The sequence below is a fragment of the Polyodon spathula genome, chromosome 13 (genome assembly GCF_017654505.1).
Source record: "Polyodon spathula isolate WHYD16114869_AA chromosome 13, ASM1765450v1, whole genome shotgun sequence".
In the NCBI taxonomy this organism is placed as follows: Eukaryota; Metazoa; Chordata; class Actinopteri; order Acipenseriformes; family Polyodontidae; genus Polyodon; species Polyodon spathula.
The window spans coordinates 38307054-38375826 of NC_054546.1; the positions used below are offsets into that span (position 1 = coordinate 38307054).

At 36.1% G+C, this 68773-nt stretch overlaps 1 protein-coding gene across 1 annotated transcript; it reads left to right on the plus strand.

Moving 5' to 3' along the window:
- The first annotated feature begins 6520 nt into the window (after window positions 1–6520).
- Window positions 6521–54510, plus strand: LOC121325761 (cadherin-11-like). Its single transcript, XM_041268710.1, has 12 exons — window positions 6521–6973; window positions 34920–35397; window positions 36139–36433; window positions 39318–39437; window positions 42750–42917; window positions 44431–44618; window positions 47267–47520; window positions 47632–47768; window positions 48351–48478; window positions 48750–48867; window positions 52364–52618; window positions 53776–54510. The coding sequence occupies exons 2-12, from the start codon at window positions 35164–35166 to the stop codon at window positions 54273–54275; spliced, it is 2397 nt and encodes a 798-aa protein (XP_041124644.1). The 5' UTR covers window positions 6521–6973; window positions 34920–35163; the 3' UTR covers window positions 54276–54510.
- Window positions 54511–68773: the final 14263 nt, after the last annotated feature.

The following is a 68773-nucleotide window of genomic DNA, read 5'->3' on the forward strand; positions in this document are numbered from 1 at the left end:
TTTAATTGACTACTGAAATGTCCCACATGTCGGAGGAAGAGAGGCGATTGAGAAGTTGAGAGGTTGTCAAGTAGCTCTATTTTTTGTAACCAGTCACTTCACAGTATGACTTCAACGTGGAAGCACATAGGCCAGATCTGTAGACGAGAGACCCAGAGAAGGCCTTTCCTAGAGTGACTGCCCCAGAGTGGTGAAAGCTTAATGTAATGGTAGCCATTAAAATGCAACCACTGCCAATATTTGCAGGTAATTAAGTTCATCCTCAAATACATACATTATATTCTTATGAGCAATCAGTTGTACTCTATACATTTTTATTTGCAACCAGGGATATACTCTATTTTAACACCAAAATGTGTTTCTGAATCTTAATTTCTCATGTTTCCATATCTGTTTCACAACAGATTGAATTAGTGCTCCCCTCAACACAATTGCATTTTGCAGGGATCTTCCTTGCCCAGCCCCTCTCCAGATAGACCCCCAGGGCAGAATCCCATTTTCTGGCTATCACAGACACAGCAGGCCCCGCCATATGGGCTGTGAGATTCAGATTTCAGGCCGGCAGTCTCTCACAGCTCAGTTAATGGGAGTAGTTCATCTCTGCTGTTATTTAATTATATCTCCTGTCTGCAAATCATTCCAGTTGTCCTGAGCTCCTGGAAAGACAGTCTAGAGCACAAGGCTATGACTTACCCAAGCTTTACTTTGATTTTCTCTAGATATGGCTTTTAAAATAGATATATTCCGTTTTCTACATTCTCAAGCCAAGTATTTGAGTGACCTTTCTGACTAATTAGACAACTTTTTTAGTTGATGTTATAAAACAATCATAATAGAGGTGGTAAATTTACTAATTTATTTTTCAATTTAGAATAAAAGTGGTGAAAATGTTGCTGTGTAATTGCTTCAGAAGTCTGACTCATTACAATACATTTATATTTCTATAGACTTGAAACTTATCTTGGACATTGGCTATGTAATGTACTTCAAAAGATTACAAAGTTGATTAATTGGTTACCATAAAATAGTTTTAAAATGCTCTTGCTGTTAATTTGGTAGGAACTGATCTAGAAAACCTAAAAAGTCAAGGGTCAGTTTGAAATTGAGTGAGATGTACTAGGCACCTTTAAACAGTAGGGTAGGTGCCGTGCTCCCTTTGTACACTCTCAGGCTATGCAAACTTTCCAAGAATGCTAGCGAAACCCTGCTATGTCTAAGTGACATGAACAAAGACACACTTAACCCTGAATACACCACTCACTTTGTTAACAATATATAGGTCTTGCCAACATTTCTATGAGGGCAGTGTTAAAAATAAGTACCGGTAAATCATATTGAAATACTACAAAGCACATCATGCATGTGTGAAATAATATTCAAGGGTTCGACAAGAAGAATTAGAAACACCTGCCATCTATAACACACACTCATAGCCCCTCATACAACTGATTAAATTATTTTGTGGTTATCTGATTATGTATTCTGTAGTATATAAATAAGCTGCATCTCCATGATGCAACAAAGTGATTGTACATAATGAGGAAAAGAAAAAAATCTATGGCTGCAGATTTCAATCCCAATTTATCTCAAGAAGACCACAGATCTTCCATGGAAATGTGGGTGATTTTCAAGCATCAGATCTCCTTGTGTGCTCAGTATCTCTAGAACTCAAGCCAATATTCAGAATACCCTATGTTTACCCTAGCTGGTTATTCTTCTGAATTCGAATCCTGGTACCAAACTATTAAATTAACATAGTTCCTTAAGATTTGATTTTCTACTTGATCAAAACATGTATCATTAATTCCAGTTACCATATATTTAAAATGTGTTACTTTCTTTTGTATTATTATTCATTGGTTTTCTCTGGAATATGTAATGTACTTCAATGCAACAAAGGGTGATAATCATTCTCAGGCTGACAGAGAATCTTGCATGAGTCACCTGCTGACCCAACAATATCGCACAGCCTGGTTAATTTGAAGAATATGCAGATGGGGCTGGAGGAGTGCGATCCCCCCTGTTATTTCTTGTTGCTGCTATTTATATCTTTTTGGTGAAACCGAAACTGTCTAATGAAACTATTTCATTGCTCTAATGCTGTAGAACATTGATCTAGTCCATTGCGCTCCTGAACTCTGTTTGAATAAGCAATGCGATTCACCCTTACGAGATTGAATTGCTTTCTTATTTGGTCATCCACTTGACTGATCAATGGAATCACAGTTTAAATGCTTTTCTCTCATTTTCACAAGCCAAAAGTGTCTCTTACTTTCATCCTAATTTAAAAAATAAATACAAATAAAGAACTCTGATTCACACCTCAAACTGATATAGCGTCTCAGCTACTTTCTTTTCCTTTTATCAGGCTTACATACCTATCAATCACCCTTGTTTATTTGCCTCCTGTCACTACAGAAAGTTAACAGAAAGTTTACATTCTCAAGTTACATTTTGTAGTCTGCTGTCACTAAGTTTATAGGTTTTATAATGACATCGGGTTAAAGCGAATGAGCTGTCTCTGTTGTTGGGCAATGCTGAAAGAGTCATTCACCTGTCCCAAACTTCACAGTCAAGTAATGTTTCTCAACATCCATAACTTAAATAAACCTGAATTAAAAAATTCTAAAATCAGACTGATAAGAAGTTAAGTCAAGATGACAAACGTTTCAGCTTGTGTCTTCTTCAGTGTACTCATATGTCAAGTAGATAACTTCAGTGTTCCCAAGAAGGCACTGACAAAAACGTTTGTCGACATTATTTCTTTCTTTCATTTTTTTTTTTTTTAAGTGGCCAATTATTTTACCCCTGCAACATCACACAACAGCATATGAGAACTTATGGTCAGCGGGCCTCTCTTAAGAGGTGCCTCCCAAGTTTATCAGAAGCAATATTTCCTTTAAAAAATGGCCATGGCAACAATGTCTGAACAGTACCTTACATTGATCTTATTAACAATCTACCAAGCTAACCTTTGACACACCTGAAGCTCCTCTAGAAATTACTCCTCTGTTGCCACCGTCCTGGTTACCACATTTCAGATACTAATACCAGCTTTGGATCTGGATTTGGCAAGTCTGAAAAAAATGATACAACAACACATAAGTGATTAGCTTTCCTAATCAATCAGTAGTTGTGTAAAGCTATATTAATGTTTAATGAGGCTACATAGAGTAGATCATACTTCAAACAGTATGAGTAGAAAATAAATAGCTCAGAAGTGTTGAGACATCAGTTTGTAACAAGACATTGTCTGTAGCCTACCTGAAGGAATCTGATTAGAATCTGAAGCACTATTGATTGCGACATGGTCATGTGGTGTCACCCCATGAGCAGGCTTCTATTGGAGAACAAACTGCCTCCATGTGCTGCACTGTGATCAGTGAATCCATTAGTCTACCGATAGCTTGATTCAATTATTTGACAGGCTAATAATCTGGTGTAATTGATTGTTCACTACATCCTCTTCCAAACAACTAATAAGACAAGGATCGTGTGCAAGATTTGTGGGATTTATGGCAGGAATAGTGGTTTCCGAACAGAAATATGAGGCCATCACTACCGAAAGCAAACTAATAAAGGATCAGTCTCTCTATCAATATTACAAGGCTGTATTTAAGCAGTGTTACCTAGATGTTTATTGTGGATTGAGCAAAATCATTGAATTTATTTGGTATAAGGGATTTCTTGGTTCCAGGTCCATATTTTCTTATTTTTTTTATCTTGAAACTCTACTGCATTGCTAGGCAGAAGCTAAACATTATACGCCTTCATTCCAGCTGACAAATCGCATTTGCTTCTGAAATCTGACAAGACCAGTCTCCACGGTGGTATAACTTCACACACTCGCTCACTCACTCACTCTTCAATTATCTCAATCCCACAATGGTTCAGGAGGATCTTGAACTCACATTCTGTCATCACGAAAGCCATTAAGTTCTTGGGCAGCCGAACTTCAGTTCCTTTCATTGTTTTGTGAAAGACCACACATTGTTCTCAATACCACACGTTGTTGTGAAGTATTGAAATGTGTGCAAAAATCTTCAAACAAAAAGTACTCTGAAACATCAGAAATAATAATAATAATAATAATAATAATAATAATAATAATAATAATAATAATAATAATAATAATAATAATATAAAACTTCTCCAATCACATAAAAATAATTTGTTATTTTCCTCATCTTGGTTTGACAAGTTTTTGTCTGGAAACAAGTAGCCATTTCACTGATAAATCAGTGAAATTGGCGGGGTATGGGATTTGTAGTTTTTAATGTGTGATTAAGAGTGGGCAGTGGACACCAATAAACTACATTCCCAACCAAGAAAGGTCATTACAATTGAGCATAAAATCTGTGAGTTTTAATTTAAAAAAAAAATGTTTTAAGACCTTCACACACCAGACGCGGCGTGATTTTCACTAGGGCGACACAACAAATTTGCTGCGAAAACACAGTGCACATCAGAAACGATCACAGACACGACGCGACAGCTGGAAATTTGCCAAATCTTTCAGAACATATGATTACTAACAAAAAAACGCAATAGAAAATGGCTGATTGAGAAGAGGAAGAGCTCTTATTATTACTGTTGTTATTCCACATGGGTCAAAAGCACCGGATTTGGGTGCACGACATCCTAAGAAAAAGATTAACTATAGGTGAATTCTATAAGTTAGTCCAAGAACTAAAATTAGATGGTGCCAGATTCAGACAGTACTTTCCTATATTGACAACCCAATTTAAAGACCTGTTGCAGATTGTTGGCCTGCACTTACACAAAAATAATTACTTTGACTCTTGTCAAAAAGGTCAGGGAAATTATATACTGGGAGTATGATCTTCTCCTCTATTTTGAGTGAATGTGAAACAGGGCTTGATTTCAAACCACATGACATGAAACTGTTCTCTGATTGCTCAGTTGTGTATATTTGTCGCTAGATGATTTTCGCAAAAATAGGATGAGGTTCTATTTTGTTTTCAGCGCTCGTGTTGGAATTTGTGCCATGGCGACATCGCTTGTCGTGTCGTGTTTGGTGTGAACGGTGCTATTGAAAAGAAGAGGTTTTATTGATTTTCTTGCGTCGCTTTGTCATGTTGCTCTTTGCATCGTGTCTGGTGTGTAAGGGCCTTTATACTGTCAGCTAAAAAAAAAAATCATGTTTATTTTTTATAGTCAACCTTTAGGAATTTCTAGTGGCACCCGTGCGTCTTATATTAAAATTTACATTAGCACAAGAACATTTTTAGCCACATATGCATGAAATTAACCACACTGTAGAGTCCTGTTATGTTGTTTTGTTTCTGATTCAGTTCCTGAGCATAGTTACCGCAGTTATTATTGAGGTCTACTTGCCGCTCGATGTGTTATTGTTTTCTGTAAAACATTTATATCCTGTCAGTTAAGAAAAGGATTAATGCAGAAGCTTCTTTTAACGTTGTCTTTGTCAGAGGCCTGTGCTTACAACTGTACTGTCATATTTTCTTTTTTGTAAATTCTCAAATTATTAAATCGAAACATGGCATATTTCTTTAGATTTTACTTAACCTTTGACCCAAATTTGACTCCTGTGCACCCCCGAGAACACTTCAAACACACAGTGTATATACATCACTCGTCAAGACCCACAATTCGTGGTTTTTAGGCACTTTTAACAAATATGTCTGTGAAAATTTACAATCATCCTCCACCAACAGTAACACCAACCAAGCGAACAAGAAAAAATAATCTTTGACTCTGACAATGACAAAAAAATAAAAGAAAAAGCATAACCCATTGAAACACATTTTCCTTAAAAATACATTATTTTTTGCAGATCAATAACTGCCCAGTTTAATTCCTCATTCCTGAATTATCAAAAAGAAAATTATATTTAAGATTCTTTAATATTGACTTAATTTACATTATTATTATTCATTAAATTCACTTGCAAATATATATATATATATATATATATATATATATATATATATATATACTATATATATATATAATATATATATGATAGTAATTTAAGGAATCAAGTTCCATGTCCTTTTTTGGATATTACATACAAAAATTTCACCTGATATTTGATAAAGTGACTACCAGAACATCAAAACCCCAGATGTATTTGGGGTCTTCCTCTAATTTTTCTCTTCTCTCTCTCTCTCTCTCTCTCTCTCTCTCTCTCTCTCTCTCTCTCTCTCTCTATCTATATATATATATATATATATATATATATATATATATATATATATATATATTAATGGAAACGTTTGCAAGTGGTCACATTAAAAAAGAAACAAAAAAACAACAAAAAACATGTATTACTGTTATGTTTAAGTTAGTCCCTTTCATTCTACTCAAGTGTGCTTCTTTAGCTGTGCAACTTGTGTGTGGTTTGTGTCACATTTTTCTTTTTTTTTTCCTCCGAAGTGTGTGCGTGCTCCTTGGGGAGGGCCCTGACTCCATCCCCGCACTCTGATTGGCCCAGAGCTCCTGAATCTAGTTTAACCATTCAAGCTATTATTTCTAGGTGCCGACTTGGTCCTTATGAGAAACGGTTTTAATCTGGAAGCGTAAAAAGGGGTAGACACTTCTCAGTCACCAACGGCGTAGCAGAACTGCTTCATTGCATTGAGATTGCTTTCCTATTTGGAAAGGGGGACAAAAGTACGTGCGTGAGAAAGGAAAAGATAGACAGAGAGGCAGTACCGGATAGATCGAGGGATGCTACAATTTTGTTCAGCTGCCCTCCCTTCGCTCTTTCTCGTCCCTTCGTGTTTCATATAGCTGTACATTATCCTCAGCTTGACCGTTCGATCGCTTGCACAGAACACAAGCTTGGAACTGGAGTTTTAATAAAGACCGGTGGTGCAAGGATGCTTTTCTGGTGTCGTATAACTGTAGCATGAGCCAATAGTTGCTAATGGGACTGCATGATTTCAGATAACACAGAGGTGACATAACCCAACCGGGCATTTTAAAGGTAAGGGTCATTTATTATTATTTTTTTTATAACGATCATTTATTTGTATATATTTTCCCCAAATCTTGAATTTCCAGTACTTCTTATTCTTGTTCTTTGCATCTCCCTTTTTCAACACCAGTATTCGGGGTTTTTGAAAAGTGGATTGGGATTTGAATTGGAGACCACTGAGTCTAAGTATTGAAACGAGCTTCAAGGGATACTGAAAATGCTTCCATGAAAAATAAATGTGATCTCCCGTGGAGTCAACATTTACAGCGGAGCTGTGTAAGGCACCGCAGGTATCGTCGAGAAAATACAGCAAGCAAGAATAAAACTGATCAGCGAAGCTTAGAGACCCAATGCTGCTGTATGTGTCGTGTGGTGTCTTATATAACGGGACTGGAATGAATATGCTACATCAAGTACCAAAGCAACATTATATGCAGTAGCTTAACTTCCAAGCAATTTACAACCCTTCTCCTCCTTCTGCGTTATATATTGGTGGCTTTTAGTTTCATAGTCAGATTTCAGCCCAAGAGGCCAGAAAGTAAATTACTTCAAGATATTCACTTGGTTTTAAAATATGTTCTTAATTCATAAGCTTGTCCTGGTAGAACCTATGCTTATTCTTGTATAACGGGTAATAATTTAGAGAGAGAGAGAGAGAGAGAGAGAGAGAGAGAGAGAGAGAGAGAGAGAGAGAGAGAGAGAGAGAGAGAGAGAGCTGTGTTCCGTGTAGTATTTCTATTGGATAATTTATTAGACTTGGTGCTACTTTTTGAATTTAAAGAAAGGAGGTGTGTGCTGTAATGTGTAGCTGAATTCATATAAAGACATTTCAGCTGAGATTTCATTATTGGTTTATTTTTTAAGTTACATTTTGCTAATCCAGTTTGTTTTTTGAAGATTGTTTTAAACACTTTTCTGGAGAAATTGTTGTCGAGACGCATTTTATTTTCATCTGGCAATACGGTACTATAGCCTACGGCGTCCGTAGTTTAGTTAGATCTATGACAGGACCGCTGACAGGAACTATTCTGAAATTTGGGAGGTTTTTTTGGTTGTTTGTTTTTGGAATTGCTTAACCCAAATGCAAACAATTAACGTCACATAACTGTTTTTTGGCAGGTTGTGATTGAATGCCTCAGATATATGCACGGTTTATATCAGAAGGTTATATAGTTACAAGTGTTGTATCAGGTAAATCACATTTCATAATTACTGTAGTTTCTTACATCATATAGTCAAATTAAAAATAAAGCGATCAGACAGTAACCTACAATAAATAAATAAATAAATAAATAAATAAAAAAAACAGGCTGTATTTGATAATATACTATGATCCCCGCTGATTCCAATACACAACCATCCATGTAAACTGTGGTGTGTAGACTATTGCTTAATTTCCATATGTCCATAACTGAGAATTGATGAAATGTTCATTTTACTTGGTCTCAAATCAAAAGAGATTTCTTATGAACATACGCATACCAAATACAGTACCTGTTACTAACCGATGAGTGTATACAGTACTTACATACAAGGGCTAAAACATTAATATGGAGTAATCTACTGTATTTTAATACAAACATCCGTAACCAGTTTTGTGTTAAGCTAGTGCGATCGCTGCGTGAATACAAATTTCAGTGAGCAAGTGGCTGTTTCAGTTTAACATGGGCAGTGGATAGAGCGCCGTTCCGAACCAGATTCAGTATTCATCTCCTAGTCCCACCTCGTTGCTTCTTAGTTGGCGTTTAGAAATTTAGCCAATCTGACTCCAAGCAGGACCAGTCTGTTTATAAAGACAATTTAATACTTTTTCCGACCTTACAGATTACACATTATTTGCATTTCTCCCAAAGCTATATTGGGTTTTATTCATTGGGAATATGTAAATAAATAAATACATACATAAATAAATAAAATAAAATAGGTTACTTTTATAATTTAAAAATACAATAATAATAATAATAATAATAATAATAATAATAATAATACTAATAATATTAATAATAATAATTATTTGTAAAAACCCAATTGGAAATGGAACGGCCTTTACCTTGCCGCCCATCTGAGTGCCATGCGATGTCAAATTTCCAAGTTTCAATGCTGGACCCATTTACATTGGGTATATATTATATATATATATATATAATAGATATATATTATATATTTATATATATAATATATATATATATATATAATATATATATAAAAAAATAAATAAATCACAATCACAATATTTAGTGTTAGTGTTATAAAGTATAATCACAATTCTAATATCTCTAGAGAGTCACTAGAGCTTTGAAACTTTGAATTAATACACTGCAGACGCTGAGAACCTCTTTTTTATTACGTATCAAGTTCACTTCAACTGAAGCAACACGTTGTGGTAACACATGTAATAATAATAATAATAATAATAATAATAATAATAATAATAATAATAATAATAATAATAAATAATAATAATAATTTCTTGTGCCTTTCTGCACATAACTGACACTGCGGAATTAAATAAAACTGTTCGCTACATGATTGCTTGTGCAGTGGTGTTCAGTTTTCTATTTATTGGTATTTGTCTCATTGTTAAACTGACATTATTTTCATATAGTGTTAAAAAAAAAAAAAAAAAAAAAAAAAAAGCTGTAAGTTGCGTTTTGCTTCACTAGAGGGTGGTATTGCTCTTCAATGAAGGGACCCGCTTTTTGCTCAGACAGGCTCAAAGGGGCACTCAAAAAATATGGAGCGCTACCACCAGTGTTGCCCATCGTCCCCCGGGACGCAGAATTCAATCTAGCTACGGCTCAGGCTAATGCTCTGGCAGTTTGTCTGGATTAGCATCTCTGTAGTCACTGGCTTCTGTTACCTCCAGTCACATTGGAGGGGGGGGGGCTTGCTTAAAAGAAACAAAAAAAATGCCACTCTAGTTTTCTGCGGGATATGTCTCATTGCCACATCAGCCAATATAAGTATGTGAAAATACACAATTTAAAGATTCCTGTTAATTTCTTGTTCCATCGACTTTCGTAAGTGTATACTTGTCTCGTTGAATGAAAAGTCATTGGAATAGCTACCCCTTTAAATAACCCGAAATTATCTTTTTACACGTGTTTATATCAGAATGAGCGTCTCTGTGTTATCGATATAATATTAATTTATTAGTCTAAGTAGAAACAAGTAAAACATTTATATTATATAAATGTAGAATATACGTTGTCAGATTGATTAAATATAAGGATATATAAGGATATCCACTGTGTTCATTGTTTACACTTCATCACTGTCCTGTAGAGCCACAAGATGTATATCCATGGAATCAATAAAGGTGTATGCACAGCATTACTCTTTGGTTCAGATCTACAAAACATATACCAGGTGCAATGTAACCCCAGGGCATGTTCCACCTGTTTCATTGTATTTGAACTGTATTATGGTGTGCATTTTACAGACATTTCCATAGACTAGGTCACTGGTGGTACCTAATGAGGACATGAAAACTCTCACCCTTCAGTATGTATTAGAACTAAATGCCATAGATTCAGATAGGGAGAGTGAAGATCATGTTTACAAGCCATCACAACTGTGTTTGTTTGTTTGTTTGTTTGTTTGTTTGTTTTTACACCATTTCCTTTTTAACCTAATCTGTTAAGAGTGCACACAATTCCCTAGTTCATGAAATATAAATGAGCAGGATGAGCAGGTTGAACGGATCCGAACCACATGGAAAGCCATGACCTCTTCACCCATGTTTATAACATGTGCCAGGTGCCTGGGTTCCAGTTCATGAGAAAATACACAAGGATTACTTTTTAGATGAGATGCTGCTATCTTTATATAGTCTTTTAAAGAAGTGTCAAACAACATAAACTTTGATAAATGTGTTCACCAATAATGCAAACACTGTTACTTAAAGTTATTAATGTAAGAACATCCTCCTCAGGCAATAAAAACGGCATACCGTTAACAATCATGCAATATTCTGTTTATACCACAAGTATATATTTTTGAATAAAGAGCATTAAAATGTGTACTTTCTATATTAATTCAGTCAACTCAAGGATCTAGCAGAACTTTACTTTCTTTTTTAACATAATATGCTAACATAATCAGCATGAGGATAGAGATTATGACCTCATATATATATATATATATATATATATATATATATATATATATATATATATATATATATATATATATATATTTGAGGCATACCATACTGTAATAGCTGGAATGACTGCCTTTATAGTGTTGTATTTCACACTTTTTCTCTGTGTGTATGAGATCCATTTAAAATGGCCGAGTATGCACACAAAATCTGGCTCTCACAGAGGAGCCAAACCGGGTGTTTACAGATGCTGAATCTGTTACTTTCTGCACAGCTAGGACCAAAAGCACGAGAAAAGATTAGTGTGAAGCAGTCTGATGGAATCAGTCAAATTAGTCTTAGCTAGGCCCTATTGGAAATAAGTCCCCAAACATGATGATGTTATTTTTCAACTGTCAGAGCAAGAAAGCTGAAATACATTACAATTCACGAGTACAGGGATCAAGTCATTAAAAAGAGTGTTCTTAAAATCCTATTCTTAAAATTGTAATTTTATAACAACACACAAATCTTCTAAATATGACTTCCTCAGTAACTTTATTGAGACATTCAACACAGTTCTAGAACTGTTAATATATTCAATATTTAAAAATTGAATAATTGGTTTGGTATTTCACATGTGCTAATTAATAATTAATTGAGTTCAGGTTACTGGTGAGTTACCATCAGAGTAGTACACTCACAGCTGGATGGTACTCAAGTGAATTGGGACTTGCATGTTCCAATTAAATGGTGCTAACTGTTGGGAAACAGTTTCTTACAGTTAGTGACTCAATTCTCAGTTAGTGACTAAGTATTTCATTGAAGAAACAATAATATAATTGTTATTAAAGTTATTGAGAAACAGTATTCTTAAATAAATAAATACATTTTTACATGTCGCCAAATCATATCTAAATATTTAAAATGTACACATTTTCATTAACAGAAAAAAATGGCTTTTTCCAGTTTTCATTTGTAGAATACCCCAAAGAATCCCCATTTACATTAGTATTTTTTTGTTTTTCCAACACACTATACCATGAGTAAAGGACCTTTTACCATAAGTAACTTCACACAGCTGTTTTGATAAGGTGTCAAGAGAAAGATGGGGTCCATCTTGGTTCTCTCCAATCCCTTTTAAATGACAATATATGCATCTACATTTTCATTGTGTGGCATTTGAAGTAAAAACAGCCCTGTATTTATGCTGTTATGGAAACGTTGTGTATAACATCAGTGTGTTATAAATCATTGCAATTACATGGAAGAGCTAGATAGCAGTATAGCTACAGAAACCTAGCATAGATGAAACATTGGGAATACATGCAGTTAAATGGATTTCCGGAACTGGAACCTGTTTGATTAAAAAAACACAGCTTCCGTTTTTTCTCTGTAGTAATGTATAGCTGTGATGGACGCTGAAAAAGCCCTTATCTTCAGCTTTATAATGTAGGTAGGAGGAATTGATTTGCAGTAACATGCTCCATTAACTATCCTCAATCACTGATTGTAGCTCTTTCTCCCAAAACTTAAAATGTAACAGATTTGATAGAATCAATCAAATTGGGCTACTTTTGACTCTAGAATTTGTTTTGTTTTTAATTATAATTGCTTATAAACTGCAATCAGTTTCAAGTGTGAAGTGCACAGTGTTTATTCATTATCTGGTGGCATATGGTGGTATATTTGCATAAGAACAAAATGCTAGAGGTATACTCCAAAATAGTAATGGCTTGTTCATAATTAATTACTTTAAAGGGCCTAATATAAATCAATTTAGTTTGGAATTTGTCAAGAATTGATGTTTACTTCACATGAGCTTAATTGTACAGTAAATCATATGTTATTTAATATGTTATTTAATTATATTTTAAATTAGTGGTACTGTCAATTATAAAATATATCTTGCAGTGAGAGCCCACTGTTCTTTTCAATTTATGCTATTTTGTATTTCTTAAAGTTTCTAGGTACATGTATTTGTAAACAGGACCAGTAATGTGGCCTAAATAGTTACCAGCCCAGAACGAATTATGAGTATGCACACCGATGCCATCTGCTGGACGCTTCATATAAAAACAAACAAACAACAACAAAAAAAGAAACTGAATGTACAGTAATACCAGATTCAAAATAATGGTAGAACCTTTTCGATTATGAATTTGTGTAGATAGGGTTTTTAGTACGGTACCACATCTCGGTCCCCAGAAATAACCCAACTGTTAATGTTTTTATTCAATATTTGAGTGTGTGTTAGAAAACTGCTTGCAAATGGAGGCTACAAGACCCTAATTTGGACTAATAACTCAATCACCACATTATTCAGTCCCGTTGGCAGTATTTGCTCAAAAGCAGACTGGATGGAGGGCTCATTGGCATAGAACAGCTTCTACTAGAGTGGTCAATGCCAGTCAAGGTTTTGTGGCCATTTGGCAAAGCCTTCTAGAGAAAGCTGTTGGTGTCTTTGTCCACTTCGTCTGACAGGGTTTGTAGTTTTATATTCCTGTTTTCAGAGAGTAAGGGAGTATCTTCCACCAGCACGTTTGCCATTAAGTTCTGTACTTAATATATTTATGAAGACATTTCAATTTGTCTTAACAGACAATTGAGGAAGGATTAGGGTAATGAATCAACACCATTCTGGAAGAACTTCTAAGACAAGAAAATGGAAAGCATGTGTTTAAACCGTGAATTGCCCAGAAAAGAGTTGCAGTGCTAACTTACCTCTATATAAACCTATATAAATATTGAGTAGCTTCATTTTTAGTCTCTGAGTACTTTTTTGTTCACCATTTTTTAAAATGTTTTGACACTAGTTCTATTGTATGTTGTTTGTTGCTCATTCTGTTAATTAAAACATAAAATAAGGGCAGTACTGTTGGTTTACATGTTTGTATAATGGCCTCTTGTATACTACCCTAGAAAAGAACCATAGTATAGTATTTAGAATATTATAACCTGAGGATATTGGAGCCTGTATAAATCACACAGAAATTTTAAAAGAGTGTATGCTACAGTAGAACTGTAGAAAAAAAAATAGAATGGCCTTTGTAGAAAATCCCTCTTATAGTCCTACACATTTATATCTGTGTGTTGTTCACAGCTTTTTCATAAACATTGAAATCGTTCCCTTTCAGTATTTAATGTACTGGTAGAGTCGCAGGCTTTTAATGAAGAAGGGGTCAGAGCGAGGAGCCGGCTGCCCACTTCATAGGTAGAAACTAAATGCCACGAGCTGTGCTGAACGATGCTGAACCTTTCCGTCAATCTCTACTTGGATAACCCTTCTGCGCAGCAGTCAGAGTTCATAACCCTCCTCCCTGCTCTCTAAACGACCTGCTCTGACTGTGTCAGTTCTAACCATTGTAGTGCTCTGCTTGCAGCCGTTCAGTGCAGACAGTAACAGACCAGGTCTGAATCTTTAAAGGTGTGTGATTGTTATCCCAGTGTAATACAAAAGAGAGCTAGCTGAGCTGATTGATAAGATCCTCCAGACAGGCTTGTTGGAAGTGATAATGGAATATAAAGGAACACAGGGAACTTGCCTCATGAGTCAGTGCCACATGAGGTATGTACGAATGGAAAAAAGTGGTCGCTGAGCATTACCAGCATAGATCTAAAACATGTCCAGATTATCAAAACCTAAAATAATTCTCCTGCAATTAGTTTACTGTTATTCATAGTTTCTCTGATATCAGCACATTTTGATGCCTCAATTGAGATACAAGGTCAATATTAAAATCATGTGAATACTACAGCCATTATGATGATGGCTATATCTTATTAAATGGCATTGGAACACTGCTTAGGTTATTGTGGCCCTATTATTTTGTTTAATCACTAATACTGTCCTAGTGCAGTTTAAGATATCCGCATATTTCTTAAATGGTAGCTTGGCAAATTGTGGTGAATTAAGGTCACATTTTTGTTAAATAGTTTTTAAGAAACAGGGATGTCAAAAAGTCCAGTACCAAATAAATAATAAATACTGACCTCTGTGTTATTTATTCCGGAGATCCTATCCACTACAAAGCAATTTATAAAAGTAGGTTTTATATTTCAAGTTATTTGCAGTATCTGCCTTTAGTGTCAAGTTAATTATGACTCAGCCATTAAATAAAAAAAATAAAAAAAAATAAATAAAAAATAAATAAAAACTGATTATTAGCACACAAAGCAAAATCAGAAACAAAACTGCCCTATGGAATTGCATGGAAACATCTTGTGGCATTCTTATCTATTTCCTTCCTTTTATATTTGCAGAATAGGCTTTCGGGGAAAAAAAATAAACCCTATGATGGTACAGACCTTGGACCTTTTGTTCAACACATCAAACCAAATGATTGCTTCACATCACAATTTTCTTTATTCACAAGCATGTGAGTTAGAAAAGGAGCATTTAGTATAAAACCATCAAATATGTGAATTATTTATTTAGTTCTGCTTCAGATAGTTTAGCCTAATGGGGAATTATTTAAATACAAAGGCATACATCTGTAAATGAAGCAGATAAACCTATGGCCAGACAAGGAGCATTTTGTTCAACACAAGAATTCTATTGTCCACTGTTTTGGTTGTCAAGTGCTTTGGGACAGCAGGATGTGTGATGAAGCCACAATAGTCCTTTCAGCTAAGAATCTTGGATGCTGTGAGATTCTGTCCCACCCCCCCCACCCCCCTTTTCAGACCCTAATCTCTTTATCAGGCAGCCACAATGGAGGATTCAGCCCCACTCTGCGTCCCCACGGCTGACCATTTAGCTTAAGTTATTCAGAGGAAACTGGCCGTAATGACCAGTGACAGATAAACTTGTTCTGATTTTACCCCCAAACTATTGTGGCCTGGTTTGTTTGGTGCAGATAGTCAACATATCTTTGCCTCAGTAGTCCCATTTACATTGAAAAAAGGCACCTAATGGAAATGACTTGTGAGGTACCTTGCTGATTGTTCAGGATGGTTTTGTTAGACTGAAATGCAATCATCCAGGCTTTTACATTGCTGTTGGCATGGGTGGGATCTTTTGTTTTTTTTTAGATGAACCGTTTTGTAAGTAAAAAACATAGCTAATGGGACTAAGAAATACAATGTGATAGCCCAGCGCTCGCTTTTTTTCCCCAATGGATCATAAAGTGTTATAGATTTGCTATGAAACCTAAATCTGATAAATACCAGGTTTAGTCTAAATCCATTGTGAAAGTTTTTAGTGTGTGACACTTAATCATTACACTATATTGAATAAACTGTATCTGGAATCATGAAGTGTAAGCACTTTACTAGCTTTTAAATTGTAATTCAGTTTAAAGTAAAACTTGAGTGTGCATTTATGTGAAAACAGTGAGTGCCAATTCTACATTCAGAAATGTCGACTTTCAAATTTCTAATGGAAGCAATGCAAGTATATTACTAGTCACCATGATTAGGTTGAAGCACTATTTATGAATTTAGAGGACAGTCAGGAAATCACAAATGAACTGCCTGTAAAACTGCACTTCAAAACATCTCATACCTGGAAACCCAGGTGGCCCAAGGCTCGACCTCATTAAACAGCCCCCCATTTACCTTTTCACTGCTAATGCTAATTGTTAACAGTGCAATTGATCCCAGGGATAAATAGAGGGAAATAATGAAAGTGGTACCCTGTGTCTCAAAAAGAAAAGCTTAGAGTGTTGCATGCATTCTGCATACTCATAGACTCCTTAGAGACATAGAGTGCATTCATCATCAGGACAGTTCAGAAGGTGTCATAAACATGGGAATAAACATTTCAAGCTAGCAGTTTCCCTGCTGAGCAGTTTCAGACTGCCGACTTTGTCAGACCTCTTGAAGACCCCCAAGGGACGAACAAGCTCTGCTTTTGTTGGCTGACATGTAAAAACAAGTATATTTCCATATGGTCCCTAAATTGTCCATTAACATGACATAGTATATGTCTTTTTAACAACGTTAAAAATGTCTCCCTGTTTTTTCACATTAAAAAGAAATGTCCTTTTCCCATCACTACTGGTTGTATGAAGCGAAAAGCTCTGACAGTTTCTTCACTTTAGACTATTACCATCAAAATGGAAGCTTCCATCTCCACTTCAGCACACTGTGGCTGTTAAAATGATAAGTGGACAGCTCACAGCGTGCATTAGTGCTTTACACAGTGCAAGTTTAAATCTCTCCAACACTTTCATAATAGCCTTGTCCGTAAAAAAAAAATGCCTTTCAGTTTTTGGCTCTTAACTACTTTTCCCGTAAACGCTGGGTGCCTTTTATTGCCAGTTTTCAATCTAATTCCACCCTAACAGTGTCATGGATCCTGCGTTTATTAAAATTCTATATACTTTGAAAAAAACTAAAAGATAAAAACTTTTATCTTAGCACTGTTGTTTTTAATATAAACATACTGAGTTCATGTTCTTGATACGGTGCTACAACCAGGGCTAATGGAATAAATAATAATGAATTGCTGACAGAAATTTAGCTCTTATCTTTGGAAGTTCAAAGACTGAAAGGAAATATTTTATCTGTCCTGTGAGTGAATGAAAACACAATGTTTCATGGCAGTAACCACTAAACTTTGACTCTGAGTCTATCCTTACCTAACGAATGGCGGGGGATTGGGGGTGGGGGGGGAAAAAAAACACATTGTGTGGCTTTTTTTATTGTTAAATGACTGACCGACTTTTATCTTAATTATATTATAATATAACTATAATATATATATATATATATATATATATATATATATATATATATATTATATATATATATATATATATATATATATCAATGCAGTGTAGTGTTATACGTATTGAATACTGGTTTTGTACATTTGTATTGGATCATTTCACTTTGTGAACACTACACACTGGACATGCAATTCTCCAGTTACAAAGCTAATACACTGCTGTGGCTGTGTTAGTAAGAGCTATAGCAGGAATGAAGCCTGATGTCAGTAAACACATGACGAAACAGAGGCTAAAATGTATTAAACATTGGGAATGTATCATATGCTTGTTGCAAGATTTGTGTTCATAGAAAGTGCTGACAAGTACATATACTTGGAGTGTCTATCTGCACAATCTCTTGTTGGGTCATGGCAAGTTGCCATGGAAACTGTGGACGTCTTGAGAGACAAATACATCTTAGGGTTTTGAAAAAGCTGTGAAATATTCGATTCTTATATAGGTGAAATCTTAAAAATGAAAGCCTTAAAAATAGTGTTAAAACTATCCTAAGAAAAAGTAACATACAAGGTGTATCATAAGTATAGTACCAGCACACTATTAGTATATGTCTTTTTATTTTTTGACTTTTTTAATCCACTCTTGTGACGGAATTCTCGAGATCTATGTTTGGAGATTATTGTAATGTAGATATATGTGCCCGTGTCCCAGCTAATAATGGACTGATTGACATGTTCGGTTTATTATAGTTGTGTATTTTGTGTAAGCTTTCTTTGGTTTCATCTTCATCCTGTAACCCAGTCAGCAAACGAAGTAGACACTCATTCCAAAGAACTAATTAACTTTTCAGTGCTTCCGTGGCAGTATTACAGGAAGAATTTACATAACACGTGGCAACAATGCCAAGGCAGACGTAGCCATAAATCACGACTCTCCTTCTTGAAAGCAAATCACCGGCTCAGACGCCTGGTGAAAAAAAAGAAGCTGAACAGCTGTAAAAGCTGTAAATTTAATTGCATATCTTCACCAGAGATTATGCAACAGATTTGCAATGACCACCATGTGTCCCTGGCCTGACCTTTTTTCTAAACTCTGTCTGTGACACATTTTACGATCAAGTCATAAACTTTCTGTTTAATTGAACATAGGTAGCCTATTAGAATCACAAGCAGTAAGAAGTAATAGCTGGTTTCATTCCCCCCACATCTCCTGTAAGCATAAGGGTTCAATAGAACACTTTTCTAAAATACAAGTGTAATTGCATTTGAAGGAACAGGCCCCCTCACACATTAATGAGTTGAATCCAGTTGCCTGGCGCCTTTCAAGGACAATTTTCCCCACTCAGTTGTTGACATGCAGCAAACACAACCAGTCACCTTATTTTATTCTGCAATGGCTTTTCAATTATTTACCGGAGCTGTAGGGGAAAGGCGCTTGACAAAAGCTAGGACATAAACCATTTATATTGCAGCCATCATGTCACCTATAGCTAAAACAACTTGAACTGTTCATTTTAAAGTCAAAATTAGTATCACATGGTTTCATGAAAGCAATAACAGATTATAGCTGTCCTATGGCAGCCCACAATGTCTATGTATTGGAATAGAAATGGTTTCCTTTGCATTGGAAGAACAATTGGGTTCCAAGATATCACCAGTCAAGTATTCTGCAAGCAAAGGTTATTTGGCGTACAAGCATGTTGACTTTTTATTCTTTCTAAGTGAATCATTGGAGTGTTTAAAGCGTACAGAGACGGTCCCTCTTTTTGTTGGGTGAGCTTTCAGGTGCAAGCATTAGAGTGGTTCAGTTATTTACAAAACATTTCCAAGTCTGTGCAGTCAATGTATTCCTGAACAACGGGATGAAAACATTGACTGGTTGTGCATAGAGAAAGTAAACCTCACGTAATTCATTTATTTTTACTTTAAGGGTGTCTCATTATCTTGAACAGCAGGTGCATCTGTTCCCTATTTGGGTTTTGACCTTTTTGTCACCCAAATATAAATGACAGTTTCCTGACATTTTCAGCAGAAGAGAATTGGAAATCCAATTAGAGCTCTGCCAAGTGTTTTCCAGGTAGACTGATAGCTGTAGGGTAACTGTTTTTAGTTATTAACTTAATTGATGTTTGGTTTCAAAAATGTACTTTCTTCATGCAAATAATAAAATAAAATGAATGCACAGACTCCATTATCCCGTATATTTCTTCAACACATTTTAGGGATGTGTGGCACAATGGAAATTACTTTGGCTTGAGCACCAGACCTCTACCACTGCTGCCTAAACAATGAGTGGTTTGGTTCTGATATTTTTCTTGGGTTGGATTTTCAAGGTTGAGACACTGAAATCCAGAACCAGTTGTACAAACAGTTATTACCTATTTGCCTAAGGCCTTCAAGACTTGGATGTAGTTTAATCTAGCAATTAGTTCTCACATGCTATGTGATCAAGTGCACAAAAGTAAGCTTCAGCAGGGCCACAAAAAACATCTGGAAAGTCATTTGAAAATGCCATGGGTGTATTTATTTTTTGATGACACATTTTTCCTGTACCCATCCTGGGAGTCAAGCTTTAGAGAAAATTAAAGTGACCCAGTTAGACAACTACCTTTGTTTGTCAGGTTTGTTTGTATCAGGCAATACACATTTAAGGAATGTGATTAGCTAATAGAGACACTGGTCAGCATTAATGAAAGCTGAAGGCAAGATTTCAAACGCCAAGAAAACATCATAGCTGATATGTCTGAACTTAAAAAAAAAAAAAATATATATATATATATATATATATATATATATATATATATATATATATATATATATATATATATATTAAATATAGATTGACTTGTACTGTTGCACACTCATTCTTTGGGGGCTGTGAGACCTGCAGGAGAGAGATTAGGAACGGGAGGGGTTAAGTTTGAAAGTGAGCACCTCATTGCACAGTGGATCTAGCACACTGGAACTAATCATCTAAGAAGGAGTTGTAGGCAAAACCGCAGAAATACTTATAAAGCTGAATATTACAGATTTAGTCATTACTGGTGCAGCCGAGCAAAAGGGAGCGTCCCATTTCCTCTCTGAGATGATAAAGCTGATAGGGGTTAGAGGTGCTTGCGTTGATGAAGAGTCCTCTAGCAGAATCTGATTTATAACCATTGTGTCCATTAATGGCCAGCACTGTTCACTGCTGAGGTGCAGGCTAATTCTTTGCTATAGCATCCTTTACACAAGCCTTTCCATATCTCTAAATATATACTGACAAATCACTGTTGATTGTTTATTTGAACATATTGACACAGGTTAGATCCACCGTGATTTTTTAATCTGGTGTAAATGTCCTTTCTCAATTCTATTTATACAGCTATTAATTAAAGACTTTACAATGAATTAGACAAGGCATGATAATTGCAGCATGCACCTCCATTGTATTGGAATTAGTACTCCCACTATGATATAATATTATAAAGAAATAATGATGACACCTTTGCTCGTTGAGTTCTGGACCACAGAGAAGTATGCCCTCCTAATTAACCACCAGCACCATGTCATAAACTATTAGATGTTATAACTCAATGAATTTCCCACATAAGTAGTGAGATCTTCCACAAACAGATTTCTTATTCTTTAAAATTTTGCCTGGGCTTAACATACTTCGAAAATACATTACTGTTGAAGTCCCTGCATTATATTGACTTTAGAAATAGAATACTGCTAAATTCAAGCAGCTAAACAGAGGCAGATTGAGTTAGAATCCAGTTCATTAAAAGTAGATATCTTTAACAATGGAAAACAACTCATTTTCACAGATGCATACAGCATAAACCATGTGATTGAAGATGCTACTAATTTGTTAATCAAATATGTACATTCTAGATTGTGTAGCTTTTATTTACACTTTGAGACACACTGGTATAAGGCCAATAAGAGCAATAAAGAAAATAATACTGTTTAATATATTGTACACAAATCTCAGGAGCCCTTGAAAACAATCTGAATAGTTTTTGTGGCATTTTAAGCATGCACTTTATGCTAGAGTGAAAGATTAGAAAAGCTGGCATCCAAAATCAAAACACAAAAGCATAAATAATACAAAGGTGTTGGAAGTGGTTTGTATATCACCCTTGATAACCTGTTCTCCCACAGGATATACTGCCTTTACAGTGTCTCCTTCAGAATAAACCATTGTCAAGGACATAAAGTGGACTGATTCTATCCAGAAGGGTGGGGCGTGAATCACAGAGCCTAAAGGTCTGTAACCTCTTTCTAGGGAATAGCGCTTGACAATAGAAACTGAAACTCACCATCCACCAAATCCATATTCAAGAGCTTATTCATGAGCATTGCCTGTGGAATGAAGTGTTCATAATATAAATACATCCAAGAAAGTAGATTCAGGAAAGAAGGGGCCTTCAGAATTATTTGCTACACAACCACCCCCAAACCCCCCTCCCCCAGTCACACACATCATTTTCTGCAAACAGATGTACACCCACACACCCGCATACACCTTGGTTAGGTCATTTCTAATTCAACTAAGTGAAAACTGCCTACAGTAAGGAGAATAAAGGAAAAGTAAAAACACATTACTTAGAATGCAACCTCTCTGGGGCTCAAAAAGGTTCTTAGGTATTGAAAATGAAGCAATCCTTTCAGGCTGCCACATCCTTCTGGAATGTTAAATGTTCTTTGGAAAAAAGAAGAAAAAAAGAAAGACTAGTCAAGAATAGTAGAGTAATCTAATTTCTTCTTAGCAACAACTCAATGAATCTATTAAATCGAGAGCAAAGAGTAGCCCTGTATCAAAGCCTGCAGTCTCAGAATGGATGAGATGGCTAATTGATGTTTGTCAGAGCTGTCGCACAGATACAGCAGGTTTTCTTAAATCGCATTTCTTTGTCTTTCAGTCGATTAGATTTCTGAGGGAGCTGGGTGGCATTGAGAACTGACAGTTCTTGCTCAACAAAAGAAGTGGAGTGTATTGAACATATTTTAACAAGATAGATTTTGTGAGACACACAATCTCAGACTTAAAGTGCATCCTGCACTTTTGTGTAGGTTTGGAAAATTGAATACTTTTTTCAGTTGTTTTTCTCATGATAGTAAGCATTTAGCAAGGTTCGTAGTACATTACAACAAAATATGCTTTTTTTTTGGGGGGGGGGGGCAATTTTTAATCTAAACTCTTAACTCATTGAAGTGACTTTTTATAATCAATTTAGTATTGATTGTTCTGTTGTAAAATCAGCATCATATCAGTTCATATGAAAATATAAACTGAAAGCAAATGCCTACTGTATCTGAGTGGTCTCATACTGCCATTTTATCAATCCTATTCACAAACTTGAATTAGCTATTCATTAAACTGCTCTAGATGTTTAATCCATACAACATAGCATATTTATTTATGCATTTGGTTATTTGCCAATCCAAGTATCCTGGAAATAGTTAATAGTTGGTGGAGATTTTTATAGTTTCAAGCAACATATCACAGTGACAAGAGCCTATATGAAAAGAAGCATTTTGTATTTCTTAATCCTCAGTGATGAGAGTGTTAGAGTTTGCTGACAGTTTTAGAGATAATTGCACTGAGTTGCATGCAGGCAGCAACATTAATAATCCTGAGTCTGACCTCAAACTCATTTAAAGATAATTATAAGACAAGGAAACAATATTCTATTGTCAAAATGTAACCATCCCATTTTCATCTACCTACTTAGTGATGGGTACATTTAGAACTGTAAATTGCATGGAAGAATCACATGCGTGTAGCCAACTGAAGATAATTATATCACAGGTAATAGTTTTGTGGACTTGCAGTTTAAAGCCAACTGCACCTTTTTGAGAAGTTGTGTATACATATAGGCAGATAAATCATCTTCAACACTGATCTATATGGAACCAAGACACACAATGGCTAAATCCCGACAATGTGATGCAAAAGTTTAACACCAACCAAAAAAGTTGATAGTAACAGTTTTACCATACACAGCGGTCACAAGGACGTTGGGGGTGTCCTCTTTGTCACGTTCTTAATCCTTTCGGATTACTGTCACTCCTGTCAGTCTATGTATTTGCTGGAAGGTGTCCCTGCATTAATATACATTAGTGACTGTCAAACTCACAGCCCTGTCATTTCTAATCCAACACAGTACTGTCCAAATTAGAGGCCATTATGACATGTATTAACAGAATATGAATCAGACAGACTGAGAGACCCTACAGACCACCAGTCTCCCTGATCTGCATGTATCACCTTGGATTTTTTTCTGTTTCAGAAGCATCATGTTGCCATGAGCAAAACTGTACTAGAAATTGGTGCCTAATCACCACATGTATCAAATGTAAAGTGACTTCAGAACAGGATGGTGGATAAAGAGCAATTAAAAATTCCTCAGGGTTGGAATCTTGATTGTCCAGGTGGAGTTTAACTAAACAAACAGTCCAGTTCACATTTTGACAAGCTGGGAATATATGGCATGGAGAGTTTAAAACTCTAGTTTTACACTCTAACATGGTGTATACAAACAAACATACAGTACAGATTAACATACAACAAGATAAAAAGCTTTTTTTTGACATTCCAGTCAAGTTATCTTACACTCCCCAACCACTGCAGGGTCAGACGTAAAAAAAAAAAAGTCCATTGGAGAAGAAAATCCTGAGTAAGAAACCAAAACCTTATTAAGGAGGCTAAGAAATCTAACCGGTGCAGTGTTGTCTATTATATCATGGCTTGGTGAAACAGAGCTGAAATAGAGCCTTGTTAGGCTTACCTTGTGCCTAACAAGACACCTAGCAGTGCATAGTTTCACAAGAATGCACACTTTGCCATGTCTTGTTGCTTAATTTGATAGAGGGTAATGTCAGTTGCTACCTTTTGTCGATAGAGTAATTTACTTTAGATTGGAATGCATTCATGAGTCAGAGTGGTGGGGAAAAGAGATATAAGTGATGTACAAATATTTGTCAGATGTAAGAACAGAATTATTGGCAGTGAAAGAAAAAATATTAACACTTTCAAACGCTATGCAGTGAATTGCAAGAGAAAAGTAAAAGTGGAAGTATGTTTGATGGAGTATTTACATACAGGAAAGCTCTCAATAGGCAAAGCGGTGATACATTGTTCCAAATTATTTGTTTTTATATATGTTTTGCTAAAATCTGAAATGAAACCAGACATAACCCAGTATTATTTTACTGTTGCATTAATGAAGTAATTATAATTCAAGAAAAAAAAAATCAATATTCAATCACACAGTAAATAATCTTTTTTCAACCAATGAACTTCCAAGTATGAACTGTTACCAAAAATGATCATTGTGGTCCACGATACACAAGATGACACAACTTCAAATAATGCCAGTGCTACCCTGGTATAAAAGTATCTATCTAGCTATCTGGGGGATTACCTTGTTTTTTAAATCCTAATGGAATAAAAATGCAGAGATGCAGAAAACAAATGTAAACCCTGGGGGATTAACAATCTAATTCCTCAGCTCGCAAGAATAGAAAAGATAATTTTCTTGCTTTCTTTGATATCTGTCACATTAACATCTTATTCCTTTCAGGGAGTTATAAGGAAAACATCACCATGGACAGGCAGTTAAGATCTAATTAAACTACTGGGAAGGCATGCAGTGTACTGTATATGAATGCATGTTGTTGTTTTTCTTGTAGACCCAGATTAATTCCATGAAATACAAAAAGAGATAAATGGAGATGTGGTTTTAATTCACTTCATATTACAGCTCATCAATGTATGTCTCTTGAATTGATATTTTATGGGATTATTACTATTCATAAATAGAGATATCAGGCAGCAATGTGTAGCCAATGGCAGTTTCGCAGTATAGGGCTGAGATCTGAGAATACTGAAAATGAATTAAATACATTATTTAGATACTGTACCCTACTGTTTTATTGTACACTTGTTTATATATATATATATATATATATATATATATATATATATATATATATATATATATATATATATATATATGTTTTGTTATTTATATTTTTGATTTTATTTGAGTCATTTTTTAGAACAGTGGCACTCCATATAGTTGGCATAAATGGAAATTACTCTGAAGCTCTTAAGATATATTCTGTCTCGTAAAAACCTTTTTAAACCCATACAGAGCATTTGTTATTCCCCATTTACATTTGTTTTGGAAAGTGTGAGCCAGTGATTTCCACTGAAGAAGGGGGTTTGTCTGAAATGGCCTTAAATAAATGATTTATTAATATTTAAACCTTGTGTACATGTATATTTTATGCTGGTGTTGATAGCTGTTTTTATTTAGATGTAGTCTCTTGGTGTTGTGGTTGCTTCTTAGGGAAAAGTTTAGAACAATTCCTTTCTGTAGCAGTCTCAGTGTTCAGTTTAAACTTTAATAACACAGGGTTTTCATTTAAAACTGGCCAGGAGATGAGAAACAGTTCAGCTCTTTAAAAAGAGGGTCCTTGACATTTTCCCAAAAGTAGCTTATTATTTGTTTTCATGAGCCTGTTATCCCGGAGAAGAGTCACCCCATGAAACAGCCTTCATTTTTAATTACAAATTGATTTTGGGAATACTGTTTTGTGGAATCCCTTCTGCCTAGCCAATATTGATTTGTCAGGGCCCAGAACAGTTAAGAGTTTCCCTGTAAAAATCTTTCTTTCTTTCTTTCTTTCTTTCTTTGAAGTTTAAAGTGTGTGTGTGTGGGGGGGTGGGGTGGCAGGAAATACATTATATTATATAAAATTGGCCCCTCTTCATGAATATATCTCCTCTGTATATATAATTATTCGAAGCTATCATATATATATATAATAGATATATATATATATATATATATATATATATCTATATATATATATATAATATATATATAATATATATATAGTAATTAATCAACATATAAAGTTTGAGTAGATATATTGCAATATTACAATACATTTTTATTTTTTCATTTTGAAGTTTTCATTTCTAATACACTGTCTACCATTTGAAAAGTCTAAACTCTATAAAACCTCTCCTCCATTTTGGACCACCATTGACCTATATCTTTTAAGCACCAGAGATGTTTAAAAAAAAAACTATTGAAATCTACACAAAATGGATAATTAATGATAATAGATGATAACTGAAATTGATATGTGGATCTTATATCAATCTATGGGCAAGAGCATCAAGAGTGATTGGGTGCAGTTAAGTGATTCCATCTATTTCTGGGATTCGTATTATCGTCTTCTTGCAATCAAATACCCACGCAAATGTGCAGGTGGCATTTCTTCCCTACTTTGATTTTGTCCCAATAATTTATTTTCAGATACCCAAGCATGATGCAGTGTGAGTGTTCAATCTTCTTCGTCAATTTCCCGGAGATATCTCGACCTTAAGTACCATCTGTCACTTCTGATTCTAATCTGCGCATTTCTTTTCAAAGCCATCAATACGAACACCCCATTATACATTCCATATTGTTATTGACCACTTGGAGGAGGGGAAATTACTCTAGAGACCGGCAGGCCTGTAGAAACTGTTAGCTTTTGCAAACTTGGGAATGTTTTTAGTATGTGGCTTTTGATCCTCGGCTACACATGAAAAAAACAGTAGCGATTAATCATGCTGAGCTGCCAACATATACCAAGGGAATTTCTTTACAGGAAACCTAACTGAGTAGGAAAATGTATTTTTTTTTAAATACTTGTTTCTGGATAGGAGAAGAGAAATTTATCTGGGAGAAATCTTATACTATGTTTAGTCTGGCACTTTAAGACTTTTAAAAGTGCATTGGCTCTGTTTATTTAAGTCTCCTTTTTCGGCATTGTATTCTCAAATTGCTTAGCTCTGTTCTTCATTAACCCCCACCCTCCCCAAGCAAAAGTCTTAGTTTTCCAAACATGTCCAGTCTTTTTCCTCCACACATCACTATTAGCGCCTTGTCTACTGCCCCCAGACTGGAGAATTCCAGGCATTTTATTCTTCCTTTCCTGGGAATCTAATCCAGATCCCACCACTTCCTGCCATTCACATTCCTCAGGGATGTCTGGAAAATTGGAGTGCTCCTCAACTTTAGTTTTCATAAGGATATGAAATTGAACATTTTTGGCCTGCAGATTTGAAAAGAAACAGATGCAGGAGTCTCAATATGCACTAATTTCCTTTTCTTAAGAAAAACAGATCTCATTCATCTGACAGAAGAAAAAAAAATACCCACATGAGTTTAATTTTGGGAGAGGCATCATTCTGTTTGAAACGTTCAGTTCCATTATTGTTAATTTCTATTAACATTCTTCACAAAAAATAACAGAATATTTGTACGTCATGTTATGAAAGTCATAATAGAATCACAAGCAAAATCCTTGGATGGGAAAGGGTTTTTGTCAGAGCTGCAGGCTATTTGTTAAAGCTTTGTGTTCAAAAAATATTTTTGTCACAGAACATAAGGAGTTCAATCACTGAGTAAACCTTAAAGGGTACATAAGGACCTTTTTATTTTATTGTGTTACATGTTCCCATGTTTTGCTACAACTGTTTACGTAAGGTGCATGTATTGTTTTAATTAATTAATTAATTTTTTACATTTTGAAAAAAAAAAAAAATTAAAAATCTGCTATTGGGCTTTTTAAAATTAGAATGTAGCTGACTGACCCATTGAATTGGGGTGCACTGGACTTTCAAACAAGAGTAAGCCCTGGTCTTTATGCCTTACGGGACATGTTCTTTATTTTGCATTTAGAGGAGTTATGTTAAGGATCTCTAGAAGAGAAACCCTGGATCTTCACTTGTCTTTCTAACATGACATGTATTGTGCCACAGCATCTTGCTCAGAGTAAGTCAGTGTTGTTATTCCCTTGGTAAATGAATTGCCTTCATCTGTTGAATCTCCAGTTGCGGTAAGTCTGTTGTCTATTACCCGAAGCAACAACAACAATGTGCCATTACCTGTAGCTGTTCCTGCAGGCACCGATCAAACCATTTGCATATTTATGAATCCAGCTCACGATGAGACGGCTTGCACCAGTTACCTGTTTGAATACAAATGAGCTCCCAGGTCTGCAGTGCATCAACTCAAACTTCATTATTTTGCTTCCTAACACCTATAACTGGTTAGTCTTTGTAATTGAATGACAATTAAGTTTCAGGCTCCTTCCTTTGAGCATGGTCAATTCATTTAAAGTGACTGGAAAAGCAAATTCTTGTAATGGATTTTTTGCTGCCTAAATACTAGCAAAGTGGCATGTAATGCAATCAATAGGTTTAAATTAGCCAGGCGTGTGTTTAACTCTCATCTGGACTCTCAAGTTTTTAAATTTAGTCGTCACCAATTATTTTTTATTATTTTCTCCAAATTTAGAATGTCCAATTATTTTCAGGGTCAGCTCACCACTACCAGCCCTGCAACGCCCAGGCTATAGGATGCATCCTGCACTCGATGCAGAACGCTTCAGATCAGATACGCCACTCGGGAGGCCCCTATATATTAACATTTCTTGAAAATCAAACATTTGCAGAGAATAGTACTGTACAACCACCTGCCTGTTTTTGCTGTGGAGTGGAGAGTTATAAATCACAATCAATAATGTGCTTGTAGTAGGAATACAGCATGAAGCCCTTTGATTGAAGGGACTAAGAGCTTTTTAGCTGATACTAATTATATATAAGAATGGATTTTGTAAAGAATTGTGAGCACGTTCTTTGGTGAGAGATTATAAATTGATCACTTATTTGTTGTTGTTTGTTGCTCTGTGCTTTTAATAATAGATGTCCTACTTTTAAATACTATCAGTGCCATCTTGTAGTTTAGTGTATGTTTGGATATTTCAATCATGCCACACACATTTTGAATATAGGTCATGGCAACCTCGTTTTTCATGATACTGACACATTTCATTTTGTATTTATATTCTTGGTGTATGTTGGTGACACACCTTGTTTTTGTTGACTCAAAATACTGTGCAGCTGCAGCATGTGACTGTAAAAGCCTGATGGTTTAATTTTGCTCTGGATTTTCCCCCAAGCCCATGTCAGATGTACCTCAGTATTTAAGAGTGGAATGCTGTTTTGAGAGGCCTGGCTACCGACTGTTGATTTTGTGGGTGTGGAAAGTAAAGCTGGTTTAAATCAGCAAGACCAAATTGCTTCCCTTGGGTACCAACAAGGCCATACTAACGTGCACTATATCCCTGATAAGGCTTGGGAATTGGAAATGCCTGTTTCCCCTCGGGCTGCATTCACAACCATACTTAACCATAAGGTGTTAACATCTGCAGCTTTTTAAATAATAAATACAAGGGCATCACCATAAACAAGAGATAGTCTTGATTAGCCATCTAGTGAACTACCGATGAATCTGAGTACTCACAGTCACCATGTAATTAGATGGTTGAGGATTTAGGGGTGGACTGGTGTGAGCAGCAGCCCTGGATTTTACTGCTGGGATATTCTTTACTGACTTGTATGCAGAGACCTTGCAGTAGCAACTTTACATATTCTATACATGAAAACACTATGTTTATTCCTAGTCTCTTTTATGCTGTATTTTAACATTGCCCACGTAAAATTCTGCAGCAATAGTATTGTATTGACTTGTACTATCGCTGTGTACTATATGGTGCTGTGTACTGTAAATATCCAGACGGGTGCAAACATGTGTGTTTTAGTTCTGAGCTTTTATCATGTTACACAAGTTAAGTGTTGGTTTGATTGAATGATGCTGTAAAATACGGAAATTGTACAGATCATGAAGTGTACTTTTTGATTGAGTCACCCTTTTTGCTGGGCTGTCACCATAGCTCAATCTGGCTGAATTCAAACCAGGTTTTGCATCACCCATTGTTAAATAAACATACCTCTTTGTATACAGTATGCTCATTAGTATTGTCTGTAACTCATATTCTTATTGCCCCGTCGTGTGTTAAACATTCCAAGCATCTGTACATAAATACTGAGCCCCCATTTTCCCTGCACTGATTGTGGTAGGTTATCCATGCCCCACAGCCTGTCCATGGATGTAACCAGAGGGATCATTTTATTTGTCTCACTTTGTTGGATTGCTGCATTTCACCAGCCTCTTTTTCCTTCACCAGCACTCATATCCGACTTGGAAGAAAAAAAAAAAGTAAGATAATTTCATTGTAAGCACAGTGCTTCAGGCAACTGGACTTTATACTGGTATTGGAGATAAAAAAATAAAAAAATAAAAAAATAAAAATACTCACCAAAGCTACTTATTAATAAATAAGTACATCATTTGTGCTCATCCAAAACGTATTTGATAAACTTTACAAAAATAAATATCATATAATAAACACAAATCAAACTTGCCCAAATACCTCAATGTATTTTAAGTTATATAATTTAAAGATTATAAAACATATATGTAAAACAAAAGCACAACAGAACCTAGAATGCAAGGCTATTGGGCTTAAGAAACTCCTGCCTGCAGCATTAAACTTTTCAATGGGTTCATGTTAATTATGCAATTAAGTCTTTTTAACTACAAAGTTCACAACAATTATCAATCTTGTTTCTTTCCACTGTTCTTATTTTCTTCCTATGTCTAGGCTAAGTTAAGCCTGAATCAATTTGGCTGGATACTAATTATAAAGGGCCTCTCAACATGTTTTTACGTGGGAGGTTTGCAAATTTGTGGGGGGAGAATTCCTTATACTCAATGTCACATAAATGTCAGAAGGAAAGAAGCACTCACCAAGTTTAACAGAAGAGGGAGAGATTGGGAGGGTTAGTTGTCAATTCAGGAAAAGGCCTGAGAAGGCATGCAGCACAGAAATTTAGTTCCCTTTCAATTCGAAGTTGACCAACAACATACTTTTGCGATATGTCTGCCTATTGTTAGGTATTAGTGAGCTCTTTATATCAGAGCTGCCGATAGGTCCCTTCCTGGGGTGACGTCCTCGGTCCTGCCTACCGAGGGATCAAAATAGTCAGCCCACGGAAGCCATTTCTCTTTTTGCCTCTCAAGATGGTAAGGTAAGGCATTAGTTCAATAAACAACGGGTTGCAGTCCTGAAATAATAGACACAGTTAAACACACACACAAAACACAGACATGGTCACAAGTCCCAAAGTGAGTGCTGCAGTGCTCGTGATAAAATACAATTTGAATCTGTGAACAGTGGTGCCGTGTTGTCCGGGTTTGTGCTGGCCTTAAGCAACAGCTCCATATCATGTTAGCTGTCTGATAAATAACATGCAGTACAATTAGATGACACAAACAAACAAAACACTCACGGTTATTTTATACTTGTCCTTCAGTGGTTCTCTTAACCATAAACAAAGTAACAGATCACCTAGCCACATCCCCTATTTGTACCTTCAGTCACGCCCCCTTGGTTAGCGAGTGCAGCCATTTCTCCTCCAATCCGTAGGTGCCACATCGCTTTCCCTCTGGGGCGAGGACTTAATGTACTGCAGCTGAGCCCCATTTGTTGATGGCCGACTTCCACCTAACCCTGGGAATGAATTGTCAGACCATCAAGTCCAGTGCACTCTTCCCTTTATACAATGCCCTCACAGGTCGGGAGAGAAATTTATAACCAATAATCATTCTGTCTCTGACTGCTATTTTACCCTCACAGCTTTACTGTTGTGTGTGTATGAGTTTTTTTCTTTTACTGCCTTGCAGTTAAAAAAAACAAAACAAGTGTAATTCCTCCACCGGGACCCAGCATTGCTGTGCCTCGCTGTTGAGTTGAATCAGCTAGCTTGTTTCAGCCCGCCTACGCGGTGCGCTTGGTAATAACAATAATAATACAAATTTACAGCTCACCCGCTTGGTGTGGTTACTGTGTTTCTCCCATAGCTGAATTTGTTTAAGCCTTTATTTTTTTTCCTATTGCTGCCTTTGCAGTTAACAAAAAAAACAAACAAACAAACAAACAAACAAAAAAACAGTAAATTTTTTCTTCCTGTCTAACACACCGCAGCTCCTTGAGCCTGTGCTCCACTATGGTATATGCTATGTGCTGCCCTGTTGTGTGAGTGCACGTGGTCCAGAACCAGGTTCTTGCTGCACTGCACCCTAGTGCAGCACCATGTGCTTCCCTTTACTGCTCTCCTGATTGCCTACCGCAGCCTGTCTGTCCGGCCGGGTGAATGGTTTATAACAGTGGATCGAAAGGACTCGTATTCCTCATCCCTATTCGTCCAATGCACAGGAAATATTTCCGCTTCACCTTTCAGGGGAGAGTCTTTGAGTTTTCTGTGCTGCCGTTCGGCCTCTCCTTAGCCCCCCGCACGTTTTCAAAGTGCCTGGATGCCATTTTAGCTTCCTTGCGGCTGCAAGCGATCAGGGTGATGAACTACTTGGATGACTGGTCGATCTCTCCCAGTCGCAGGAAAGAGCAGTGGCCCATACAGCGATTGTGACGAGCCTACCTGTCAGATGACAGAGTAGCTGCCGTTCGCAACTGTCTGGCCCTGTTCAACAAAGGTTCACAGTACAATTGGTGTTGTGTTAAAAACTATTGGGTCTGATGGCTGTGGCCTCATCATCCACTCAACTGGGGTTACTCCACATGTGCCCGATCCAAGTGTGGCTCAGTGCCTTTTGGCTGCACAACAAGCGCGACAGACGCTGTCGTTTGACTGTCTCACCTGTGCTTGGATGCCTTACGCTGGTGGAGGCAAGCCTCTCATCTGAGCGAAGGTGTAAGGATGGGAGTGATACACAATCTTCAATTGGTGATGACCGACGTATCCAGCTCTGGTTGGGGGGCGGTCTGGGCAGGCAGAGGAGTCTGCAGACCCTGGTCGGGTCGCTAGACATCCCTTGCACATAAATATGTGAGAGCTGAGAGCGGTCCACCTCGCGCTTCAACATTTCCTTCCTGTGCCCCAGAACAAACATGTCCTAATGTATGACATGTGTTACAATCCGTTTTTAATGACAATGAATAAAGTAACCATGAAAAGTACCAGGTGGACAGTCTGTCAAACCACTGGCCAAGCTTGTCATGTGTAGCTGCACAGTACAAACTTGCATGTGGCTGGTGCTCCTTCTAAGCATTACAGGGTTATCTGCTTTAATGTTAGACTAGCAACAACACCGAAATTGTAGCCTAACTGTCCTGTGTGGGAGTAAATCTGGGTTTGCCAGAGGTAGCAGACCTGTTTACCAGGTGTTCTATCTTTATCTGACTCTAGGTGGTATAGAATATTTTTCTGCTGTTGATCAGGGTGACCAAAGGTGAATGGGGGCCACAACTGTTACCAGTTCACTGAGCAAGCCTGTCCCCTTCAGGCTTTTTATCCCTGTGTTCGATAAGTGATTGCTAGGGGAAAGTAGAAAATGAACAAAGCAATCGTAGCACCATCTGGCTTTAGGTTCCTCTCAGCATAAATTATCCTGTGTTTGATGACGAGGCAGAGAGATTTACTACTGTTTTTCATAAAGCCAATGATGAACATCTACAATAAGTAAATCAATGAATCTATAAAGCTCATGCTCAGATATGCAATCATCTTTCTTAGGAAGAGGTTTAAGCTGTAGGTAACACTAGACCTACATGCAAGCAATTTCATAGTCTCAGCTATTTAAATAACATTAAGTTGTGAAAATTTAAAGTATAATAATATCAGGCCACAAGATGGCACCATGTTCAACATAAAACAAAAAACAAACCTCAGAATTATGGATAACAATAATACATTAAAGGGGGCGTCACTTCAACTTTAGTTTGTGGCACACTCCCAACCTAACAACCATTTTCACAATCAATTTAGTAGAAACAGTGTATAGTGTGTAGTTTTACAGACATATTGCTGGCTTTAGTATTATGGATATTGTTGAAAAGTTCAAGCTGCCAAGTGATTAGTTGTCATGGTATTATTTATTTATTTATTTTTTAAATAACTTGCTTGACACATAGTTATATTTAACAACCGATTGGAAATAGCAATGCCCATATGACATCATCTTAAAAGGTAAATTATATGCCATGGCCCAACTGACACTATCAGATGTATTTCTACTCATTAGTCTGACCTGACAACACCATACTTTCAGGTGGGCCATGACGTTTTCTCTCTCTCTCTCTCTCTCTCTCTCTCTCTCTGTATGTGAATATTAGCAGGTTGAGGCATATACAATCCTAAGAATTTCTGGAAATAAACTAGACAGAAGTTTTTTTTTTATTTTATTTTTTTTAATACTACTAATTGTGTTCTTTTTATCTTGTCCTTTCAGAACTTGAATAATTTGGCTGAGAGAGAGAGAGAGAGAGAGAGAGAGAGAGAGAGAGAGAGAGAGAGAGAGAGAGAGAGAAGAACTGCGATGAGCCACAGAGCAAGCTGCAGGATTCGGGGTTGAGGACCAGGCCAGGCTTTCAAGTGACGGGGAGTGAGAAAGAAAGAGAGAGAAAAAGTATTGGAGCAGCGCTGGGATTGCCAGCTCACACAGACCTACAGACACACGTACAAGGAAAACAAGAATGATGAGGGAAGGGCTGGGTCTGCTGGTGTTTCTTCTGTGCCTCAGCGTGGTCGTCTGCAGCCATGCCTCTGTGCCAGTGGAGCACACCCACCGACGACAACTCTCCCTCCGTAGGCATCGTGAGAAGGGCAAGGAGGGGCAGGTCCTCCATCGTTCCAAGAGGGGCTGGGTGTGGAACCAGTTCTTCGTCATTGAAGAGTATACAGGACCAGACCCTGTGCTAGTGGGCAGGGTGAGACAAGCATATATTTCTCTACAATTGGGTTATCTCTACAAAAGGTTTTCTCTTCCTTCTTCCCTCTGAAACTAGATCTCCACTGTGGACAAACAATCCTTTGACATCTTTGAATATAGGGTATAAGGATATGATTTACCCCTCTCCTGAAAAATGGGGCGTGAGAACCTTGTCAATGAGATGTGACATTTCAATGGTTTTGTCTTCCTTAAATACCTTTGTAAAAAAACATGTGGCCATCCCTGTGGTCTTCATAACATCAAGGTTTAGTCAGGGATACCAATAATATATACTAAGTGGCATTTAAAAAAATATTGAAACCTCAGAGTGACAACACTTGGGAATTATGGTTTAATAATAAAAACTATTTTTTTGCTGAAGTCTGCTGGGAGCAGCACTCTGGCCCTACAGTTATTGCATACTTCTAAAGACTCAGTATTAATCTTCACACATACCATATGTATTATAAATAATATATAATAACCTGAGAATACTTGACTGCTAGACTTTGTATAATGTTTTGCATTTTAACAAAATAAGAAAATACCAGGCCCTTTTTTTAGACAATGAACACTTTGTGGTACATGTTTGTTTTTGACTTCACTGAAAGTATTACTGACAAGTCTTGAAATATTATTGTGGCTGAAATTATCTGGGAAAAATGATCTGGGTTTCATACATATAGCCTCAACACACTCATGTTATGTCTTGGTATTAACTGACTATTTTCTCCCTCAGCTCCACTCAGATGTTGACTCTGGGGAAGGGAAAATAAAGTACATTCTCTCAGGGGAAGGCGCAGGCACCATTTTTGTTATTGACGACAAGACAGGGAATATTCACGCCACAAAGACACTGGACCGTGAGGAGCGTGCTCAATACACACTGACTGCCCAGGCTGTGGCCCGTGATACTAACAAGCCACTGGAACCACCATCGGAGTTCATTGTAAAGGTGCAGGACATCAACGATAACCCGCCTGAGTTCCTGCATGGCCCCTACCATGCCATGGTGTCTGAGATGTCCAATGTGGGTACGTACTGACCAGTATAACAAAGCATGGGAACACACCTGAAAATAGGAGTCACTTTTATAAAGAAAGTATAGGAGTGGAATGTCAGAATTAATAAAGATAACACACAACAATCTTCCCAGTGTTTAAGAGTTTATTCTGACTCCAAAACATGCAAACAAGATTAAATTATGTCCTTTAAAGATGGGGTCAGTTACAGCTTGATGGGGCTCATAACAATGATGTATTAACCAATTTAGTCATTTCATGAGGCTATGAATCTTTAACTGCACAGTTTGTGTCTGTTTGTTTTTAACAATATATACAATATAATCTATATATTATTTTTTTCACCAGGTTTTATCACCACCTGCCACCCGTTAAGGTTAATCTGGTACCCCTAGATCCTGTCCACTCTGTTTCAGCTCTTACTGAGTGCCTGGTTCAGTCAGCATGCAGAAATCATGATCATATATCATCCTTAATACAGCCCTGTCACAGAGTAACGATCTGTTACAGCGTGATTCTGGCTGCTGACAACATAAATAATGCTTGTGGGGGTTCAAGATAGAATTCCCCACCAGGGCAATTTCAATATATTGCAATTGTTCTGGCTGCTGTAAACATTGCAAGCAAATTGATTTGAAGTGATCAGTATTGTGGAGATAGTTTTGCTTTTTATATTTATTTAGCTTCCAACCAATATTAGCAATGTCATGCACTGAAGGGCTTAGTTGACAAGGGTGGAAAATGAATCACTTTTTTATCAATTCATTTTTGTGTTGATTTGTTTTTCTCACTTTTTTTATTGATTGATATATAAATACACTGGCTATCGAAATTAAACAATACAGTCCATTCATACAGCCCAATTATCCTGCAAAGAGTGCTTCACTCTGCACCATTATAAATACTGAATACGGAAAAAAAAAAAAAAAAAAACATTTCTACCCATTTAGTGTTGTAAGGGGGCTCATGTACATTACTGCAGAATAGTTTTCCAAATACCACTACATTGGGTCTATAACCCATCTGTTAACACTATCCAGCTCCAAACATATTTTCACTGAGTAAAATTATATGCACATGACTACTGTTTATTAAACCTTTGGTACAGTGGGAATTTTATTTTATACTATTTTTTTTTAACAAAAAAATAAATAAATAAAGTTTCAAAACATGACATAAAAAGCACATCATATTAACTGAAGTCTGTGTAAAATCAATGTGTTGAATCTGGGTTTAAAAGTAAAACACATGGAAACAGCCCGGTATATTAAAAAATGCAAACCTTTTACAGAAACCATAACTTTTAGGTAAAAAAAAAGGACAAAATATTGTGCAGTACAGTGAACTATAACAACCTAAATGGAAATCAATAACAACCTAAATGAAAATCAATTAATAATAATGGCACTCAATGCTTTGCAGCACTATAGTATTAATATTCTTCTGACATGCAAATTAAATAACATAGGCTTACTCTTTTCAAATTCAATATATTGGACATTTATATCACATATACCTGTAAAACAATATCATTTACAGTATCTTCCATTAGAGGGTTGCTTAGAATGCTTTCACACAATTGGAAATGCAATTTGGTGGACTTCAGTTTTGCATGTTTCGTCCACCCAATCAAACACATCCGTACAACTCTGTAAATCAGTAACTATTCTTTGTAGTCCCTTGAGTGTTTCTGAATAATATAGACAAGAGGAAGAAGTAATCTGGCCACAGTAATGAATCTGGTGACACAAAATTGATTGCAGCCGATTGCTTCATGCTGCTGTTTGTGCTTATACCAATTGTCTCAATCAAACCTGGTACATCTTAACATGTATCAGCAGTTATTAAACTACTAATATAAGAAAGAGATTATTAGCCTACCTTTAGTCGTGGATGCTTGCACTACAATATATGCAGTTGTTAATTGTAAAATATAGCAATTTCCGAAATAAATTTTTGACAAGAGAGGGGGAAAAAAAGTGAAATATTTCCTGTTTCATAATTATTTTCAGAATCAACTCTTACACACAGGTGACTGGTACATACTGACATGTCTATGTACAGTCTGCTGAGCTCAGGTGTGGCTGATAAAGAATGGTTAAGTAAGCCCTTGTATAGAGTATTGTATCACAGTAAATGGTGGCATTAAAGTGGAAAGTGCAGTTATCGTGCAACGTGAAAAAAAAAAAAAAACATTAAGATGTTGAGTAACTGTTTATTTGAACTATATCTGTTATGTTATCAAATATATTTGTGTTATATTTAAATTATATATAATTTATCTAAGCCTGTGGAATTAGTATATACATTTAATATGTTTTTCAGAGCTTGCCCATTTCTTATATTGGTATAAACATATCATAGGGGCTAGGTAGGACAACAGACTAAGGCACCATTGTCATAAGAACATAAGAACATAAGAAAGTTTACAAACGAGAGGAGGCCATTCGGTCCATCTTGCTCGTTTGGTTGTTAGTAGCTTATTGATCCCAGAATCTCATCAAGCAGCTTCTTGAAGGATCCCAGGGTGTCAGCTTCAACAACATTACTGGGGAGTTGATTCCAGACCCTCACAATTCTCTATGTAAAAAAGTGCCTCCTTTCCTTTACTTTTCAGAAGTCAAAAATGAAATGATTGTGATATCATTTATTTTAGTAGGCAATTCAGTGAATCAATGTCTTCTTAAGAGGCCCTGGACTTAATGGAATGGGATGTGCAGGTCAGGATTAACCTCTGCTTGCAGAGCTGTATAACATGTGTACAACATTCCAGAATATGTCCGGTTTATACATAACTGGAACTATTTAATTTTGCAAAATCATCTGTTCTGCTGTTTGTGTGACTTCAGAAGTCCACACAGTTCCCTGTTAATTAGGGTATATTTTTTTGCTGCAGGTACCTCGGTCATGCAGGTGACAGCGTCCGATGCTGACGATCCCACGTATGGAAACAGTGCGAGACTTGTGTACAGTATTTTGGAGGGGCAACCTTACTTCTCAGTGGAGCCACATACAGGTAAATAAGGAGTTCATCTTTGGCCTCCAATTACACTATACAAAAAGAACCAGTAACATAATCAAATATAGGGTAAATAGCATTACAATATTTTTTTGATTAATAACTAGTGGTTGTTAAGTTATTTGTATGTATTTATCTAGATTAAAGTCAATAACATGGAATCTCAGAGTGCTTAAGCTAATCAACTTAGTGAACCTTTTGATTATCTCTGACCATTTTAGAAAAATGCATTGATTGTTTTTGTCAAGAATTAGATATATTTCATTTTCCTATCCAGGCCTTTTTGACAATCAATTGTTTTATATAATATTACAGAGGTGACCAAACCATGGCTCTTTTGCAGCTGAAGTGCGGCTCCTGGTAAAATGCTGGGTGACACACACTTTGTGGCTCGAATGAACTGAAGAAAGAATAATAAACAAAAATGAAAAGAGAGAAAGGAAAAATAAACACAAGTATTATTTGTGTTCTCTATTCATTTGTGTTAATTATTCTTTCTTCTCTCTTGTTCTCTCTCTCTCCTGTTTCTTTGAGTCTGCATGTTCACTGCAAGGATATTTCATTACTTGTTGACTCTTGACACCCCTCACTGGCACATGTGTATTTTGAAACAGGGTGTGCAGTTGAAAGTAAATTTCATAATTTTGAATTAAGTGCTTGTTCATTTCATGGACAATGGCATTGAGCAAATAAACAAAAGTATGAGTCTTTAAACCAGACTGGGAGGAAGAGTTTGCTTTCACTGAAAACAGTGGTAAACCTGTATCTCATCTGCAACAAATCATACACACTTTAGCCTGTATCATACACTTTTTAGCCTGTATTACAAGGCAAGCAAGCCTCACTGGTCGTTATGAAACAAATCACAACCTATTATCCTCCTGGATCAGACTTAAGGACGACCCTGCTGATTTAACGACTCAAGCGAGTTTTGTATGGCAAGCATGGAATATCGCTCGTGGCAAATGTCCTGATTCAGATGAATGAATCTTTGTATACAATTGGAGTGTTTGCGCTAGATCCAAAAAAAAATGCATGTTTAAATGTTATATTGCAGGTCTAAAATTAATGTTATATTTACATATCTTCTGTCTCGTCATGAGCAGGTACTGTAATCGTTTTCAAAATCAAAGCGGTGCATGTGTCATCCACAGAGCTCAACAGTTTAATACATGCAGCAGTCATCTTTTTTTTTTTTTTAATTATTTTTAAACCCAGAATTCAGATCTTCAAGGGAAGAGCTTTTCAAAAAGAATCCTTACAAAAATGTGTGTTTTTATGTGGTGATTTTTGGTGAAATCAGGTCAGTTATTATATTTTGCTTCATAATAACTGAATATATTTCATTTAAAGTGTGTAATAAATACAGTATAAACAGAAATAATGTGAAAAGACCATAGTGTTAAATTGAAAGTTTTAATACACTGTAGATCTACAGTACAATACAAATTACACAAACTGTGTAGGCAGTTTTATCCCTTGTTCTTGAGTATTTTGCTGCCATCAAGAGATAACCTAACAACTACTGTACTGCACAACAATGCTAGTATTTAAAATGTCTTGCTCACAGACAGTACGTGTCTTGCGGCTCTCGACCATATGGAAATTTTGGTATGCGGCTCGTAAGGTCAGGAAGTTTCGCCACGCGTGTAATTTTCTATTATGTTATATTATATGGAAGAAAGAACTTTGATACAGGTTCAAACATTAAAACACATTTCATTAGCATTACTCACAAGGGTTGAGCATGTGGTTCCAGCAAGAAAGAAGCTAACAAACACAGCACACTCATTTTTCATTCACAATTATTACACCAGTTACATAACATTCTTCTTGCTAAGGTGTCTGTTGCCAGCTATGAAGAATCCTGTTAATAAAATAAAGCTTTAGATTTAATTGGAGCTCATCCAAGGTTCACATGTCTAACTCTGAATTTCAAGTAGAAAGCTTGGATAAGGGAGTGTGGCAAAGTGGCTTACAGTGTACAGGTTCAGGAGTGATGCGGTGCTTAAATGAAAAGGCAGACAACGGTAATCCAAGTACAAGTGGTTTTATTTATAATCCAGGTCTGTAGACCGTAAGTAATATTTCCCAGGCAATACCCAGCAATGGGTATCGCACCGTTCTAAATCAAGGAATTGCAGTTCCAAACAATAAACACAGTCAGTAGTACACACACAATACACAAACATGGTCACCAGTCCTGGGCGAGTGCTGTAGTGCTTGTGGTGCTAGAATACAATTTATTTTGGTAACACCTGAAGTGCTGTCCGGGTTGGTGCTGGCCTCTGGCGACAGCTCCAGACGTATTTAGTCATCTACGAAATAACAAGCACCAATTAGAGACAAAACAAAACAAACATGATAAGATTGCACAAAACGCAGGTCCTTCTGGGTTGTTCATTAACCAAAATGAAGGAACAGATTATGTTGCTTCATTCACTTTTTGTACCTTCACACATAACCCCTTGGTAAATGGTTGCAGCCGCTCCTCCAATCCACACAGAAACTCCACCCCTTTCTAGATGGCCGACTTCCTTTTAAACCTGATTGTGAATTGTCAGGCCAAACAGTCCAGGGTACTCTGTTCCCGTTACTTAGCACCCTCACAGGTCGGGCGGGAGATTTACCACCAAAGATCATTCTTTTTCTGTCACAGAGTCATTAATGTAGCAGAGAACACCATCCACATAATCTGTGACTGGGTTTCAAATAGTGCCAAGCCACTCATATGAAAAACAACTGCAGCTTAAAGCAACAGTAACCCTTATAAAAACGAACCATGTTACTTACTTAGGGCCTTTAAAATCTAAAAAAAAGAGGACACTAAATGTAGACACTCTGGTTCTGTTTATTTTACCCTGGCAACATTGGAGGCACCCGTGCTTTATGGTCATCCTTAGGTGCCATGTTTAGCTCTTACTCATACAATTTTGACATGGTATGGATATTTCTTAGAACACATTCTCGAGGGCAACAGTTCTGGGTCCTGAATCACCAAAATGTACCATTTGTTACTAGGCCCTTTTCTAATTGTGAATATAGGTCACAGTGGCCTACTTTTTAACACAATGTCTAATGTGTATCCTTGTTGAGAGAGATGCACATTATTTAACATACTGTACTTGTTAAAATGTGTTACTATATTATAATTATCTAAATGTGTATTATATTGGAAATGTCTTACATACTAGCACACTGTAAAACAAAGGATGATAATAAGAGGCTCCTAACTGCAAATATGAACACACCATTGAATAAAATGTGTTGCAGCTGTGGACTCTTTCATAATGTCTATCTGTCTCATAGGGATTATCAGGACAGCCCTACCCAACATGGACAGAGAGGCCAAGGAGGAATACAATGTTGTCATTCAAGCCAAGGACATGGGGGGGCACATGGGGGGGTTGTCAGGGACCACCAAAGTGACAATCACATTGACAGATGTCAATGACAACCCACCAAAGTTTCCACAGAGTAAGTGCAACTGGGGAGGTTACAGTTATCCAGCATTAAGCAATGATACTATATATAGACCAAGGTCAAGATTGGCCTCATTTTCTGCAGAGCAATGCTTTCTGTTTAAACTATATATCTAGTAAATCACATGCTCAATTTGGTAAACCTTTGTGATCAGTTTTTTATGTCCTCCTTTTTTGTAACCAGATAGAGAAAAGTAGCAAAGCCCCCAAAAGTGTATATTATTTTCTGCAATTTCAGCAGAAACAAACACTGCATGTGATGTCCCTCAAGAAAGTGCACCCTCTGCAATACTAACGCTCCAGGCAGGGGTAGAGCTTAATGTTTAGACCAGTAGCCTGCTTCTTGTTATTTGTATTACTGATGGGCAATTAGCTTTGAGTGCAGAATTTCCCTTGTTGATATTGTACATCCTGATGTGTGAACATGTGACCTCTCACTGCATACTAAAAGAACTTCCTGCCATATCCTGTTGTAGTGGCATGTTCAGAACATTTAACCAGTCTATCTATCTGTATCTGTGATGGAAGTGTGATTTATCTGAATATTCTGTGAGCCATCTCAGTGCCCGTTTTCAGACACTATCAAATCATTTGGATACCTTACTATAGCCTGGCCCACAAGTTACCTTAAAAGGCTTGTAAACATTTTTAATACACATTCGTGTCTTGCGTATTGGCGTGTGATCTGAAGTCTGTTATCTCAGCATGTGCCTTATGTCGGTGTAATCAAGGGTTGTCGGTTTAAATGAAATGATTGCTGGCCACCTGTGACACCACCCGAGTCTGAGCATGTTTTAGAAATAGGAGTGGTTCAGACGGCAAACTCAAGCTATACTTGGAACTACCAGGTATGAAAATTTCATGGCAGTGAATAATTTCGTACAGATGAAAGAAATCCAAGCCAAAAAAAAAAAAAAAAAATGTCATCTCTGAAAATGGAATTCTGTAATATATAACAGCCGCATCTCCCTGTTGCAAATCAATTTCAGACATAGGCTAGAAAATAGCTCTAATATACTTTAACAGAGGCTCTTGGTTAGACAGGAGTTGGGGAGCTTTACTGCTGAGGCTTCCTCAGTAGGTACTTTAAGACTCCAGTTAATAAAGGATCTCTTGATTCTGTCTGGAATGTGTAATATATTTAGTGTTTAATTAAGGGTTGCTATCACTGTCTACAAAGACAATACTATAGGCAGTTCAAAACAACTGCAAAAACAACACATGCTCATTATATATTGAAAACAGGTGAATGTAGGTGAAGATATTGACTCATTAATATATCAATGAACAATAACAAAAAACTAAAGAGAACAAATGATGATATATATTGTATACCTTTTATTGTGGTTACACGGCAAAATAAAAATCCAGTGCTTTTTTAATCGAAACTAACTGGACAATTCAAACATTTCCTAAAAGTTGTAGGTTTCACATCGCTAGATTGCTGTCCTCTAAACCAGTTATCATCTCTCTACTGCACAGTGTTAATGCTGCTGTTCCCTCCGCAGGCGTCTATGCTATGTCTGTGTCAGAAGCCTCAGTCCCTGGCGATGAGGTGGGTCGAATCAAGGCGAAAGACCCCGATCTGGGTGAGAATGGCCTGATCTCATATCGTGTGCTGGAAGGAGATGGTGCCGACGTTTTTGAGGTCACCACCGACTCACAGACTCAGGAGGGGGTACTCAAGCTCAAGAAAGTAAGCAACTGTCACCTGTGAATACTGTTTACTATTTGTAAATCTATTTATTTGTAATAGATATGTATGTACAATCATGTATGGAGGTATGCATGTGTGTATGTAAGTGTGCATACGTGTATGTCTGCATGTATTTGTGGGTCGATTGATAAATCTGTGATGCATACAGTAGTTGGATTTACAGACAGAGACTGATGGATAGGTGGACAAACTGGAGAGGAGAAGTTATAGTTTGCGGTTCCACTTTGAGATCATACAGACCGAGTTTCAGTTTCCCATTGCTCCTAACATTTTCAGTGCCTTTTCATGCCTTGCTCGAAGTGAGTCTCCATTTGATGAGTTCATTATGCAATGCTATGCAGAGAGCATGCTATCCTCACTTCTGTTGGAAGAGATTGGGAGTTCAGACATTACTCAGTATGTCAGGAAGAGGAGACTAAGTACCATTTTACTGAGATAGTGGGCCCTATTTATTATTGGTTATTTTTTTTTTTAGTGTTTTGGGCATTTAAAATAAACCAATAAACCCTCTCTAAAACAGCTGAAAAACAATTTAATAAACTGAACACTTGATTAATCAAAATGGGCTTAACACAACATCCCTTTCAGTCTTAATGTTGATATGTGTTTTATATTTTATGTTCAAAACAAGGAGACTTACTGTAAATTTATAAAGTGGAAATTGTATTATAAAAAAAGCATATATATATATATATATATATATATATATATATATATATATATATATATAGAGAGAGAGAGAGAGAGAGAGAGAGAGAGAGAGAGAGAGAGAGAGAGAGAAAACAACAATTCCTATATTAAAAATATGACCTTGAAAGAGAAAAAAAAAACTATGAGATTGGGAGAATAGGGAGAGAGAAATCACCAGCAAAGATACAACATATGAATGGTGATTGACTGGCAGTAGAGGCCTTGCATGATGACGGGGGGGCTGCAGTCTGTCCTAGGACAAGTTACAATAGCCGACAGTGACGACAACACAGAAAATGCAGAATGCCTGCAACAATCACTTTGATGCCAAGCTGTTACACACAGTAACATAATGCCTCTCTGTTATACCTCTTGGGAAATCATCACCTTTTGCTCTTCAAAGCATGTTGAAAATTAAAGTTGAAATTACTGACAGAATTGCCGGTGTTTTAATCAAGTATTTGGTTTCAAGTCGAGACAGGCGGCACTGTGTGAATATTAAGAGGCTGCCTTCCATTATTGTGGATATTATCTGGTGCTGATTAGTTTCAGCCACCAACTTATTAGATGCCAAAATAAAGGATTGAAGGGGACCTGCTTTGTCAAGAACTGCCTTCAACCTGCTGGATAAAATAATTTGTTTTCAATCTTGCAGCTTTATAACTAAGATTAAAATCAAGTAAAAAGTTTCATGAAGTCATCACAAACCAGGACATGCATGCTTTAGCGCGTCCCCCTTAAACCTTAATTCTCACTTCAATTTGAAATTTGAAATTAGCAAGAATGGGGCATCCTTGGAGTTGGTAAAGTACAGGTTGTCAGAAAAGAGTGCAATTTTTCCATTGTCATGCAGTGAACACTACACTATTTAGACTGATAAACAAAACTTTGATTTAAAGTTAAGTTAAGCAGCTCCACTAAGATCATGTTTGACCAAATTCCCATATGTATAAAATGCTCCAGTTGTATTATTTTAACTAATGTATATTCAAGTCATTTGAGGTATAACCTGGATGTAAAGTCGATGTATAGATAGGCCTGTTTATGTTTAATTGTGTAAATGGGTAGGCAGTCAGTAATGCGTGTCATCTCACATACACCTCTACAATGTTTACAAATCAGGAAATACTTTAGTCATAGCTTTCTACATCTCATATGCATATTTAGCAATTAACTAAAACTGGATTCAGTGATCACTTTTTTTGCATTGTAAAGCTAGTATCTAATGTAGTTGAGAGTCTGATATAGCACCATAATGTATTCTTTATTCACATTTGTATTCACATTTTGAAATCAATTATGACTTATGCTGGTTGGTGGATGCCTCTTTGCTCTAACAACAGATATTAGTATAGGTTAGTTTAGCAGTTTACAATCAGTAATGCAAACACAAACCTGACCTATTCAAGACAAATAGCCTTATTTTTTTTATTTTAGACACATTATTCTCTAAACTCATTTAATTGTTCCAAACCAATATACTTCTAAAGTGTATCTGTTCTTTCTTCAGCACAGAATGCAATTCCTCACCCCCTTCCATATCCAATCAATGTATTAGTACCTCCATTATCATCCATCAAGAAGCCATCCCACACTTCCATTTATCAGCTTTCACTTCTGCCTCTCTCTTAGCATGCCATAGATAATTTATTTTCAGTGACTGAAACCCTATGTATACACAGAACAGGAATAGCACAAGTATTGACAATAGAAGCTCTCCCATACAGCCATGTGAGCATGCCTCAAGCTTGCCCTGCTAGTAGGTAATGGAGATGACTCCATCTTTCAGACTGCCTGAAAAAGAGACCTATCACAATTGAACTCATGTACACTGAGGGCAAAGCTAACACCACCAAAGTTCAGTGCATTAAGCCATTTATTTGTCTTATGCTTTATCACTCTTCAGTTCTCTCTTTCTTTCCTTCTTTTCATTGTAGCACGTGGACTTTGAGACCAAAAGGGCGTATAGCCTGAAGGTGGAGGCATCAAACCTGATTTTAGACCCGCGGTTTCTCAGCTGGGGGCCGTTCAAGGACACGGCAATGGTGAAAATCACGGTAGAAGATGCAGACGAACCCCCTGTTTTTACCTCGCTTGGCTACGTCTTTGAGGTGCAGGAGAATTCACCTGCCAACACTGTGGTGGGTCGGGTTCATGCCAAAGACACAGATGCTGCCAACAGCCCCATTAGGTAGGAGGTGAAAAACATATGTCACCTTATTTTTCTTGTTTTGCATCATTTAACAGCATTTCTCTATGCTGGCTGTATCTGAAGGGTTTGATTTCTCCTCCTCCCTCTCAGGTACACCATTGACCAGCACACCAATCTGGACCGCTTGTTTAAGATTAACCTGAATGAGGGTATCATCCAGACCACCAAACCGCTGGACCGGGAGGCCATGGCCTGGCATAACATCTCCATCATCGCTTCTGAAGCCCGTACGTCTTCCAGTTTAATCTATTTTTTCTTAATATTTATTTTTATTAATATTTTCTTGAATTACCAAGAATTCTTATAAAGGCAGCGTACTGATATACATATTACTTAGTATTAAACTAATTGAATGCTGATTAATACTAATCACTAACCATGATGACTTTTTTGTTTTGTTTAATTTAGCCCTTATTAGGTATGAAAGTGTTAAAATATAATTGTGATTGTTTTTCAATAATTTTAATAACATGTCCCTGCTAATAAATCATTTTTGTTCATTTCACAATGGTTTTGCGTCTGCTCTTCTCGTAAAAATGTCTTCTGAATTCACATCATTGGCGGCTTGAGTATAACCTGTTCAAGCAGAAACATTTAATTGGTTCTTGACTTTTATTCTAAAGTTAAGCATTTTGATTGGTTTATCTGTCCTACAAGCCCGCTGCCTCAGAGATTCAAAGGGATGGGAGCAAAAAGCTAGGAAAGAAATGTGTTGTGTTTTAAACCCTACTGCCTGTTCAGTAACACTTTAATAAGTTCATTAATACAGCCTTCACCAATGAATTAACTTTCGCTCTCTTTGTATCTAGGTGCAGTGGACCCTCGTCAAGAGGCCAAAGTTCAAGTTGCCATCAAAGTCCTAGACGTCAATGACAACCCCCCTGAATTTGCTGCCCAATATGAAGCATTTGTATGTGAAAATGCCAAGTATGGCAAGGTAATCCTTCAGAAAATTATGTATATTGATGTACTTGTACATTGTCTCGAGGTTCTGAAGACAACTTAATTTTGGTCAGAAATACAGATATACAAAACAAAAAAGAAAAATAAACACCCAATTTATGTGGTTTAAAGTAAGAAAGTTGTATTACTCAGTACATTTTTAAGAAAGCTTTATCAATCTGTCAAATTTAAAATGTTAAGACAGTTAGGGCCTCAAACAGATGATGAATGCTCATTCACATTGCATTTGTTGTATTTCTCTAAAGCTGATTCATACCGTCAGTGCAATGGACAAGGACGAGACAGCCAACGGACTCCGCTTTCTTTTCGAGTTAGCTCAGGAGGTCGTAAACAACCCGAACTTCACTGTCCGGGATAACAGAGGTCAGTACGCACAGAATATGACGCCATACCCTCTAACAATATATATTTTTTAGCTTATCTTGAACATTCTTTAAGATTTTAATCTCATACTTCACATATTTTTACATCTACCTTTTTCTGATTAAAAAAAAAAAAAAAGTTATTGGGTTCCCAAGTGAAGGATGCGCCCTATAGTCTGGACATCACCGGTTCAAGTTCAAGCTATTCCTTTGCTGACTGAGGACGGGAGCTCCCAGGGGGCAGCCCGGGGGGGGGGGGGGTTAGGTTGGCCAGAGTGCCCTTGGTTCACTGCTCACCAACGACCCCTGTGGTCTGGCCAGGCACCTGCGGACTTGCCTGTAAGCTGCCCAGGGCTGCGTTGTCCTCTGAATCTGTAGTTCTGGGTGGCAGCATGGTGAGTCTGCAGTGTGTAAAAAAGCGGGTGGTTAATGGCACACACTTCGGAGATCAGCGTGTGTTCATGTTCACCCTCCAGAGTCAGCTCAGGGGTGGTACCGGTGAGCTGAGCTTAAAAAAAAAAAATGGACACTATTATATTGTGGAGAAAATAACAAAAAAACAAATTGGCGACTACTAAATAAAAATAAATAAATAAATAAAATTATTGATATAAAATGATTTTTTAGCTAAGTGAGTCCAATATACCATACTTATCTCAACATTTACTGAAGGTAATTTAGCAGTATATGTATCTGTTATTTTACACATAACAGGTGTCTCCAGATATAAGCTGTGTATCAAATCAGTTGTCGTGGTTTGTATGCCCTCTGATTGCATTAATAAGCGTATTATTGCCAAGTTCAGGTTTATGTTATGTTCAAGTTTATGCCATCAGATAAAGAATATTTAGATTTAGGCACTATGTTGTTGCTGTTGGGATAATGCATCAACCTAGTGTCCAAAGCACCTCATATAAACATCCAAGATAATGGTGTTCGTAGAAGCCTATAGTTAGAGATGCAAATTTAAATTCAAGTGCAAAGTGCGATAAATGGTAAAGCACAGAATATGAAGGCTAAAATGGTAAAACTGGGTTAATACTAAATACTATAATGCACTGCTATCACTGGATCATTCTAATTATATAATATGCATGTATACCTTTTTCATGTTGCCCCTTTTTATTTCAGCTTATCACTAATACGTTTATTATTGCAAGTCACTGGGGAAAAAGAGCTTCCGCACATTTGCAATTCAAATGGTCTAAATCCCAATCAGCCTTGCCACAGATCCAATATATTTCTCTTGGATTACTGATGCTGAGATCATCTCACATAAAAAGCTAAGCAGCTAGTTCTTATTAACCATTATTAACTCTAAAGATGTGTCGAGTACAGCTATTGAACTCCTAAATGAGCAAGATCCAACTTCTACAGTGTAATGGAGATTCTCTTTAATAGCTGCTAGCAATAATTACTGTAGTAGTTGGGTTAGTAATTACACCTAGTCTCTTAATAGCCCATCTGTATAAAAAAAAAGTTTCTCAAACAAAGCCATCTTCAGAGAGATAATACATTTGAGCCTGCTGTGCAGAAACTGTGCACTTTTCATTCCAGCAAAATATTTAATACAATTAGATTGGAATAAAATTACAGAGTAATACAGTACAAGGCTAAGAGCAACCCAGGGAGGCATGAAGCACTTATTGCATTTCTGAAGACCTAATACTTTAAACTTGAGCTTAAGTAAGACTTGAAGCATCAGTGCACGTTGTATTACGTTGTAGTAATAATAATAATAATAATAATAATATAATAATATAATAATAATAATAATAATAATATAATAAAAACCGGCTTAAAGCAGGGAATCAATTATGGGCGAGTTTATGTTTATGAATCAGTGAAAGTTTAACGCCGTATTGCACACCGTACACAAAATTGATCGTTTTGTTGTGTGTGAAAAAAACAACTCCCTTTCGAACACTGATCGAGCCTTGTACTGAGGCTTGATCACTGTTTTTTGCAACACCAAGCAAACCCAAATTTCTCACCGACTGCATCAGCAGCACTGGTATACTGTATATTGTAACGCTTCATGAAAAACGGTTTATTGTGTACACAGGTAAAAGAAATAAATCCGCTGTCAGCCCCGGATCACGGCAAAGAAATAATAATAATAAAATAACAGTCTATTCTCACTTGCTCTCCGCTTCACAGTACTATTTCAAAATGATTATGCCAGAGAATATGTTCTTGTGTGAGTATATATTTATATTAAATATCTTCATTCATATAAAGCTACAAATTATAAAAAAATAGTCTGCCGAGGCTGTCGTTAGTTTAGACTTAATTAGACTAGCATTCAACAACTACTAGTTAGCAACAGCATTTTGATGTCGTTAAATGTTATGAACAGCAGGTTGACGCTCAGGACCGATGAAAACTTTATGCTAATGAGGTAAAACATGCCTTCATAGACGAAAATTGTTGAGGCTGAACGACGCATCTGAATGATCTCTTATGAACAGCAACTGCCGTTAAATAGGTGGCTATGGACGAAATCCGATCATGTACTCCTGTTTTCTAATTTCGACAGGCTAACCCTTTATGAATAGACCACTAAATGGCCATATATTAATATAAGCAATGCCTAAATGTATTTTTAATAGAGCAATCTATATGCATTGCAGAAAAAAAAGACACTGCATAATAATGAGGTCTTTGTTTATTTAACACTGTGTAAATGGTAAACAAAATCAACTGATGTGCATAATTCATACTGTAATATTCACAACTTGTAAAGCCTTTGAAAGAATTATGCTCAAATAATTGTTTAGTGCTAATTTGGCCCTTGATGGCACCTTCTGTAAACACCCCACAGTGATGACACACACTAATACATGACCGTCTTAGCTGCCAGGATGAAGTGGCTTCCAGGGAAAACAACAGGCATTCATTTTAAGTGTGGCTCCGTTGAGTCCCTTCTATACATCAAAAAATAATGATGAAAGAAAAGCACAATAAAAATGAGTACACTTCTTTTTATTTTATGAAGAGTGAAGTACAAGTGCGTCAAAGGGTACGAGGTGACCTATGTGCAAACGTAAAAAGGGCTTGGTTACTGCATTGCACTGTGCTTGTTTTATGAATCTCTGAGCTTGAAATAAAACCAATATAGGCAGTCATGCTCTGCAACAGAGTCTTTGCTTATGCTGTGCATGTACATTATATTAAACCATAATTGTATCTTTTGGGAATCTCTAATCACATTAACTTTCCCCAATCTCATATTCATCTGATTGCCCTGCATGCCTTATTGGTTTTTAGGAGGTCAAAAATATTGAACATATTGAATATTGAAATATTGAATATTTAATATCTGACAGAGCCTTAGGGTTCAGAAACATTTAGTGTAACACACTTTTTAGAATCTCTCCTTTTGTTGTTTTAACGTTAACATCTTGAATAGTCGACGTACATGCTTGTGCAGGTCAGTTGTTAGTTGAAGAATTCCTTGTGAACTTGCTGCTGTCATGACTCTACTATCTCCTCAGACAGCACAGCAGGGATCTATGTGCGCCGTGAAGGCGGGTTCAGTCGACAGAAACAGGACCTCTATCTCCTGCCCATCGAGATTAATGACAATGGCAGCCCCCCACTAAGCAGTACCAACACCCTCACTATCCGCGTGTGTGGCTGTGACAGTGAAGGTACTATGCAATCCTGCAACGTGGAGCCCTACATCCTGCCTGCAGGACTTAGCACTGGGGCCCTCATCGCCATTCTCGCCTGCATCGTCATCCTACTTGGTGAGGGTCACATTCTGCCTATCTTACTGTCTTGACAAAGTAAATCAAGTGGACACATGTTTATGCTAACTTCTCTGATGAAGACAAAACTTTATTCCACTTCACATAGTTTCTTATAGTCTTACGTCAGAATTTATGACATGGCGTGATCCACTCAACAGGAGAAGAAACAGATAAACAATATGTTAATAAACATTCTTTTCAGCTACACAGTGCTTTTTAAAAATTAGGATAACCTAATAAACCTTCTCTAAAATAGTTCAAACAGGGATTTCATGAACTGCAAACTTTATTATTCAAGGAATGGTTCTTCAAAAAGCCCTTAAAGTGTTGTTACCATCAGTGCTTAGAGTAAAGTTTTCCTATACCCATGTTCAGGTCTGCAGTGTTGAAAAAGTTCTGGATGACATGGAGGATTTGCTTTGCAAGATCCACTTAACAAAAGTACAAACAGATAAATGCAATTTGTTTGACTATTACTGAAATGCCACACTAGCGGAGAATAAATAGTTGGTAGCATTTTGCAGTTGTTAAATGCACACAAATTTCACAATAGTGTTATCTACATAAGTCGTCTGGTCTTCATTTAAGTGGTTAAATACTAATTCTAATGGTTTTTCACTTATTGAGGTTAAGCTGAAAATAATCCTTGAATGCATGTGGTGAGGTACAGAAAGCAGGTTTCCTATTGCATGTTAGTGAAGTGACACTTCAAAACCCACCAGTTTATAAGCAACAGCATTCAATGTTTCCATCAATGTGGATTCTTCCATGAACGATGATGTCAGTGTTACACTAAGAACAAGTTTGTGAAATGCATTTCTGAAACCATTCACAATCCAATGTAATGAAATTACACCTGTAGTTACATAGTTATGTTTATTTGTTTATATATATATATATATATATCTATATATTAATATATATAATATATATAATATATATAATATATATATATATAATATAATATATAATATTTCCCCAATTCCTTATAAAATAATTGATATAAACCTGGATTTTGACTTGGTATCAGTCTAAATAGTTATCAGTTGTTTGTCCAGTATTTCAGTTTCTTTCCTGTTTAGAAATGTGTGTGTTTTACTCATGAAAGTTTCTATCGTCCCTTCCCGCCCCTCTCCCTCTTTGTGTCCCCTCAGTGATTGTTGTGTTGTTCGTGGCACTGCGGCGGCAAAAGAAAGAGCCCCTCATTGTGTTTGAGGAGGAAGACGTGCGTGAGAACATTATCACCTATGACGACGAAGGCGGTGGAGAGGAGGACACAGAGGCCTTCGACATTGCCACTCTGCAGAACCCTGACGGTGTCAACGGTTTCCTTCCACGTAAAGACATCAAGCCCGAGCAGCAGTACCCAGCCCGACCCGGCCTTCGGCCTGCGCCAAACAGCGTTGATGTGGACGACTTCATCAAGACCCGCATCTCTGAAGCGGACTATGACCCAACAGCACCCCCGTACGATTCTATCCAGATCTACGGTTACGAGGGCCGCGGCTCCATTGCCGGCTCACTCAGCTCCCTAGAATCGGCCACCACAGACTCCGACCTGGACTACGACTACCTCCAGAGCTGGGGTCCTCGTTTTAAGAAGCTGGCGGATCTGTATGGCTCCAAAGACACGGCCAATAACAATGACTCGTAACAACGGGAACCTTCTTTTTGTCTGCACCCCTTAAGATAATGTAGTATATTATGTACTATAAGTATACTACCAGTATACCGCTGATATATTTATAGTGTACTTTTTGACTTAAGTATACTTGTAGTGTACTGCATTCTAATAAGGGGTCAGACTTTGAAGAGACTCCAATTCTGAGAAGAAGCCAAAATAAAAAAAAAAAAATCCTCAGTAGGATGTATCCACACACACATACACACACACAAAAAAAAAAAAAAAAAAACATTGTATCAAATGAATAGCTCTGTATTTTCCTTTTTTTAATTATAATTATGATTATTATAGTGATTATTATTAAGGGGTTGGTGAGGGCCAGGAATAAGACCACAGGTAAAAATAAATGTTTATACTGTGAAGGAGCTCACAAAAGAACAATGGTTGCCTTACATGGGGAAAAAGGAAGAGTTTTGATGACTGCAGTACTCCCATTGCCCTGTTTATAAACACTCTTTGTTAGTCTGAAGAAGGACAATAAAGAAACACGCATTATACTCAGAAGACAAAGTCCCTTTCCTTCCTGCCAAATGACTAATTAATCACGAAGAGAAAGCTGTGAGCTCAAATATCGCCTTAAATAACGAACACTCCTGCAGCGTAGTGCATTTTTTAACTTGAAAAGAAAAAAAATCATAAAGCAAGCTAAAATCCATACAACATATGTACAGAACAACGTGCGAGTATGTCGCTTGAGGATAAAACTTGCGCCTATTGATTCTTGTAAATCTTTTTATTTATTATTATTATTATTATTATTATTATTATTATTATTATTATTATTATTATTATTATTTTGGGTTTCTTTTCTTTTTTTCTTGGCTCATATTATCATCTTTAATGAATATGGGCCAAAGAGGGAAAACAAATATGTCCTGTTACAGTGAAAGACCCCTAATGTTTAAGTCAATTTTATGGTACCTATTTGTACAATTTTAAAAGTTCTTATTTTAGTATACATAGAGATATCAGTATTTCAACATGTAAGAAAATGTTTTGACATCACACTTATATTTTATGAACATTGTACTGTTGCTTTGTTATGTGCTTCCGTCTAAGAAGCAAAAACTTTGAAATAAATGCCCTTTTTATAAAAGAAAGTTTTTTTATTTTTTATTTTTATTTTCTTGTATTTATTTTGTTAAGGAAATTATACGGAAAGTTACAAAGCAGTACCATTCTAGATATCAATATGCATTAAATTCTCATTTCTCACACACTAGCCCACACTAACATCTCTAGTGAGCAATGTGTTTCTCCCAGAGTTCTAAAGTTCTGTATTGCTTGTAGTGGGCGGGGCTTACTGTACAGTCTATTTCAGTGAGTTATTAGACAGAGAGTGAATTACATTTTTTGTTTTATTTAAAATAGTAACAACATGGTTGGAATTTCTTTCAGTCGCGCTTTGTTGCTGGGATTAATGAGCACGTGTTTCCCGTTATAATAAGCCGGGTATTATGGGAAATACCATAAATCATATTTAAGATACTTCTTTTTAAATGTTGATACTGTTCAAAAGGCTCAAGCTCAATAATAAAAAAATAATTTAAAAATTCAATAAACAATCAAACCATTTAAAAAAGTTATTTCTTCCATGGCTATGACTTTGCATACCACTCAAGTGGCAACATTTCCATGAGTTATATTTGTGTTATTTCATGAATAGTTAGTGACTGGATCTTGTTTTTTTTTTTGTTTGTTTGTTTTTTTTTTTTTTTTCATTGTGACAGTCTACGCGTTGTTTAAAACCAACACTGTTTACAAAACTAAAAGAGACATTTTAAGATGGAAGTACGCTTTGATCTCAGTTTCTACTTACATAAGGATATTTAATAGAGACAATTAATAAACTGTAGGTATGATGAATGCACTTCTCCACACTCAGCCCACCTGTCTGAGGAGACAAGCTCCATACAGCATCCACTGTACTATTGGTTTGAACAAAGTAATACATTACCATACAGTACTGTCAAATGAGTCTGGGGAGCTAGAGTTTTTTTTATTTATTTAATTTTTTTTACTAATGTGTTATTTGTAGATAATGTAAACCCTTATGGCCTAATCAATATACCAGTACAGTATGTCATGAAAAACAGGATACTAGATAAAGTAATCAATGTATTCATTTTAAATGCATTTTTTATTTAATGACTAGTAAGCCTGTAAAATCAGTAGTAATTAAAAACATTGGTAGGCAACCAGTTGTAAATCCCCATCAGATTCAGTTGCTCTGCAATGACAACATGACTGTCTTCAGTGCAATGATGTCATAAGCCATAGTACAATAATCCACCTGTTTGCCATTTATTTTAATATAGTCCTCCTCAAACTATAGTGAATACACATGTGTTTAAAACTATCTATCTATCTATCTATCTATCTATCTATCTATCTATCTATCTATATATATATATATATATATATATATATATATATATATATATATATATATATATATAATATAACTTGATATGATGAGTTACACGAAATGGGCTTCAGTGAGTTACAGGAAAATAATTTCATCTAGGGTTTCTGTGATGTCATAAATTATGAGACCAAAGGTAGAGTAATTTATAAACTGTCACAGAAACCCAAGATGGAATTGTTTTCCTGTAACACCCTGCAGACACCCATCTATTTTTTTTTTTTTTTTATAATACATGGATACCCTTGTGATGTTAACAGTAAAGAAGACGAGGTTCAGCTGTACAGTGTGTGTTTTTTTAAACATAGTGTTTCAGTGCTGTACAGATGTTCTATGTCGTTATCAATTTCTCCGAGATACAAATGTACCAGCTTTACATCTTTTTTTTTTTTTTTTTTTAACGTATTCTCATTTTGTTGATCGTTAATGAGCATATTTGTATTGTAGGTGTTGTTGAGTGATTGAAAATGAGACATTTTGTGTTTGAATTGAAAGTGATGGGCTCGAAGAGTCGAATGAGTCAGAGTTCAAGTATATTTTCCTCTAGAGGAATTATCACTTATTGACATCACTACTGTTGTATTATGATATTTTTTTTAGAATGGCTCAGGATGCAAATATAGCTTTCATCCATATATATATATATATATATATATATATAATATATATATATATATATATATATATATTACACACACGCACACACACTGCTGTACAAAAGTCTAAGACATGTTGCATTTTTCTACTATGATGCGTTATGGGCATCAACAAATTACTCAAAGCTCCCACTAGTGTTGTCTACTATTATAACAACCTCCACTTGCATAAAGAAGGAAAAACCTTGAGTGACACAGCTAGCATCACCTGATTTTCAAAGACTTTTGCACAGCAGTGTATATAGTATGTGCTTATCAATGTAAGCATTTGTGGTACAAACAAGATACGTCATGAAAAAGAAAACATGACTTACATTGTTTCTGTTTCTGTTATGGTCGTTCAACAGCGGAAGGATAACAAATTCCCCCAAGGGCTTGCTTGTTATCACATCTGACCATGATTGAAATACTGTATGTCGTGGTTTTCCATGACATATCCTCTATAATCTCCTTTTTTTTAGTTTAGTAAAAAGTCATCTTGAACTGGGGGGAATACAAGTGCATTTCACAGAAGCTTTTCACATTTGCATTAACTTAGCAGTCTGTCATCTGGGAAAATACATTTCAAATGGGACTTATTACCTCTCTAGGGATGGTCTTTCTAGCTAAAGGTCGACATGCACTTTACAAAGCAACGGGGGGAAATAAAATGTATCTGCCCCAGTACCTGACGCAAGTAGCTTTAAACCTGTGGCCCCCAGAAACAACCGGTAAAAAGAAAGACACCCCTCCCCTGATGGCAATACTGCAAATCCATCACAAGTTATTTCAGCAGGTTAATATGATAAAAAAAAAAAAAAAGATTTATTTTGGAGTAAGTGGCTGTCTTGGGCCCATGTTTTAGTAGAGAGAAGAAATGTCAAATGCTACTCTTCTGCAAACCTGTAATTCCTTGATCAAACACAACATGTACAGCACGGAATCTGTCCTGATCAGCAAATGAAGATGTTGGTTGCACTAACATTCAGCTGTCAGGCATTTCACTCCTCTAATCCAGATGATTTCCTTCCCTGAAAAGCACCTGAATGATTAACCTTCTGAGTTTTTCAGTTGCCAGATATCTGATGGCAGTTGACTGTTATCAGTACCAATTTAAAAAACTAGTTGATTTGAAATAAATAAATAAATAAATAAATAAATCCTAGTGTAAATTCTCATACAAACTGGCATGTTGTATGGTTTTACAGACCCTAATCAACACTAATCTTGGACTACCTTACATTAGGTTTCCAAAGATTACTGGTGTACAGAAAGAAAAAAAAAAAAAACATTGCAAAGGATAGGAAATAAAGTTGGAAAAGAAAAAGTTAAAATAAGGGTAATGGCTAAAATATGTGTGGCACTAAAGTAAAAAAAAAAAAAAATTCCTCAGAGTAGTTATTATACTGTACAAACCTGCCTGTATGTTTATCTGGCCAGCAGGACATTGCCCCAATGGATTTTCTTTTATCATACAGAAGTACAGCTGGTTTTGCTTGCAATTCCCACCATCTGAGGTCTTTTGTATCCCCACTTGTTTTGCCTGAGCACTACTAACTGATCTTTCACTCTATTAGCAGCACCACACAGACTATTATCATGCCCTTGAGGATACTCACAATCGAATGTTTCTCCCTGGATTTCCACAGTGCTTCTGACCTTTGCCTTTCATTTTGCTAAGAAACGATGCTCTCCGGCAGGCTCTGGCTGACTCTTATCTCCCTGATCCATAAAAAGTGTCAGAATCGTCCCCAGGAACCATTAATCAATGGGCCCTTTCTGACATCAGCGCATAAGACATTAACTTTGGGGCTTCCATTGAACCTGGAGCATGCAGGAGAAGGTTAGATTGCAGAAATACTTCACATAGTTTTTTTTCTCTGTATTTTTTTTTTTTTTTGTGTATAGTGCTTTGTATTCATCCACAAAACAGTCTTCTTCTTTTTATCTATTTATTTATTTATTTATTTATTTGCAGTCCTCTTTTTTGACCTGACTGGATTCATGTTGCAGTCAGAAATTTGATTTTTGTATCACATCTAGTTCTGTTGTTATGAGAGACATAAATAAGGGCTCACAGTTTGGTCCATTTTCATCAGCTATCCACTTGCATGCCTCTAATATTATTGGGTTAAGTTAATATTTATCTTGCCATTTCACCATTCGCTGACTGGAGATTAGGCCTGTAAATTATGCAACACGAACATGACAGCGACACGAAATGTGATCAAGCCATGAATGGGTCCTGTTAGCCGCTGTTTGTAACTGGGTATTGCTAATTGCTTTTATATTACCAAATAACCCTGAGCTTTAAATAACCCTAACAGGGGTACAAAGGCACATTCAATCAGCAAGGTCTGTTTACTTTTAATATGATCCTTAAGGCACCAACATTCCCAGCAGGTAGTCTGCCAGCTTGCTGAATGAAGCACATTTTTGACAGCTTTAACAACACTATAGGTATGATATCTAGGGCTTCCGGTTTTCATTTTTAACCCATAAAAAAATGATAAAACGCCCACGACACAAAAAAATGAAATTGATGTGCAGCAAGTAAACACAGGAAAAAATGTCAGAACACTATAAATGACTACTCAATTCATGCTGACTTCACCCCTTTCCCATTAAAAAAAAACTACAAAAACTACAAAAACACCCCAAAACAAATGACCTTCTCCAGTGCAGTTGGACAATATCCCTCCTTCCTGACTATTATTGATTCGTTCTAAATACTTTGAACCCATCCCAACTACTGTGTGGCAGCAAATTCCTACATTTCTATTGCAGACTCTGCTAGCGAGACTTAAAACTAGATTACAATTAGAAGGCTTTAAAGGATTTAAAGCTATACTACAGAAGCCTTAACTATATCTGAACTGTTATTCATTTGAACAGTCGCAAGACCAAAGCAAAACTACAAGATTGGCAAACCAAAACATTTTAGTTGAAGCCTGAAAACACTCTGAAATACCATTTATATTAACATACATTTTAGCAGTAAAGTAGATACACACACATACACATAGATAAAAAATGCTAATGTGAATACCAGAAGAAAAAAAAAAAAATGGTGGCCCTTCAGGTTATATGTTGACAAATCCTTTAAGAGCAAGACATTTGCTGTGGGCCCTGAAGCACAGACCATGGGAGCATAATCAGTGGCAAAGGATCCCGTTGACAAATTAATCCAGATTCTGCATCCACCACACAGACATAGGCAGAGACTGGAGGCGTGATGAGTTATGATTCCAAAAATAATGACCATAGTTTCACAGAAGAATTTAAAGTTAACACATTGGATAAAGAATGTGCCAACATTGCCAACAACCATCTACAATCGTTTCATGAATTTCAGACTGTAGTTTAATTCATACAAAAATAAATAAATAATACACAATCCATGAAGATGCCATTGACATCCCGTGCTAGACGCTGTAACAAGAATCTTTCTTAAATGCAGTGATTTTGCATCTTTCATTTGAAGGTCTGGGCAGAATGTTGGAAATGGGCTTGGGTGATCATCTCCACATCAGAACTAAAATGGCAGGACTGACTTTTCATGTTATGCCTTCTGGCTCCTATATGTAGAAAGTGGCTTCATTCTCTGTCTGTTTAAGCATACAAACTGCTTGTTTATATTTTAAAAAAATAGAACCATCAAATTCACCAGCTTGTCTGCGATAGCAACATATTGTAATGATAATTAAATCTGTAAATCGTTTTTAATGTGGCCTGTTTAACTGAATACAAATGCGTGTGGTTTAATGTATTTTGGTAGAAGCATGTGAGAAACAATGACTGTGTTATTTTATGCACTGTGTATACATGGCTGGATTAACCCATCACAGGACCCTACACAAGCGAACACTTCTTGCAACAGGTGCACTTTTCTTTTTTAAGTTATTATGCATGGTTTTGATCAGAAACGGTGAACTATGCCAAATTCTAGTGTATTAATGATGACGAAAGTTTCACGCACTGCCCTGAATTGAACGACTGACCAAATCTGACAGAAACAGTTTAATTGAAGGCAGCGTGCTAAACACATTTCTAAATAAATTTGGAAAAATGTGAAGCCTACTTCAAATACCATAGCAGAGTTTGATAATCATCTTTCCTGATTTACTGAACAAAAATAAAACATTTTGACTATGGACAAGAACACCATATGTTAGATTGTTATACAATTTAAGAAATCATGATACTTCTACATGGGAGGGTGCTCAAACTTTTGTCCACTAAGTGTACTAGGTCACCCATGTTTCACACAAAGCTGTATTAAATAAACATACCTGTCATGTAGTCAAATCAGGGTTGCCAACCTTATCATCTGTTTTTAATGACATACAGATTTATAGAATTTTCACAAATAGAATTACCACCTTGGGAAATGTGTTTGTGTGCACAGTGAAGACACAAATAAGTATTCAAAAGAACAAAGTTTGATATTTTGGAACAGTGCACTTACTAATCCTTCAAGCTCTATATTTAAGTAATATCTGGATTACTACTATGTTATTAAATGCTAAAATTGATTTCTGTTCCACATCATCTTATGTTCTGTAATGTCATGGTGACATTACATTATACCAAGTAATGTGTCAATGAAACTTCATGCTTATCCCATCTGTCGTTAGCATGTAAGAGCAGGAAACATTGGTAATTACCCAGTTATTACAATGTTATTACATTGTTATGTATGTCATGTAATCTAAAGTGTTACCATCCTTGTATTATTAATTTTGGATATAAAGCATTTCCAACTTGTAAAACTATCTGGTCATGCTTTATTCATTGTTAAGAACTATCTTAATAACATATTACCCGATAATGGTTTAATTAATTAAAAGAATATTTAACAACTCATCAAAGTCAACAAGAACTAAAAAGGAATGTTAATAAATGACCATTTTTTATTATTCTTACTTTAAGGCATTTTACACTAGACACTACCTAAATAATGAACAAACTATACACATCAAAACCATGATTGCCATGAACATGATTCGCAAGTCTACTTTTAAAATGTGACATGCATGCATTATTTAGATAGTGTGAAAAGATATAGATTACATCCAAATGATGCTACTGCTACAGCAATTTATCTCTGCTGTGATGTTTAATGAAGGAATCCTTGTCAAGTCTGATAATTTGAAAGATGGATTTCACACCCCATATACACTGTGGCAGCGTAATTTTATTATAATTAACCATCCTTATTTACATTTCATATACTGTCATATTAAACAAACTCATTAGCTAAAACCAAGGAAGTTGCATTAGTGTAACAAGAGTCTGGCTTATAACGCTTACATATAAATACATCTAAACTATGTTTTGTCGTTTTGTATATTACCTAAACAACATGGTTTATCCAAGCAAAATGAAGCAATCATTTTAAACAGAATGTAAATATATAGTATGGTTGTGTAATGAGAAACGCTGTGGCAATTTAGACAAACGTTTGTCTATTGATATGAAATTGAACTGATTTTCTTTGATTTACATTAAAGTCTTACCAGTCCTTAAGCCTTTCTCTTCAATAACTGAACTTGCACTAACAAAAAGAAAATGAGATAACCGTGTGGTTAATGAACTGCCTAAAACAAACCTTCTTAACTCTCATCATGATACACATGGAATCAGTTCTGCAGTGGTGTGTACCTCTGCCCCTCACCTCTGGTGATCAGGAGTTAATCCATCTGTTTGTTAGAAAGCCCTTACTGAATTATTATCAGCATCTTAGAATTGTTAATAACTCGCCACACTTGGTAGTCTGTACAAATTAGACCTCTGAATTAATGACCTGTGGAAATGATGCTGTCGGAGGGTCTTTGCGTCAAGGTAGAGTATACTGACTGATGATTAAAGTGTCTGCACTTCTCTTACAAAAGCTCTTGAGCATATCTTGTATTGTTTATTCAAGCATGGTGAAGTTTGGTAAACTTTGCTGCAGCTTAGGCTAGCATGGTACCAACATTGAGTGAGAAGAAAGAGTAACTGAAGCCTGCAGACTTTTTTTTTTATTGGATCAAAATGTAAAATACAGCCAATTCTGGGCACAAGATCATCATAGAAAAACAAATCGTTGACCTTAGTCTTTAAGGAGTCCTTCTTCTCTTTGAGCAAGTGTAGGTGATTATAATTTGGTTGACCTCCATTGCAATTTGTCATCATGTACCAATTAGTCAAATTGGTCAATATCAACTCTGCAATAATCAGTGCTATCTGACACACTAGATTTGTATCAATAAACGTCAAGACCAGCTACATGTAATCATAAAGGATTTATTAAATATACAATTTGCTGAAATAACATCACACTATTTGTCTAAACCTTAAATAATTCTAGTATTCCCTATGAGTTTAAAAGCTTTTATTTTACAATAATAAAGACACTTTATAACTTAATGATAAAATAATATGTGTTACTTTCCTAAAACATACAAACCAAGTGGAGGAGCTCTGAAGAACAGATACATTGGCAAAATGTGCTATATTCACAATCTGGAGCTGAAGGATATTTCTAAGACTCATACCATCTATTTAAAGTGAATGATTCGTTATCTGAGATTGAAGGTAGTCTGGGCTGAAGTGCCTTTAGCGTGATTGTGTCTGATTAAGAAGTTTAGCCACAACATTGAAGCAATTTACTTATCAGATTAGTTGAGAAGCTATAGATGAGAGCTTGTACTTGTTCTTCTTCAGATTGCAGTTCAACATATGGATTGACATAAATATAATATACATTAAACTCACTATAGCAGGGCGGAGGAAAAGCCCTGCACATATCAAAGGGGACGGGACGAAGCCCTGCTGTTTAAATCTATTGTTTGTTTGTTTTAGAATGGTGATTTAATTAATGTCTGTGGGGTGTTCGAGCGGAGGAACGGGAGCGAGAGAGGAGAAAACAAAACAAAACAAAGTTTTGTTTTTTGTGTTTGTGATTTGTTTTTGTGCAACCATTTTATTTTGCTCTGTGAGCAGTGTTTTTCCTGTTTGAATATTTTATTTAGTTTTGTTTGAAAAAAAATAGCACCACAGTGCACTTTTGCACCTTTGCTTGTGTTTTTCAGTTCCTGTTCCTGGCCTGACGTCACCAACCTCAGCCATCCTGTCGCACTCACCCACACACGCACACAAGTATTATGATTTATTGTTTTATGAATTGCATTATTATTATTTTAAACAAAAAGCATAATAAATGATACTCAGTGTGTTTCTATACAGATGCATACAACAGTTGTTTTTATGAAAAATGGTACAAGAATATCTTAGAATAGATACATAAGTTACACTTCTGTGTAGAATAATTTAGTTAACATTCTCAATTGCTGGTCTATATACAATTGATCTCTAAACAGAGGCAAATATATATATATATATATATATATATATATATATATATATATATATATATATATATATATATATATATACAGCTACTGCTTAAGTATTAAAGAAAAAGGGACCAAGCCTGGCAGCTTACTCATTTTTTTTTAATACAAAAGTACACTAAAGAGAATCACACACATTCTTAGAAGGTCTAATTTTTTATGTTAAACAATTAAATAGAACCCAGTTTGAGATTGCCAAATTACTCAGTGAGAGGATTTAAATAATATTCTCAATACAATAGTCCTGGACATTTAGCAGAATCAACAATCAGCCAACATACCACTTGAAATCAGAAACTGGACTGGTTATGGTAAAAATTATTTCTAGTTTTCTACTCTCCTCAAGTTAAAGATGTAGCCCTCATATTACAAAAAAACATATTATTATTATTATTATTATTATTATTATTATTATTATTATTATTATTATTATTATTAGAATTAGGCTGTGACTGCATGATGAAATCTGTCTCCAATTTAATGTTCTGACATGTATGAAATGCCCCTGAAATCAAGGTGATATATCTGAAGGATGTGAATCTGTAAAGGTGTTTTAATCAAGAAATTAAACAAATAAATGCATTTACATTTATGCCATTCAGTTATTGAACACAGGCAAGAATAAGACAATAATCATTAATAACCCTTAACTGCAAAACATTTTTCACTGGCTCCTTAGCGTGTCTGCTAAAGTAGGTGTATCTAATTGTTCAAGGCTTCTCTTCACAGCTCTCGATATACAGCAATGCTAAAATATTCTGACAGCAAAGTGCAGTACTTAAACATACTTTAAAGTGGGATGTCAATAAATTGCAGTTAAAGAATAATAATAATAAAAAAACTTTTAAAAGAGTACCGCTTCTGATATAAAATTACTCATTACAGACACATAAAGATCAGCTAAATGTGGCCTGCATCTCATGGGTTAAGTATAAGCAGTTTGAAGACTTTTTTTTTTTTACACACAACCTAGTAAACAATAATGAAACTTATTAAAAATACCTGTATGCAGCATTCAAATCCATATAATCATGTATTTAACCCTTAATACATACAAGTGCCATTTTTTTTTTTAAATAAATAAATACACGATATATTGTGTACAAAATGGTGTCAAAATTACTTCCAGCTTCTTTCACTAGATGGCAGCACCAAGCCTCAGTAGCTCCCTCTTGTGGACTGCATAAAATGCATTTTCTATGGAAAGTTTCTGGCTCTTATTATCTGTCATGTTGCTATGTTCACAAGAAGCGTAAATCAATAGACTGTTCAAACTTGTTGGGTATATTAGTGATTTTTACAGACTGAAATACACTGAAGATGAAGTTTGGTACTCTTCTCTGAATCCTAAATCCAACACTTTGTAAGAACGAACATGATTCTAATCAGATATTATGTGTAACAAACACCATTTTAAACACACAACTGCAGTCAGAATGCATGAGTACATTGCTGTTGTTATTTTTTTTTCATAGGGCAAGGCAACGTCCTTTCTATTTAAATAAAAGGTATTCATGACTTTGTTTGCAGGTGAAACAAAATAACACCATGGATAGTTTACTGTTGTTGCATTTGTCTGATGCCATTGTATGCATTATGGTTGTTAAAACACTCTCCAATTTAGTGTCTTACTCCAATCCAATGAGCTAATTTGTCTGCTTTTACCCTTTAAAATGCAGTTTCAAAGCATCTAGTTTAACCAGCAGTGTACAATTACCAGGTAGAGTACTAAAACACATGGAGAATGCCATGGAGGTTTGAAGCATTAAGGTTTTGGAAAAAACAAAAAACAAAAAACAAACTCCATTTTCTTTTTGGTCAACAAAGCCTACTCAGAATCATATTGACACAAAGGGCAAAACGACTAGAAGTAACAGATGCACTTTAAAAGGTTGTTTATGTAGGCCAAGTAGAATGCAAGGTTACAGCAAGTTTAACAGAATTATCATTTTTAGACCCACAAAGGAGTTGCGGTGTGAAAACAATTAGGATTTTTTGTCACTTTAATTAAATTTTACTAAATGCATTTGTCTCAAGGGCCTAATACACCAGAGGTAATGCTAATTAAAACATATATCCTTCCAGGTTTTAATAAGTAGGCGTAACTTCAGTCCAAGAGGGAGAATGCTTTGCATGCTGATAGTGCAGGAGTACTGTTTTAAGAGTCTGATTCACAGCTTTAGTTTGAATGGTTGATGTTGGTTAATATGCTGTACTATCTCTGAGAGGGAAGGAGCAGCTAACCACCAGTGTATTGTATTTGTCTTTGATTTTTAAAGGCTTATATTAGTGTCCTTTACGGTTTTTATGAAACTTTATGTTTCTGTCAATAAATGCCAGTTATTATTTTTTTAATTAGCATCTCATTTAGTAAATCATCTCACATAGCAATGTATTATGGGTTCCCTTTCAATTCGAAGATGACCACCAATCAATGCTTTTGGGATATGCCTGCCACAGGTCAGGTATTCACTGAACGTTTTATATCAAAGCTGCCGAAAGAAAGAGCTATCTACCATGGGTTTACAGATATCATTGGCAGACTATTTGTCCTAGATTGAATCTGTAAAATATTCTGTAATCTACTGTATCTACAGAACTTGCACACTTCTGACAAACGTTGTTTAACACTGGTCCACTCTTTGTCTAATACCGTATCTCCCTAACTCCCTGTGTGAACATTGTGGTCCATCTTTATTAGGAAAATGTTCTGGGAAAAATGAATCCCTGGCTTCTGCTTCCTTCGCTCACACCAGATGGTGTCACATTGGACATCAGATACATCTTAATTTTCCATAGTACATCGTCTTTTTTCTTCTTCTTTTCAGACTGTTATTAAAGTGTAGGAGTAAAAAGCTGTAAAAAAAAATAAAAAAAAAATTCACCAGCTCTGTTAGCAAAATGCACAGGGAGGTGGTGGAGAGATCAATGCCACATTTTCAAGGGCAAATGTTGCTTTAGGAGCTGATGCATAAATGTACACTGCTAAATGGACAGCTATGACAGCAGTAAAAGATCTAAGACATTTAGCTCTGAGATGTATTTTGTTCGCTAAACCAAGCTCTTCTAATCAACCACCAGTGTTAAAATAAAGACCATAATGTGCATCGTAAATTCTCATTGACATCAGAACTGGTCAGGCACATCATGGAATACTTTTTAAATTTTCCTGAAAATTAATAAAATGCAATTCTAAACAGATATTCTCTTGCGACTAAACACAGTAGCAGCTGATTAAAGTGTAAGCTCTGTTACAGCTAATAAAGCAAAAAATAAATACAAGCGAAGGGTGCAGTATGTGTGTTCTTCAATGTATTAATATCCAGCAATTTACAGCAAATCGAAGCTACACACAAAACAACATCTTTAGTTGTCTAGTTAGCTGACACTCTAGCCTCTTATGAGCCCTTGGCCAGAGATCATCCAACAGTACCCACACTGTCGGGATGAAGCTCTTTCTAATGTAATGAACATGAGGTCAGGGCTGCTCGTGAATAGGCTTAAGCCCTGCAGGAAGTTGCTGTGACATCCTGGTCTAATGCCTACCTGAACACTATTTATTCAAGAGCTGCAGTCTCCAGCAATGTAAAGCAACCCCTTCATCAAGCATTAAATCACATCACTATACCTAAGGATTTTCTATACCTTGTGTCTTTATAATTTGAGGGTGCTGTATCACCCAGAATGACTACATTTAAGGCATTATTAATGATTACAAAAGGAATGGTGCATACCCAGAGTGAAAGCTGTAACTCCATCAAAGATAGAGTTACTGAGTTACGTGTACAGTTGTCATGTAATTTTCTTTGCAAAATAACAGAATGCTAAATTAGTTTTGTAGCCATTAAGGATATCTGTTTTTAGTTATTAGCTACAGTCATCTGAGTGGCAAATACATTTTTCAATACTTTTTTCAGAGGAATCTGCCTGTCATGTGTATCAGTAACATATTTATTTTAAAACATACAGTACACTGTCAATCTGTGCATATAATAATCAGCTGTACCATCC

Bases quoted from the DNA above. Each gene is read 5' to 3' on its own strand.
- LOC121325761 (XM_041268710.1), top strand. From the start codon at position 35,164: ATGATGAGGGAAGGGCTGGGTCTGCTGGTGTTTCTTCTGTGCCTCAGC. The intron at 36,434-39,317 runs GTACGTACTGAC...TTTTTGCTGCAG, and splicing joins GTCTGAGATGTCCAATGTGG to GTACCTCGGTCATGCAGGTG. The intron at 47,769-48,350 runs GTACGTCTTCCA...CTTTGTATCTAG, and splicing joins CATCATCGCTTCTGAAGCCC to GTGCAGTGGACCCTCGTCAA.